At 40.4% G+C, this 72,089-nt stretch overlaps 3 protein-coding genes and 1 long non-coding RNA gene across 4 annotated transcripts in view; all 4 read right to left on the bottom strand.

Moving 5' to 3' along the window:
- Nucleotides 1-13,621: 13,621 nt before the first annotated feature.
- Nucleotides 13,622-22,413, bottom strand: LOC123727748 (uncharacterized). The gene is made up of 3 exons (XM_082962366.1): nucleotides 22,331-22,413; nucleotides 19,290-19,504; nucleotides 13,622-16,378 (listed from the first exon to the last, which is right to left on the bottom strand). The coding sequence occupies exons 2-3, from the start codon at nucleotides 19,372-19,374 to the stop codon at nucleotides 15,294-15,296; spliced, it is 1,170 nt and encodes a 389-aa protein (XP_082818492.1). The 5' UTR covers nucleotides 19,375-19,504; nucleotides 22,331-22,413; the 3' UTR covers nucleotides 13,622-15,293.
- Nucleotides 22,414-24,147: 1,734 nt separating this feature from the next.
- LOC106575399 (uncharacterized) lies at nucleotides 24,148-29,041 on the bottom strand. Its single transcript, XR_001321738.3, has 4 exons — nucleotides 28,318-29,041; nucleotides 28,034-28,105; nucleotides 27,394-27,474; nucleotides 24,148-25,005 (listed from the first exon to the last, which is right to left on the bottom strand). It is a non-coding gene; the product is annotated as an uncharacterized LOC106575399 (long non-coding RNA).
- Nucleotides 29,042-30,853: 1,812 nt separating this feature from the next.
- On the bottom strand, nucleotides 30,854-44,883 carry LOC145850417 (uncharacterized). Its single transcript, XM_082962363.1, has 4 exons — nucleotides 44,781-44,883; nucleotides 41,880-42,116; nucleotides 35,539-35,784; nucleotides 30,854-34,872 (listed from the first exon to the last, which is right to left on the bottom strand). Exons 2-4 carry the CDS (start codon nucleotides 41,977-41,979, stop codon nucleotides 33,824-33,826), a joined length of 1,395 nt encoding a protein of 464 aa, XP_082818489.1. The 5' UTR covers nucleotides 41,980-42,116; nucleotides 44,781-44,883; the 3' UTR covers nucleotides 30,854-33,823.
- Nucleotides 44,884-69,646: 24,763 nt separating this feature from the next.
- Nucleotides 69,647-72,089, bottom strand: part of LOC106575353 (uncharacterized) — a 9,974-nt gene continuing 7,531 nt past the window's right edge. Inside the window, exon 3 of the mRNA XM_045696786.1 lies at nucleotides 69,647-71,660. Coding sequence (XP_045552742.1) covers nucleotides 70,897-71,660 — 764 coding nt within the window. The 3' untranslated portion in view covers nucleotides 69,647-70,896. The remainder of the gene's footprint in view (nucleotides 71,661-72,089) is intronic.

Genomic DNA, 72,089 nt, shown 5'->3' with positions numbered 1-72,089 from the left:
ACGAACTGACTTGTTGGGAAGATGTCCTCCTATGACAGTGCCATGTTTAAAGTCACTGAGCTCTTCAGGAAGGCCATTCTACTGCTAATGATTGTCTATAGAGATTGCATGGCTGTGTGCTCGATTTTATACACGGGTGTGGCTGATATAGCCGAATTCACTAATTTGAAAGGATGTCCACATACTTTTGTTATTATAGTGTAGTTTGCACCTTGTATTCCCCTACGATTATTATTTAAATAAAGTTTGTTTTATTAATATTTTAGCACTTGTTTATGTCTTTCCTTGTCATATGTAAGACTAAATGCTAAATGCTAAATGTAAATTGTTTTGGTGCAGAAATGTTTTTAATATACTATCCAGATAAGAAAGTGTCTGATCAAAGAAAAAAATATATGGAATACCGTCAGTCACTAAAACATCTGTTACTCATTCACAGTAAAAGGCTCATGGATGCCAAGGAAACCTAGGCTTCCCCCCCCAAAGAAAATGTACCAAGAAAAAAAAAAAACATAAAATAATGTATCTTTGTCTTTTCAAAAATGTCCCTCAGTTCACAAGAGGCTGAATGTGTATCTCACCAGATAAAAGCATCTGAGAGAACGAAACAGTGCCCCTCTGTCTCAGTACATGTAGCATATCTGATGCCGTCTGGTCCAAAACAGTATAACATTGTTGCTGCCCGTAGCATGGAATGGAAGGGAAGATAGAGCATTTGGCCTCCCTTGATAAAATGTTTTTTGCCAATCAGCGTTGAGCTAAACTGAGTGAACTCAGCTGTGAATGGTCCTGGCGCACCAAAAGGGAACGGAAGCCAGTTTGGATTTGCCTTCAGACCAATCACATCACATGCTAAACATAACTGACAGAAAAAATCTTGAATTGTTGCATCTCGTTGTGTTATTTTCCTCCGGTGGCTAGTTAGCTAAAATCGTCCCTTTCCTAAATTAGCCATGGATGGAGAGAGATTTTGACTTGTGGCTTTACTTAATTCTCCGTACTGGCCAATGATTATAACAGTGATTCTGGTCCAACCATACATTGCACCCCTGGCCTGAGAGGATGGAAGTTCAAGATGTAGTATGCTAATTTTATCTAGCTGATAATGGTGTAAAGTACTTGAATAAAACATACTTGAAAGTACTACTTTAGTTTTTGGGGGTGTCTGTCCTTTACTATGTATATATTTTTGCCAACTTTTAAAGAAAATAATGTACTTTTTACTCCATACATTTTCCCTGACACCCAAAGGTACTCGTTACATTTGGACAGGAAAATGGTCCAATTCACACACTTAAAGAGATCCCTGGTCATCCCTACTGCCTCTGATCTGGCGGACTCACTAAACACAAATGCTTTGTTTGTAAATTAATGTCTGAAGTGTTGTAGTGTGCCCCTGTCTATCCGTAAATTTTAAAAATTGTGCCGTCCGGTTTGCATAATGTAAGGAATTTGAAAATTATTCATACTTTTACTTTTGATACTAAAGTATATTTAAAACCGAAAACTGTTACTCAAGTAGAATTTTACTGGGTGACTATCACTTTTAGTTGAGTCATTTTCTATTACGGTATCTTTACTTTTACTCAAGTATGACAAATCGGTACTTTTTCCACCACTGCTAGCTGGCATGGCGCATCGTTGCCCATGAAAGTAAGTTAGACTAGTGAGCAAGAATTTTAGCCAGCTAGCCTAGGACAACAGAAACTAAAAGTGTTTAGTGTATGACAGAGTCATAGACCGTTTAGGCAACATGAAAGAAGATGGCATTGGTGTTTCTCTACAAGTAGGGGGAGACATGTTTTTCCACTTGCATGCATGCACACACAGAAATCAGTACCTTGGACAGCCATATCATATTTAGCTTAGGTATTTTTGGATCACTGTATTAGACTAAGCATAGGTGATTAGATTATGTTGAAATGTTGAAGTTGAAATGGTGCTAGAATAGTGGAGGCAGCTCTTGTTTTCTTTGTGACTTGCGGTAACTCTCCGTGGTTCTAAATCAATAGTTGTTTAGTAGTCCGAAAATGTCGGAAACATTATCTTGCTTGAACATGCTGTAGGTAATGTAACTTTTTGTTACACACTATGTTTTGTAGACTTCACCGGACAGATGTTGCTCTCCGGTTTTGGAATGAAAACAAATGTGTGGTTGAATTTATTCTGCCACTGTGTCTTCTTATTGTCTCGAGCCTTAGGCCTATATATCACGGTGACAAGGCATATTAACTTACAGAGCACTGTAGCTGTAATTATCACAACACATGGTTTGTAATACGTTTTTGCCTTCCTCAGTGATTTTACCCATGCACCACTCTTTGGTAAAACAATATTTCTATTCATTTCAGATTATCATTAGAAAGTTGTGAATGGCAGTTGTTTTGGAGAAAAGCGTTGATTATCCTATAAGATACACATTTGCACAGGTGTTTTTTCTTGACTGGTTACAATTTGATTGATGTGGTTATATTGTATGTCATCATTAAACGCAGACAGAGTGCGCACCGCAATTTTACCATACTTTTTTTTTTTTTTTTTTACACACAAAGCCAAAAACATGTAAATACATCGACTCTTTATTAAATTACATTTAAATGATACACGTTCAAAAATAAAAAACCTACATCTCTAGCTACTTGATTTATAAAATAGTTGATCATGTTTTTCCACTCACTCGGTTTGACATAAATAACACATACAAACTTTAGAAAACGTGGTAACACATTGACGGATTTGTTACCTAGCATGTTATATGTTCTTTCGAAGTTAGAAAGTTTAAACGTGCTATTACATAACTGTAGTAATAAATAGAAACAGACACAAAGGTTAACGTCTTTACAGCACAGTTCTAACGTTTCCTTTATCTGAAGAATTGTGCACGCTTCCCCGGAACTACTTCTTCTTCGGAGTTTTAACGGCGGTTGGAATCGAATATGTTACATTACCGCCCCCAACTGTACTATAATATCAACCCATTATACTTTTGATACAAAAGGGGAAAAGCAAAAACGTTTAAAAAAACGGTACAAAAATAAATAAATACTTGTAAAAAAAACACTCAACTAACACTACACTCATTAAAAACCCAGTACCCCATTCCACTACTTTGACCCTATCTGCTCCTGCAACACACCCTGTACCTCTTCTGAAGTCAAATCGCACACTGCCTGGGTTGTGCTGGCCTGGCTGGATTGGGCTGGCGTGGGAGGACGGGACACCACCACTCAACACACCCTGTACCTCTTCTGAAGTCAAATCGCACACTGCCTGGGTTGTGCTGGCCTGGCTGGATTGGGCTGGCCTGGGAGGACGGGACACCACAATGGGGGAACACAACTGATATGAATGCATAGGCCTCAATCCACACCAAAGCAAAGCTCTAGAATGGAAGGTCACATGTTGGAGATGATGACATAGGAGTCAACCAAAGTTACTTAGAAGTAACTCAACTTCATTCTCTGCATCTCTGAATGTAAACAATATTGTAAAACATGTTACAAAGTAGACAGTCCCCGTTGCCTATATCTTTCCCTATATTGTACATGGTATGACACTGATGGGGTGATTTTAGAATTTTGTGCAGTACTATTTACAGATTGCTGAAAACAATTAGCCAATTACACACATTTCTGTTCTGATGAAAACAGAGTGCATTCGGGGGTCTCTATTGAGGCGCACAAAAACATAATGGGCCTAATAATAAGAAAGTCAATTCAATGGTTAAAATGAATTTCCTTTTTAATGTGGCATCAACACAACCAGTCATGATATTTTCATCTGATTTGTCAAACAAATCACTTCAAAATGTAAGCTACTTTTGTGCATGCTCTTCCACTCCCAATTTATTTCAGCATCCAAACTGCATGTATAACCTACTAGCGCCATTTGATGAATGGAAATAGACATCTGTTACAAAACACCAAAAGGTTTGCCTAAAGAAGTTCATCAATTGCCATTGATTGGGCCTACATTAATTGATGCGCCTTGCAGACAAATTTACATTTTTTTGTTGCCTGAAAAGTCGTAATGTGCCTACAGTATATCATATATGTAGCCTATTGGGTAAAGGCAAAATCATTTGGGTTTTTTTGGACATGGTGTCATTAAATGTGGTTAATATAGGGCTCATTAAATGTATTTAATATATGGCTCATCAGGCTCAGGTAGCATCAGGTTTGAATTTTCATGCTGATCAAAGCTCCAATCAAATCCAGACATTTATATGCTTTATAATGCTTTTGAATGACACTTTCGGTTCTTGCGGGAAATACCTGGTTACGCGGGAGAAAAGTGATTTATTCTCTGTTAATACCGGGTTACCCGGGAGAAAAGTGACATATTCTCAGGATGGAACATTTGTAAGATACCATGAAAATATTGAACCCTAATGAGCATACAGTTTGATTCACAAGACACCAACCAAGTAACTTACATATACTGTACCGTCAACAGTTCTAATGGCATTTTATGTCCATGATATGAAGTTTGTTGTAGTGACTGAGTAAATGTAAACTAAATGTAAATGTAAGCATCAAAAGTGCCATGTTTGTACAGTTTATTATGTGGAGGAAACATTCAGGCAGCCAGGACCACGCCATTCCCGCTCCGTAGGCCGTACTGTAGGTCTACCTCTCACTGCAGTCCAGTGCCATGGATGGATATCTTTGAAGTTTGTCCTCTAGTAATTTAGGACGGCAACTTTATGAAGGCCTCCTCACAATGGCCTTATCATACAACGCTCTACAGAAAGATACAAAAAAGACAGGCTATTTTTATTGTTCACATTATTTGCGTTGATGATGTATTGAAGTCAAGTGGTTCAACATTCAAATGCAATTTGCGACAGACGCTCTCCACAATAGACCATCAGGCACAGGCCTTGTGAAGGTCCTCTCCAGTCTAGCCCTAAACTATGCCCACCAGCAGAGATGGATAGCGGCCCAATACCTCAGTGTCCAGCAGAGGCACAAGCAGGAAGCTGTGGAGTTGAAGGTACAGGTGGAGAGAAACAGTAAGTTGACGATAAAAGCCAACAAAGACAAACTACTGGCAGCCGAGGAACTGCATTTGAGAACAGATCAATAGAAAGATCTGGCTAACACTTATGACAAAGAACGTGAACAAACTCTTGACCAAGTCCATATTCTACTGGAACAACTCGTATTAGCCCAAAAATAAATACGATGACGTCCACGCAAAACTAGATGAATCTGATGAGCTAGCTAAAAACAGGGGCGAGCAACTTGATGCCCTGCAAACAGTTTTGAATGAAACCACTCAAAGCAATAATGTTCTATTCCAAAAGCTGCAGACCAAAGACGATCAGTTAATGAACACATTTACCAAGTTGGATGACAAAACAGTGGAACTCCTTGAAGTCGCTGATTTAATGAACGATGAGAAAGCCCAGGTGAGAAAGTTGGAAAACGTGACCCTTCTAAGAAAAAGGAGGACATTGCATCACTTAATCTCTTGCTCCGCACTTGAGACCTCTTCCTGAAAACCATGACAGATAAGTATGAGGCCGAGCGGAGCAAGTGCGACACCTACATGTCTAAGATAAACACCCTCAACTCCCAGGTTCCTATCATCTGGAGGAACTCCAGAACAGTCACGCGCTATCGCGGGACTACCTAACCGAGCAACCTAGCTCACAACCGGAGCTCAGGAAACGAAGGAATGTAGACGACATGAGATTTCAGATTTCACCTCTCTTAGGGGTCCCTCAGTCTTTTCCTCTTGGCCATTCGGCCCACAGTAACCTGGCGCCTCCTCGCCAACACAACCAAAGATTGGCTTTTCCTCTTGGCCTTTCGGCCCACAATTCCCTACAGGAGGCTGCAGATGCTCCCCGCGCACTTGGCAGGGGTTGCCTTGACAAAATCGTCAAACTTCCGCTTTTTTGACCCCGGTCCAGGAAAGCCAAACGACACTGAGACGTTCTTAGCAGACATAGAGGACGCCTTGGATGGCTACCCTAATGCTACAAATACCGACAGGATTTACCTGTTGAAGCTAACGTCCAACAGACACGTCACAAGGTTCATCCATCTACAACAGCAACAAGTAGAAAAACGACTACGTTAAACTTGCCACGGCTTTGAAAATAGAATTCAGTGGTTCTGCGACTCGCAAACACGATAGCTCGTTGGCTAACAATGTCAAACAAGCTCGAAATGAACACTCACAAGACTTACTATCATAGGCTTCGTTCAGCTTAATTTGGCATGCTCACTGAAACAGGAATGGAAGAGCTATTGCCTTTCAAACAACTGTTTCTGTTGTATCCCAACTTGATTAACTTCTTGGGCCCTACTGCCCACATTGCCAAAGGGCCCTTTGCCAATTTTGTCACTTCTAGAGCTTGCGAGCATAGCTAAGAGCCTGGACAACTAGATTTTCGAGCTCGATCCAGATCGACTGGGTCGGCCCAGTTGCCAGGTCAGCCAGATGCGACAAGTATCTCCTCACAGTAACTTGCGCATTCACAAAGTGGGTGGAGTGCCTGCCCGCAACCAATGACACAGTGGAAAGCACGGCCATTCTTTTGCTCAACCACATTTTCAGTCGTTTCGGCCTGCCAGGAGAAACCGTTGACAGCGACAGAGGAACCCACTTTTCGGCAGCTGTAATGACCGAACTGTGGTGGCTCCTGGGAGCCAAAGCTAAACTCCACATTGCATACCACCCTAGGAACTCTAGCAGGCTGGAAAGGAGCAACCAGACAATCGTCAGAATCCTGAGGAAATATGTGGCAGCCAACCACCAAGATTGAGACCTCAAACTCCCACTGGTACTGATTGCGATCAGTGTCACAGGCAACAGGTCTATGGGAATAACACCAATCGAGGTGATGACGGGCCGGCAAATGACACTTCCACTGCATCTCCTGTACCAACCGGGAGATGTCGCCGCTGCCACCGCCTACACTGCTCTTCAACACATGACGGACTTGCGAACCCACTTCCAAACTACCTTTGCGTACGCTCAAGGAAAGTTGGAAAGAAGTGCATAAGGTGACAATACCCATTACGACAAAAAGGCCTCACACCAGGTGTTCGAGGTTGGGGATTATGTGTGGTACTACATATACAACAAACCCGCGGGCATTGCGGCAAAGTTCCTGCCCCACTGGACGGGGCCACACGAGATTGTGGTGAAACTGTCACCTGTAGCTTATCAAATCAGAATCAGCAAAGATCGACAAACCACCACGTTAAAGTGGGTCCACAAGAACAAAATTGTTTTACACTCCCCCATGGGAATAGAAGGGGTGCCAGCCAGCACCGAATAGACAGAAACCTAGCAAGGTCAGAGGTACTAAGAAAATGTGTACGTTTCCTCAGCTGATCCCTTCCAGAAGATGAGTACGTTGCAGGTCAATATCAACAGTGACAACGAACGTACACTACCATTCAACAGTTTGGGGTCACTTATAAATGTCCTTGTTTTTGAAAGTTAAGCTAAAAAATGTGTCCATTTAAAATAACATCAAATTGATCAGAAATACAGTGTAGTTATTGTTAATGTTGTAAATGACTATTGTAGCTGGAAACGGGATAATTTTTAATGGAATATCTACATAGGTGTACAGAGGCCCATTATTAGCAACCATCACTCCTGTGTTCCAATGGCACGTTCTGTTACCTAATCCAAGTTTGTTTTAAAAGATGAATTGATCATTAGAAAACCCTTTTGCAATTATGTTAGCACAGCTGATTAAAGAAGCAATAAAACTGTCCGCCTTTAGACTAGTTGAGTATCTGGAGCATCAGCATTTGTGGGTTCGATTACAGGGTCAAAATGGCCAGAAACAAAGAACTTTCTTCTGAAACTCATCAGTCTATTCTTGTTCTGAGAAATGAAGGCTATTTCATGTGAGAAATTGCCAAAAAACTCTAGATCTCGTACAGCGCTGTGTACTACTTCCTTCACAGTACAGTGCAAACTGGCTCTAACCAGAATAGAAAGAGGAGTGGGGGGCTCCGGTGCACAACTGAGCAAGAGGACAAGTACATTAGAGTGTCTAGTTTGAGAAACAGACGCCTCAGAAGTCCTCAACTGGCAGCTTCATTAAATAGTACCCGCAAAACACCAGCCTCAACGTCAACAGTGAAGAGGCGACTCTGGGATGCTGGCCTTCTAGGCAGAGTTCCTCTGTCCAGTGTTATTTTGCCCATCTTAATCTTTTATTATTATTGGCCAGTCTGAGATATGGCTCAGCATCCCGGTGTCACCTCTTCACTGTTGACGTTGAGACTGGTCAAGTATTCATAAAAATTGGCTAAAAGAGAAATAATATAATATATATTGTTTACAGGAAAGTAGAGATGAGGTTGGGTGGAAAAAGGACTGGGAGGGAGAAATATATTTTTGTCATGGTCAAAGAAACTCAAAAGGGGTGATTCTACTAATTAATGCACATTTTTATCCGATGTGCAAACAGATACACAAGGAAGATGGATTATTTTAAATATGCTATTGGACCAAACAGAGATCTGGTTAATTAATCTAATAATAATGATGATCCACACTTTTCAAAAATATATGTAATAACCTGCTGAGCTCACAAGCAACGAAATAATACTTTATTATGGTGGGAGATTATAATACGGTTTTAAGTACCTCAATGGATCGTAAAGGAAATCATTCTACAAACTATCACCCTCAAGCATTTAAGGAGATTACAAAGATCATAGATACATTAGAACTAGTGGATATATGGAGGTTGAAAAACCCTGACCTAGTGAGTTATACATGGAGGAGGCTTAATCAAGCTAGCCGTCTTGATTACTTCCTAGTCTTGTTCTTGCTGGCATCAAAAGTATTAATAGGAGACCGAATGCAATCGGACCACAATCTAATTGGCCTCCATATTGCTTTTACAGAATTTCCACATGGACAGGGATATTGGAAATTTAATCAAAGCCTATTGGATGACAATTTGTTCTTAACTAAGACAAAATAATTAATAATATATATTTTTTGTTTTGTACAACATAGGTACAGCAGGTCCCCTTATTGTATGGGACACTTTCAAATGTACTTTTAGAGGCCATTCAATACAATACTCATCATTAAAACAATAGCAGTTTAGGTCAAAACAGATTAGACTAATAAAGGAAATAGAGGAAGTAACAGAGCAGGTAGATGGTAATGGAAACTGTATTATAGAGGCACAAAATATGTTAGTGGAAAAACAAAAAGAACTGGAGGTACTTATTCAAGAACGATCAAGTGTAATGTATTACAAAAATAAAGTGAATTGGATGGAAAATGCACACAATTTTTCTTGAATCTTCAACACGGAAATAAAACCAAAAAGAATTTACAGAAACTCGTTATCCATGATTCACCAAATTATATTTTGGAAGAGGAAGCAAAATATTTTAAGCATATGTTTTCTTTTCAGTCTTCTCCATTTCCACTGAATAATAATAATAATAATAATAATGTAAAATTAACACATTTACAGAAAGACCAGTGTGAAGGCCAACTTACAGAAGAGGAACTTTGAGGCAATAAAATATTTTCAGTCTGGAAGAACACCAGGGCTTGACAGTTTACCAGTAGAGGGATATCAGACCTTTTTTGATGTACTCAAAGATCCATTATTAGCATGTTTTAATTACTTTTATACAAATGGTAGGCTTTCAGGTACTCAACAAGAAGGTCTGATTTCATTACTACTAAAACAGGACCCAGGTGGTAAGTATAAAGATCCAGTCCATTTAAAAAACTGGAGGCCTCTAACACTTCAATGTTGTGATGTGAAAATCCTGGCAAAATGCAATAGCATAGAATAAAAAAAGTTATACCAGATATTGTTAATCCTGATCAGACAGGTTCTTTACATGGACGATATATTGGAGATAATATACAACAATTACTTGAAACAATTGAAAATTATGAAACATTGAAGATACCAGGTCTGGTCTTCATAGCTGATTTTGAAAAGGTGTTTGATAAAGTACAATTAATACATAAATGCATGGAATACTTTAATTTTACAATGGGTTAAAGTTATGTACACCAACCCCAGATGTAAAATAGAAAACAACGGTTACTTCTTAGAATGTATTGAGCTTTTAAGAGGAGTAAAACAAGGCTGTCCGTTGTCTCCATGTCTATTTATTATGGCCATTGAAATGCTAGCTATTAAAATTACATCCAATAAGAACATCAAGGTGTTAGAAATCCAGGGGATAAAACAAAGTTGTCAATGTATGCTGATGACTCTATTTTTTTCTTAAGTCCAGATCCCTGCACAATCTCATTGAAGATCTTGATCCCTTTCTAGCCTCTCTGGATTAAATCCAGTAGATTATTAAGAAAAGCTCACCCTTTGTTCAAAAATTGCTTTTTTGCCTTCATACAGATTACAACTTCTCATTTCAGACTAACTGAAAATTAAATTTTGTTGAAAGTATCGCCCTTTCTTCAAACAAACAATACAAAGCTGGTTACAATTTCAGTTTTATCCTCCAGAAAAGATAGAACAAATATTACAACAAATGTAATGGTTAAACTCAAATATATTGATTAATAAAAAAACATTCTTTATGGATTTTTTTAAAATTGTATTATATTTATTAATGATATTATGAATAGAATGGAGAAGTTATGTCACATATGCAGTTGTCGAAAATATATAGGAATATCTTCTCAATCCAAATTTACAACAAACTGATTGCAGCACTACCACAAAAATGGAGGCAAGTGGAAAAGGGAGAAAGTAGGGAACTTGTTTGCCTGCCATATTTTAAAGATACAAATTGGCTGAAATGCATTTGCATAAATAGAAAAATACACCAGTTTCATTTGAGGACAAAAATTTCACAGCTGCGCCATACAGGTTGCAAAATAAATGGTAGGAAAAGTTCGATGTACCAATTCCATGGCACATGGTTTATGAACTGGTACAAAAAACTACACTTGACTCAACACTTAGTTTTTCAATTTAAATTATTATATAAAAGTATTGCCACTAACAGAATGCCATATATATGGGGCATACAACAATCTCAGCTCTGTCGATTTTGTTGCAAAGAGACAGAATCAATAGATAACTTATTCTGGTATTGTCCCTATGTAGCTTGTTTCTAGTCACAGGTTCAGGAATGGTTAAAAAATCACAACATGCACTTAAAATTAACCTTACAAATAGCAGTGTTGGGCGATCTGGAAAGCCATAGGCAATCAATAAATAATACAATAATACTCGTAGGAAAGGTTTTCATCTTTAGCTCACAATCTGTGGATAATATACGATTAGAAAGATTCAAACATTTTGTAAAACATCACAACACAATTGAAAAATATACCGCACATGGAAACCAAACAAGGGCAGTCTATGGTGATAGGTGGGATGGGCTGAGAGTGGCTGAGGGTTGGGATTAAAGAGTTTGTTTGGTAATGTATTGTTGTTATATATAAAAGTAGCATGCATGTTAAATAGATATGTAAAATGCATTGGGAAAATGTATGTATATGTAGCAAAAAATCTGTATAAAAAGAGGACAAATGGGGATTAAAGAATTATGGAAATTACTCGAATATGGCTTATTGCGAGGTCAATAACAAAAAAAAAGCAATTAACCATTGTTTTTATTCAAATCAATTCTAGCCATAGCTCTAGTTTTCCTCATCTTCAGGTTCAGCCTCTCAAACTGAACAGGACATCAGTAGGCTTAGTCCACGCACACAGATATTTTGTATTTCTGCAGCCTCGCCTCCTGAAGTGCCATCATACACAAAAAACTGGAAAGAAAGTACATTTTCTTATAAATATAACTTTGCACTGTTCGTCTCCGAGCATGGTCTTGGTATAGCCTAGGCCTATAGTATAGTCTATGGATCATGTTGGAAGAGAGAAGAAACCTCTGGGAGGAGGGCCGGAGGAATCCACCCCAACGACACTAACCACAGTCCTATCCCACACACCTCTCCGCTCACGCTGCTCTGAACAGGCAGGGCCATGACAATACCAGTAAAAAGAACAGACCTAGGTCCTCTGAGAAATAGACTGATTGTTTATCTTATAGGTGGTGACTCCGCCTAGTTGGAAGGTATAAATATGTCATTGTGTGACTTGTATGTTGTATTTACAGCTGACGTATCCAGTAGGTTGAATAAATCTGGTGTGTGCTTTTACGAGTTGTCAATCTGAGTTTCTCCTCTGTTCGTTCAGAACTTAAAACCTCTTGGGGCTAGGTGGGACGCTAGCGTGCCACCCGTGGTGCACTCCATCAACAGCAGGTGCATTTCAAGAGCGGCAAATTTGAATCCAAATAAATGTCAAAATTCAAATTTTTCAAAAATACAACTATTTTACACCATTTGAAAGATAAACATCTCCTTAATCTAACCACGTTTTACGATTTCAAAAAGGTTTTACGGCGAAAGCATAAATTTAGAGTATGTTAGGACAGTACATTTACAAGAGTTGTGTGTAATGTTAAGACAGGGTCACCAAAACCATAAAACCAGCTAAAATGATGCACTAACCTTTTACAATCTCCATCAGATGACACTCCTAGGACATTATGTTAGACAATGCATGCATTTTTAGTTCTATCAAGTTCATATTTATATCCAAAAACAGCGTTTTACTATGGCATTGATGTTGAGGAAATCGTTTCCCTCCAATAACCGGCAGTCAAGTCAGCGTCACAAATTAAATAATTAAAATTAGAAAACATTGGTAAAATATTATATTGTCATTTAAAGAATTATAGATTTACATCTCTTGAACTCAATCAACTTGCCAGATTTAAAAATAACCTTACTGGGAAATCACACTTTGCAATAATCTGAGCACTGCGCCCAGAAAAATATGCGTTGCGATACAGACTAGACGTCATGTTGGGGAGATCTAAAATCGAAAATACTATGTAAATAATCCATTACCTTTGATTCTCTTCATCAGATGTCACTTCCAGGTATCACAGGTCCATAACGAATGTAGTTTTGTTCAAAAAAGCTCATCATTTATGTCCAAAAATCTCCGTCTCGTTAGCACATGATGTAAGCCAGCCGGACTTCTCGTCATGAACGAGGGGAAAAAATATATTTCCGTTCGTTCAAACATGTCAAACGTTGTATAGCATAAATCATTAGGGCCTTTTTTAACCAGAACATGAATAATATTCAAGGTGGACGAATGCATACTCTTTTATAACGTATTGGAACGAGGGTACCCAACATGAACTCGCGCGCCAGGTGTCTAATGGGACATCATCGTTCCATGGCTCTTGTTCGGTCAGATCTCCCTCCAGAAGACTCAAAACACTTTGTAAAGGCTGGTGACATCTAGTGGAAGCAATAGGAAGTGCCAAAATATTCCTAAGCCCCTGTGTTTTTCAATGGGATAGGTTTAAAGTCAATACAACACATCAGGTATCCACTTCCTGTCAGAAAATGTCTCAGGGTTTTGCCTGCCAAATGAGTTCTGTTATACTCACAGACACCATTCAAACAGTTTTAGAAACTTTAGAGTGTTTTCTATCCATATATAATAAGTATATGCATATTCTAGTTACTGGGTAGGATTAGTAACCAGATTAAATCGGGTACATTTTTTTTATCCAGACGTGCAAATGCTGCCCCCTAGACCCAACAGGTTAACAATCCTTTTATTGAGACTACACTTGGCACACTTGATATTGCACACCCAGCAGAGAATCAGGAAGGAGGGGCATCATGAGATATAATAGGCAACTAATTCTCAAACCCTGAGCAATGTGACATTTGATTGATTGCAAATTACATGACACTCCCTGAACTAAATGTAAAAATACTAAACCCTCCCCTTAAGTGAAATCTAAAAAGCATGACACTCCCTAATTTTCCTCCAGGGAACAATTATGTAAATTTCACCTCTCCCTAAGTGACTGTTGTTTAATGATATACATACTTTGAAACTACTACATATGTTTATTAAATTGTCTTTTAAAACTAGATGTATTATTTTCATCCTTGATGATGAAGAATGTGTTTGGATAACTGCATGGAACTTGATTGATCCGCTAATGAAAAATAAATATTCTACATTCTACTGCTCAGCCTATGGGTTATCTATACAAAATAATCTGTATGTTTAATTGATAGCATGCTAAATAATTTAAATGTCTATGTATCTACTCAATACATGCCACTACACCTCTACATGCCAATTAGCTAGTCCCCAGTATGTTCTACAATACATACAAATAATGTTTTGCAGTATAAAGGACATTTTTCATATTTAAATAAATGTGAAATGAAACAAATGTATTTGGGTTTTTTAAAATCCTTTTTAAGTGTTTTCTATTGTGCCAAAGTCCAGGGACAATATAACTACCACAATTCAAGTATGACCCACTTACTATTGGGGAATGGGACCAGAGAGAAAGCTTGCATTACCCTTTCCATGCCCCATTGTTTAGAGTGGAAGAGCTGTGAACTCACCTGTGATGGCCCACATCTACCACAACCGTTCCTATTGTGTTCGTAACCAACACAGCATTTTAGGAAGCCATTGTTCAAAATGTGTTCATACACAGACTAACAATGGGAGGGGGTCTGGCTTCCACAGGGGAGGACCAGAAAGTTGATCTCGGACTTCAATCAATCAAATTTATCAAATGTATTTATAAAGCCCTTTTTACATCAGCCGATGTCACAAAGTGCTGTACAGAAACAGTCTATGTTATGGAAAGAGCAGGTGTCCTTAATGTTTTGTACACTCAGTATATGTTGTGTATACAAGCTCATTCCCACAGAAAACTGCAGAGGGAAGCAGTACCACCCAGTCAACCATCAGACTCCATTGTGAGACGCCTCACAGAGGATATCCAACCATAATTGCAAATCCAAGATGTCAATATCAACAAGGTGCACACTGATCAGTAAAGAGAAGAGAGACTAACATTCTAGAATGCTCCCTTTTTTCTGCACGGTTCTCACAGTGAGAAACAATAGGATTACAAGAGTGTTCTACACTGTCTTCATTTGATCCAATTCAAAGTTGCCAATTATTTTATAGTATGAGAATTAAGTGGAGTGACTAATCTTAGCTGGTCTGACAAAACTGATGAGACTTCTCTCCTTTATGTATACATTGGGCCATTTAAAAAGACACCAATCTGTAAGGCTTCTCTCAAGTGTGTATCCGTTGGTGTGTTTTTACATTTCCCAATCGGGAGAAACTCTTGCCACATTAAGAGAAGAAGTAAGGCTTCTCTCCTCTGTGTGTTCTCTGATGACCCTTTTAGCTCAGCTGTTGATAAAAAACAAAATCTACAGTCAGATCAGTGATAATGCTTCTCTCCTTTATGATTACCTTGGTGTCTTTTTAACTGGGCCAGTCGAGAGAAACTCTTTCCACAGTCAGAGCAGGAGTAAGGCTTCTCTCCCGTGTGTGTTCTCTGGTGAACTTTTAGGTCAGTTGATGTTGTGAAGCATTTTACACAATCAGAGCAGGAGTAAGGCTTCTCTCCTGTGTGTGTTCTCTGATGAACTTTTAGGTCAGCTGATGTTGTGAAGCACTTTACACAATCAGAGCAGGAGTAAGGCTTCACTCCTGTATGTATACGTTCATGTCTTTTTAAGTTTTCCAGTAGAGAGAAACTCTTTCCACAGTCAAAGCAGAGGTAAGGCTTCACTCCTGTATGTATACGTTCATGTGTTTTTAAGTGGCCCAGTCGAGTGAAACTCTTCCCACAGTCAGAGCAGGAGTAAGAATTCACTCCTGTATGTATACGTTCATGTGTTGTTAAGTCGCCCAGTCGAGAGAAACTCTTTCCACAGTCAGAGCAGGAGTAAGGCTTCACTCCTGTATGTATACGTTCATGTGTTTTTAAGTTGCCCAGTCGAGAGAAACACTTTCCACAGTCAGAGCAGGAGTAAGGCTTCTCTCCTGTATGTATACGTGCATGTGTTTTTAAGTGGCCCAGTCGAGAGAAACTCTTTCCACAGTCAGAGCAGGAGTAAGGCTTCACTCCAGTATGTATAAGTTCATGTGTTTTTAAGTCGCCCAGTCGAGAGAAACTTTTTCCACAGTCAGAGCAGGAGTAAGGTTTCACTCCTGTATGTATACGTTCATGTGTTTTTAAGTTTCCCAGTCGAGAGAAACTCTTCCAACAGTCAGAGCAGGAGTAAGGCTTCTCTCCTGTGTGTATTCTCTGATGAACTGTCAGAGACCTTGATGTTGTGAATCTCTTCCCACAGTCAGTACAGGGATACAGATTCTCTCCAGTGTGTGTTTTAAGGTGTATTTTTAGCTTTGATAGAATTGGGAAAATCTCCTCACAATGTGGGCAGTGGTGAGACCTCTTAGCTCTGTGATCTTCCTGCTGTTGCTCTCTGGATGTAGAGAATGTCTCAACATGGTCCCCTGTGTGAACAACATCAGAAGAACCAGTCAGTTGGTGTGATATACATATGACTTCATAACAGTAGGCTGTACAATACAGGGAATAAAGCTATTAGGGCTGTCCCGACAAAAAAAAAGATATCCTGGTCAACCGAGTCTTTTCTTTCGACCAATCAAATTTTTACATTTTAAAACATGTATTTTCCCATATGTGTTTGAATAAAATCAACTATATGTAGGCTACTGAGCTTATCTGATGCTTTAAGCACTGCAACTTAAAAATGAAGACACACAAAATACTCACGAGGAAGCCAGAGATCAATATAGCGTAACCAGAAGAAAATAAATCTGTTCCCGACTCTCCTCCTCCCGCTGCTGCGTTATGATTTTCAGTTGCATATTTTTGTGGAAGAGTTTCATTTCATTTATAATAAAGTCTATATATCTCAAATCAATGTCATGTGGTTAATCAAAATTATATAAAAATTAAAATTATACAAATCTATTGCCATTGTCAAAACTAGCTTACATAAAGCCAACAAATAAAAACACTGCAGCCTGCAGGTAGAACATACCCTGATGAAAATAGATATCCTATAAATCACATTGGCTACACATGGCCTGTCTGCAAGAAACTTGAAACATTCTATCAACTATTAATTTGGTCTGGCCTGTGCTAGCAAACTTGCAACATTGTATAAAATATTCTGGGCCCTCAGTTTCTCTTGCCAGCGAGCTCCAGACAGACACAGCTGTAGGCTATTTTGCGCAAGGGATAAGAAGTAATCAGGTAGTCCTATTTTATGACGTTTCCACTGGATCAGAGCATGACAGTTTTGGTGGTTATCAAAAGGAAGAGAGATGGAAAGAGTTTTCAAATAGGCTACGTTGAGGAACTGTCATTCTTAATGGATGTAGAAACAGACTTTGTTTACTTGCTGTTTGAGGTGAAGTAATTTTTTATTTGAGAAACTCCACAGTGACGGTGAGTTAAGACAATCAGAAATAGTTTCAGATCCCCACATTTATAGGCCTACACTTGCACAGAGGCCAGCTAGCCTATAGGCCTACTTCAATGCATAATCAGGTATGTGTCTTTACTCAACATTGACAGGAGCACTCTAACCAAAAGACAATGAATAAATTGTAAACTCGTAAATGGAATGAAATAAACCAAAACGTTTCTCACAAGTGTAGCCTAGGTTGTAAGCTCTGCAAACAATGTGTCCACTCTTACAATGACAATGGTAAGACTGTAATAATAATAACATATTGAATGCATTACCGTAACCAAACAAACATTGTAGATTAGAAATGATGGGAATTAACAGTAGGCTAAATGTACTACTGGTGATACTGGTGTGCCATCCCCTCCGCAATGGACTAGTCCACTCAGACAGACAACGGACTAGTCCACTCAGACAGGCAACGGACTAGTCCACTCAGACAGGCAACGGACTAGTCCAATCAGACAGGCAACGGAGTAGTCCACTCAGACAGGCAACGGACTAGTCCACTCAGACAGACAACGGACTAGTCCACTCAGACAGGCAACGGACTAGTCCACTCAGACAGACAACGGACTAGTCCACTCAGACAGACAACGGACTAGTCCACTCAGACAGACTAGTCCACTCAGACAGGCAACGGACGAGTCCACTCAGACAGGCAACGGACTAGTCCACTCAGACAGGCAACGGACTAGTCCACTCAGACAGGCAACGGATTAGTCCACTCAGGCAGATAATGGATTAGTCCACTCAGGCAGATAATGGATTAGTCCACTCAGGCAGACAACGGATTAGTCCACTCAGGCAGATAATGGATTAGTCCACTCAGGCAGGCAATGGATTAGTCCACTCAGACAGGCAATGGATTAGTCCACTCAGGCAGACAATGGATTAGTCCACTCAGGCAGACAATGGATTAGTCCACTCAGGCAGACAATGGATTAGTCCACTCAGGCAGACAATGGATTAGTCCACTCAGGCAGACAATGGATTAGTCCACTCAGGCAGACGTGAATCAGACAGATGGCTCGTGTGCCATACCTCTTTTATATATACTGTATATATATATTTGCCACTGCTTGACTAAATAAAGCTTGGTTGACCAACAGCCTATCTATCGACCAAACAATCTACCAGTTGACTAAATGGGGTCTCAGTCCTAAAAGCTTTTCAACAGTCAAAGGCTAAAAGGGGCAAAAGGGATGAAAATTATTAGTATTTTCATCCTCCTCTCACTATCACAAGAGATTTAGTAACTACACAGACTCATTTCATATCATCCTCCTCTCACTATCACAAGAGATTTAGTAACTACACAGACTCATTTCATATCATCCTCCTCTCACTATCACAAGGGTTAGTAACTACACAGACTCATTTCATATCATCCTCCTCTCACTATCACAAGAGATTTAGTAACTACACAGACTCATTTCATATCATCCTCCTCTCACTATCACAAGGGTTAGTAACTACACAGACTCATTTCATATCATCCTCCTCTCACTATCACAAGAGATTTAGTAACTACACAGACTCATTTCATACCATCCTCCTCTCACTATCACAAGGGTTAGTAACTACACAGACTCATTTCATATCATCCTCCTCTCACTATCACAAGGGTTAGTAACTACACAGACTAATTTCATATCATCCTCCTCTCACTATCACAAGGGTTAGTAACTACACAGACTCATTTCATATCATCCTCCACTCAACATCACAAGGGTTATAAACTACACAGACTCATTTCATAGAACTTTAAAACACTGGCAGTTTGTCTACTTCACTTCTTTAGTCTACTCTCTGATCACTCCAGATAGCCCAGTTATTCAGGGATGTGTTGTCAGAAGTCAACCTATCAATAGACTGGGTCATAAATTAAGGAGGTCTAATTTATAGATAGAACCTGCTCTTACCAATCTCCTCCTCCTCTTCTTCATCTTTAATGTTGACATTCAGCTCCAGTGTTTGACTGCAGTCTTCCAGCTTCACTGATGCCATCTCTGGATCCTGCAGTGCAAACTGGGCTCCACTGTCACAATCAGGACCCAGTGACTGTAGGTTTGGACTCAGTGTGGAAGGAGAGAGGAGGGCTGGGTTTGTATTCACTGTTGACTTGACCTGAGTCAGCCTGTAGTAATAAAGAGAAACACACACAAAAGTTAGTCTTAACAGTTATGGCGCTTTATTCTCTAAAAATATATTAGATCAGGTCGCTAAACATTGACAACAAACCATTTATTAATTTCCCATTAGACAAAGTGCACACCTTAAATTACACAACATTAGTGTACATAACCTACAGTAGATTTCCTGAATTCACATAAATGACTGAAAAACCATTTAGTATAAGGTTGCAGTTGTTTTAGGCAGCACTATTCAACTGAATAATCTAGATGGCGGGGTTAAAGACATTTACAAACCATAGCACCCAATTTGAAGAAGGCAATGAACATTGATTCTGGAAAATGAATGCTAGCATTAGTACTGCTAGCAGTATTTTAGCCAAATACCATTATAACAGCTCTCTAGTCTTTTATACATGTGCAATAAGCATAAAACAATTATATAAGGTATTTGCAACTTGTTCTCATTCTGAGAAATAAGGGAGGCCACTTGATTTTGACATCTGAACAAAGTGGACAGGCTAATATGCTTTTCAAACAGTTGGAGACTGTAGACAGAAGGGTGTGTTCATAACAATTCAACTGTTCAACCTTGTTAGCAAATAGATCCAAGTTGACTAAACTTGAAATATAAATATTAGCTGGTTAATCACTAGCACGTGGGCTTGAGATATTGTTGATGAGACAGACCTGTGTTCATTTTCTATAGGCTAATAATGCCTGCTACAATAAGTTAGTCCATTTTTAACAAACGGTCATTTTCATTGACAGAATTGAAAGCCAGATCAGTGATTATTGCAACGACAAAAAAGCAGGTTAAACTATTTTGATCAAATAATAAATTATTAGTGGGTGTTATGGTTGTGGAAGGCTTATATTTAGCCTCGGTATAACTTCACAAGCCCTGAATTCATTTGATTATTGCTGACTGTTTGAAAGGCAGTGTATTTGACCTTTAATTGTACAACGCTTATTTAGAGAAAAACTAAATCGAGATATATATCGTGAATCGCCTAGAAGTTTGAAAACTCAAAATAAAGCTGTATGATTTTTTTTGTCCATATCGCCCAGCCCTAACAGAGTACATTAGAGTAAAGTACAATACAATACTTTATACTGTACCATACTCTGTACTGTTGTACTCTACTGTACTGAATTAAATTTTACTTTTCTTTCCTGTACTCTGCTGTAGTGCTTTCCAATCTTGTGAAATTAGCTATGTTTCCAATAACTTGTCCAGAGATTTTTTTTGTCGCCATTTAGAAAAAGTTTAAATAGAAAACAGATCCAACAATTTCCCGCTCGGGTGTATTTCCATTTAACCATCTTGTGTGTGTAACGGTGTAAGTTCCGTCCCTCTCTTCGCCCCAACCTGGGCTCGAACCAGGGACCCTTGCACACATAAACAACTGACACCCTACGAAGCATCGTTACCCATCGCGCCACAAAAGCCACAGCTCTTGCAACGCAAGGGGAACAACTACTTCAGGTCTCAGAGCGAGTGACGTCACTGATTGAAACGCTATTAGCGCGCACCACCGCTAACTAACTAGCCATTTCACATCGGTTACATGTGGATAAAAACAACTGGACGTAATGACGCAACCCGTACCCTCAAAATGATTCAGCAGTCATCATTTATTCAAAACACACTGTTTCTATCCTCACTTGTCGGAATAAATTAACTTTGACAACAACAAAACAACACCCGTCGAACTTTGGTCGAATGCACCTGGGTCAATGGAAACCTGCCTAATGAGGTCTGAGTGATTGGTTCAGATTTGGTCCAGTCTAATGTTAGGGCCAAGTCAAAAAAAGGCATTAAAAAGATGTCGACGTCAGTCCGTGCTTACTGGGGTGTATCCTACAGTGTCGGCCTATAACTGTATTTTATGAATGTCCATCCATGTGGTAGGCCTAGCGTTTGTAAAACAGCCAGTTGCATTGGCTTTATTAGTCCTGGTTCCTGTGACTAATCATTTAGTCTATTTAAGCTCTGAATAGACCCATCAGCTACCCAACTTTATCAGGAGTTATCCTGCAATAGACTGACTGGGAAGGTGATGTTTCACAGTCAGTCCTGCAATAAGAGCTAAGAAGCTAATATTTGCGTTAAGTATTGATAATAGTTTTCTGTTGGTGTCACCTGTTTCGTGGGAGCACAATCTAACTCGATTCATACTTTCATATGAGAATGCCCCCAATCTAATGATGTGGTCTAATACTTCCACAGTGGGATTTCAGTTTTTTTCTGTTAATTTTCAAAATAATTCATTATTGAAATTCATTGTAGATTAAGTAAAACATTCCAAACATGTTTTGCATTATTTTGTACAAATATGACATGATTTCCATATTTTGTATCAGTTTATAACTTTCAAATAGGGACTTTTATTTTGAGTGCGAACCACAAATTCCACTATTGTGGCTTGCTTCACATAGGTAGGGACAAGCGGGTACCAGGCCTATGTCCAGCTGGAGGACGGAGATGGTGGCCACATTCAGATATAAATGTAGTATGTAGAACAAACATGCCTGATTCTAAGGAATCATGTCAGTTCTATTCAGAGGATTTGTAGCTGCAACTTTCCAACACGTTTTTGTACTGAACACCACCAGGCGAAACCCACTGAGCTAAATACGAACCTGGAAAGCCTAACAAATGAACGTGTTGTGGACCCCGCGCCATGGGCTTTTTTTTAATCATGTTTTTCACTCACTCGGTTTGACACAAAACCTTTCCCAAACGTGATAATACCTTGACTGGTTTGTTACCTAACATGTCATGACGTTATTTCGATATTAGACCGTTTAAAAGTGCTATTACATACCTGTAGTAATAAAGAGAAAAGGACAGCACAGTTCTTGCGTTTTCCTTATTCTAAAGAATGGTGTGCGCCTACCGGAACTTCCTGTTCCCCCCCACTACTACAGTGAAACAGCGACATCTATTGGACAGATGGACTAACTACTGCTTAAGCATGTATAACGTAAGTGATATTGATTTGCTAGACAAATAAACCTTGGTTTATAAAAAACTAAAGTGGTGTCTGTTTTACTGTCTACGTGTATCAACCCCTTACATATGTATTGTAGATAATCTCTGTGGAAGGCCAAGAAGATTATCAAGAATCTCAGCCACCAGAGCCACGGCCTGTTCACCCTGTTACCATCTATCAGGCGGAGACAGTACAGGTGCATCAAAGCTGGGACAGAGAGAATGAAACCACTTCTATCTCCAGGCCATAAGACTGTTAAACAGTCATCGCTGATTTGATTTATAGAATATTGGTGACTAGCAAATTGGCTTGTACCAGGGTGTAGAGGTGTCGTGACACGTATTGAGTAGAGAAATACAGATATATATTATTTTGAATGCCTTGAATTAAACAAAGGCATTATATTTACTGTAAAGATCCACACCCCCCCCCCAAAAAAACTATGATGATTCAGTAGATCAATAAAGTTACAGTTCTCTAGCAGGGCTCCCAAATGGCACTGCGGTCTAAGGCACAGCATCTCAGTGCTAGAGGCGTCACTACAGACACCCTGGTTCGAATCCAGGCTGTATCACAACCGGCCATGATTGGGAGTCCCATAGGGTGGCGCACAATTGGCCCAACATCGTCCGGGTTTGGTCAGTGTAGGTCATCATTGTAAATTAGAATTTGTTCTTAACTGACTTGCCTAATTAAATAAAGGTTAAGTTAAAGGTCTCACAGCTGCTTATGCTGACAAAACATGTTAGAGAATAGGTCAGATTTAGCTTTGTGATGCTCAGTTCAACTTCCTGTCTTGTTCAGCTTCAGATAAACACTAAATATTTCACTAAAAATGTTTTTTTTTGTAATTCATTATACAAGAGAATTAGAGTTTGACCAGTACAAATTCATGTACAAACTTTATTTTTCATTGGAAGATCAATTAAGCTGGCTTCAATGGAGCTGTCCAAACATATTCATCAATGACTCAAATAGCAAATCTAGTTTTAAAATGTAATAAACACATATACTTTGTTTATTGATGTACAGGCTATGTAGTAAAAAATGTCTCCCACCAAACTAATGGTGAAAACTGATAATCACACCATCTCTATCTGATACATGTAGTGTCTGATAGCTCATCACCCAGTCAACCAGCCTTAAATGAGGATATTCAACCCTAAGGGCAAATTCAAGGTCATCCCAATATCTTTACAGTAGAAGCTAACAAAACACACCAAAACTGACAAGGTGCAAACTGATCAGTAAAGTAAAGAGAGGCTAACATTCTATAACGCTCCCTTTCCTCTGCACAGGTCTCTCACAGTGAGAAACAATAGGATTACAGTAAATTGTGCTACGATTTATTGAGAATTAAGTGATGGAATGATTTTAATCTTAGCTCGTCAGAGAATGATGAGGATTCTCACATGTATATGTTGGTGTCCTTTTAAGTTGCTCTGCTGAGAGAAACTCTTCCCACAGTCAGAACAGGAGTAGGGCTTTTCTCCAGTGTTGAATTATGAACTGTCAGATCTCTTGATATTTTGCAGCTCTTCCCACAGTCCTGAGTGTATTTTTAGGTGTATTTTTAGCTTTGATAGTGTTAAGAAGAAAAATGCAATTGCAACCTCTTTGCAATAAGGAATTGAGACCTAAAGCTCAAGAGAAGTTTAAGAGAGTGTTTAATACCAAGGATACAGTCAGCTGAGTGCATGCATTCAGAAAGCTCACAACACATTTTATACTCTTCCCTTATTGGCATCACCTCCCCAGCTATACATTTTATGGCCCCAATGAGTTTCCCTCTTTTCCCCTGTGGAATGTCCATGGTCCTCTTTGTTTAGCCAGATGTCAGAATCACAACCCGTCCATCTTCTGTTCTGGGCCTGACCCTGCTCTCTGATCCGAGTCAATTTCCTCTTCTCTGATTGGGTCAACATTTCTAAATGAGCATACACACAGTTTCATGTCCTAAACTCCATTAATACTCACAGTAATCATTCACTAAACAGGATACAAACTAACTACAGTTTAACTTGAAACATGTTGCATTTTAATAGAATCCATCAGTTCTAAATGTTCCGTTGCCATGCTGTCTGGCAACACTCTTATCCCTTGCTTGCTAGCTAGCCAACTACAATTAACAGTCACATCAAACCATGCAGCTAGAATAAGAGCAAAGTAACTGCTTTTAATTTTGTTTGACCTGTTTTTAAATTGACATTTCTTTGTATATATCCATAAAGATTATGCGGATTCATGATTTCGACTGGCTGAGACAAGATGTCAGATTCGTCCTGACACGTTAATTCTCAATAGCATAGTGCATATCGAATTTCAGTATTGAAACAATGTTGCAAATGTTGAAAGACAGACAGCAACGTTTGTACAAGCCCCCCTTTGATGCAAACAAAAATGTTTGGCTAAAAGCAAGGGGAAATAATGTCTAGATGCCTTTTACAGTGGAGATCAAGTTAATGAATTGGCTGGCTGGGCTGATGGGCCAGTGGATGAGCAGGGATCTGTCAGACGGAACAGAAAACAAGATTCCCATTTTTGCATCATAGGATTATCTGTGCTAAACAGTGTTTTTAGAATGGCTTAGAACACGTCTCAACCAATCACAAAGCTTCTTTTGACCAACCCGTTGTAGAATCTTTTTGAACAATAGCCTGTATAGAAATCAAAAGGTCTTTGGTGCTGCAATATGCCTCATTCATTGTCATGCACTGTTCTGGTATAAAAAATAAAAAATTGGATTGTCTCCAGTCATGTAAAATGATGTAGAATTGCATGAAATGAGTTTATAAAAGGAAATTTTTGAATGGAAATAAGATGAGATTCATGCAGTGCTTATATTATAATGGATATATTTTCACCCCTACCCTTGTACATGGTGTTCTGGGAATCCACAACCTTTGACATGTGACGCTTACAAAATGAAGAACTGTTTCTAAAACTGCATATCTAAGGCTCTGGTCTGTTCTAGGAGTGAGGGTAAACTACAGGCATGTTCTCTGCTATCCACTTTATGTTTTAATTATTATTTTGGGTATAGGGGAGAGTCACTTGTTTTTCCCAAGCGTTCAGGGAGGGCCGGGTAAAAATATATTTTAGTGAAGGGAGGGGCATACATTTTTATTTCAGAGATACAATTTTCTCCAGGTATCCCTCATTATAAATAACGTACAGTCCCTTAGTAGTAAAAAAATAATCCACCCTAACGAATGGAGAAAACTGATCACTCCATCTCTATCTGATACATGTTGTGTCTACCATCTCAATCTCACAGACAACTTCAGACGGAAGCAGAACCACCCAGTCAACCAGCCTCAGAGGATATTCAACGCTAAGGGCAAACCCAAGGTCATCTCAATATTTTTTGCAGTCGAAGCTAACAAAACAAAACACACCAAAACTGACAAGTAAAGAGGCTAATATTCTATAATGCTCCCTTTCTTCTGCACAATTCAATCACAGTGAGAAACAATAGGACAACAATAGTGTTCTACACTTTCTTCATTTGATCCAATTCACTGTTACCACTTATTATGAGATGAGAATTAAGTGATGGAGTGACTTTAATCTTAGCTGGTCTGAGAGAACTGATGAGGCTTTTCTCCTTTTGTTACCAAAAAGGGAGGTTACGTTGAACAGTAAATGGTAAATCAGAGAGTGTGATGGACCCCATTGTCAATCCAGCAAAAAAATATGTTTTTAATCTGCAAAAGGCTTCGCTCGTTTGTATCCGTTTGTGTGCTTAAATTGCTTTGTTGAGAGAATCTTGCCCCACAGTCAGAGCAGGATTAAGGATTCTCTCCTGTGTGCACTCTCTGATGAACTTTCAGACCACTTGATGTTGAGAAGCATTTACCACAGTCAGAACAGGAGTAAGACTTATCTCCCAAATACCTCCGTTTTGTTCGTGCGTTCAGGTCACTATCCGAAGGGAAACGCGCGAGCGCATTTCGTGACAAAAAAATTCAAATATTCCATTACCGTACTTAGAAGCATGTTTAAAATCAATTTTTATGCTATTTTTCTTGTAAAATAGCGATAATATTCCAACCGGGCAACGTTGTATTCATTCAAAGGCTGAAAGAAAAAAATGGAGAAGTCTCGTGAACGCACATCTCAGTCTCACTGTCTCCAGGCTGACCACTTACAAACTCTGCTGCTGTACTTTGCCCAGAGACAGCAGACACCCCATTCCTCTTTCTGGCGGCTTTAGAGAGCCAATGGAAGCCTTAGAAAGTGTCACGTTACAGCACAGATGATGTAATGTCAATAAAGATGCAACAGAAGGACAACAAATTGTCAGACAGGGCACTTCCTGTATGGAATCTTCTCAGGTTTTGGCCTGCCATATGAGTTCTGTTATACTCACAGACACCATTCAAACAGTTTTAGAAACTTTAGAGTGTTTTCTATCCAAATCTACTAATTATATGCATATTCTAGTTTCTGGGCAGGAGTAGTAAACAGATTAAATCGGAACTTTTTTTATCCGGACGTGAAAATACTGCCCCCTATCCCAAAGAAGTTAAGGTATCCAATAGGGAGAAACTTTTCCCACAGTCAGAGCAGAAGTAAGGCTTCTCTCCTGTGTGTATATGTTGGTGTATTTTTAAAATGCTCCGTCGAGAGAATCTCCCCCTACAGTCAGAGCAGGAAAAAGGCTTCTCTCCTGTGTGTTCTCTGGTGAACTGTTAGGTCAGATGACGTTGTGAAGCATTTTCCACAGTCAGAGCAAGAGTAAGGCTTCTCTCCTGTGTGTATGCTTTGGTGTGATTTTAAGCTGCTCTGTTGAGAGAATCTCAACCCACAGTCAGAGCAGGAGTACGCCTTCTCTCCTGTGTGTATTTTTAGGTGTATTTTTAGCTTTGAAAGAATTGGGAAAATCTTCTTACAATATGGGCAGTGGTGAGACCTCTTAGGTCTGTGATCTTCCTGTTGTTGCTCTCTGGATGTAGAGAATGTCTCAATGTGACCTGTGTGAACAGCATCAGAAATAAAAGTCAGTGTGATAAACAGTGATTGTACAAAATATTAGGAACACCTGCTCCTTCCATGACATAGACTGACCAGGTGAAAACTATGATCCCTTATTGATGTCACTTGTTAAATCCACTTCAAAATCACTGTAGATGAAGGGGTGGAGACAGGTTAAAGGAGGAATTTTAAATCTTGAGATAATTTAGACATGGATTGTTTATGTGGGCCATTTAGAGGGTGAATCAGCAAGACAAACGATTGAAGTGTCTTTGAAAGGGGTGTGGTAATAGGTGCCAAAATCTAAATTATGAAAAATATCTAACGGGCAAATTATGAAGGCGATGTGCTTTATCTATGACCTAGTGCACAAGTTGACTACAGGTATTTATATAAAAAGTACAAATATTCAAATCCCAAAAAACGTCAGTTAGCAGAATGCTAACAAGTACTAAGGAATCCTCAAAGAGAGTATTAGCTAATGCTAATGAACGCATTGCGAACATTTTGTACAGTTTCTGACTTAAACTATACAGATAACTCAAAAACGCCACTTACAGTTTGTTGCAGGAACAAAACGAATATTAGCCTGCAAGGCTCTTGATCCAGGAGGCGATTATCTGCTGTTACCTAACGAATGTTTGATTTTGGAAGAAGAAAAATAAGATAACCACTGAGCTAACTAGCTAATAAATTAGCAAAGCAAATGCACAACTGCAGAGCATTTAACACATTGTAGACTGTTAACTTAACAGCTGTAAGATATCTAGCTGGCAAACATTTAGTTGTGAATTCCATACTGTAATTAGATGGCGCATGCTGCACAACAGTAACTGACTCACAAGGCTCCGGTCTCTTCTCGTTGTGTGTTTGTCATCAAACACCACGTGACTGGGGGACTACCGTAAACTACATAATAATGTGACAGATGAAATTAAGAAAGCAATGTTCTGTATCTCCTAACGTATTGCAAATTGACATTAGTCATTTAGCAGAACAGTAGTGAGTGCATACATTTTAATACTTTTTTCCCCCGCAATGGTCCCCTGTGGGAATCGAACCCACAACTCCAGGGTGAACCATTCATTCAAAAGACTAGAAATCATAACAAAAAATAGTGCCATGTAACGGTAGTGAGTGCATACATTTTAATACTTTTTTTTCCGCACTGGTCCCCTGTGGGAATCGAACCCACAACTCTAGGGTGAACCATTCATTCAAAAGACTAGAAATCATAACAAAAAAAAGTGATATGGAAGAAGAGTCTAGGGTACAAGACTGTGTACATACCAGTTAGGGGAAAACAAACTACTCATCCCATACAGCAGTGCGGCCTGTTTCATCCAATCGGAGCAGATGAAATTCTCATGACCACTGGAATCGTTCCTTGGAAATTTGAAAAACATGCCGGTTGTTTGGCAGAGTATTGAGTTTTTGGTAATTTGTATCATGTCCAACCCCCTCCCTTTCGCTCTGTTGTATGTAACATAGAGCTGTTATCTAAAATAAATGTTAATAATAATAATAAAGGTGCAGAAATTAAAATACATGAAAGATTGTTTTTCCTGGACAAAAAAAGTAACCATGAATTAAAACGTAAAGCGTAAAAACAATAAACTAAAACACAATGTGTTTAATGTGGGTTTAAATAGGAGTGAAGAGCGTCTCTTCACAGCTGGGATTCTGTACTGATGAATATCATTTGATTCCTCTAATGGTAATTTGATCATTGATTTTACTGGGTGACATACAAATCATTAAAATCCAGACAGAAAATATTTACACGAGATACATACAAATCATTAAAATCCAGACAGAAATGTTTTACACAAGAAGCAACCTAATATCACACAGTCAACCTCTCATTTCATTTAGTAAGTTCACCATTCTGCCGTTCTCACTGTTAAACATCGCACAGTGTTCAACACAACGGCTCTTTATCTCAATCATTTGATCTGATCAGTCAACACCAGTTACCAACATCTACCTTCTCATTGAAACAGTTCATCATGAAACAGTCCTACTGCAACTTTTCATACAGTGGGAAGTTGGAACGAACAACACAAACTTAGATAGAACCTGCTCTTACCATGAGAAACAGATTTCCCAATCTTCTCTTCCTCTTCTTCATCTTTAATGTTGACATTCAGCTCCAGTGTTTGACTGCAGTCTTCCAGCTTCACTGATGCCATCTCTGGATCCTGCAGTGCAAACTGGGCTCCACTGTCACAATCAGGACCCAGTGACTGTAGGTTTGGACTCAGTGTGGAAGGAGAGAGGCAGGCTGGGTTTGTCCTCACTCTCGATGTTACCGGCTTGTCAGAGAAATTCTATAGGAGAGACTGCAGATTCTTTCAAACAACACTTTATTATAAGATTAGCTAACATGGAGCAGTCAACTATGCACTTCAACAGTTGTGCAATTAAGGCCCAACGAACAGTGACGGGTCTCCGCTTTTATAGAGAAGTACATCCTTTTAGTAGACGTGGCAGATAGTGTGTGAAAGGCAATTAGTTGTCTGTGCAGATTGAAGATAGCACGAGGTTGATAGCCCGAGGTCTCAACCATCTAACTGTATTCCCAACAGCAAACACTATAATGTGCTCCTTTCTGCAAGTTACCATACATGTGACTTCCTGTAGATAGTAAACCCACAGGATGTCACATGCTGCGGACGCACCTAACGGATCTTAGCTATACGCCCAGTGTTATAAGTCCCACAAAGACAAGTTTGTAGCAGGTTAGAAAAAACACTAGCATATAACAAGAGACTATTCTTTAAGCAGTAAAACACGGGATAGAATGACTAATTATGTAATTTTCCACTACAGGCCTCAGACTTAATCTGAGTCGGCCAGTAGTTATAAAGAGAAACGGACACAAAAGTTAGTCATGACAGTTCTGGCACTTTCTTTATTCTCTAAAAATATATATCTTTTTTTTCAATTATCTAATTTCAATAGATCAGGTAGCTAAGCATTGACAACAAAACATTAATTCATATTAGACAACGTTCACACTATAAATTAGGCTACACAACATAAGTGAACTTAACCTATAGTAGATTTCCCAAATTCACATAAATGCTGAAATGACAAAACCTATAGTACATGGTTGCAGTTTGTTTTAGGCAGCACTATGTACTATTTGTAATTGTCTCACTGCTACTGCAAGGCAAGCGGTACCAGAGCGTCAAGTCTAGGTCCAAAAGGCTCCTTAACAGCTTAAGTTTGCTGAACAATTAATCAAATGGCCACCTGGACCATTTGCGTTGTATTTGAATGTGATTGCTTTTATTAAATATGTTTATTTTGTTATTGTGAGCCGAATTATGTTTTATACACATACAGTACCAGTCAAAAGTTTGGACACACCTACTCATTCAAGGGTTTTACTTTATTTGAACTATTATTCTACAATGTAGAAAATAGTAAAGACACCAACATTATGAAATAACACATATGGAATCATGTAGTAACCCAAAAAGTGTTAAACAAATCAAAATATTTGTTATATTTATGATTCTAAGTAACCACCCTTTGCTTTGATTACAGCTTTGCACACTCTTGGCATAGGCTACTAACAACAGCAGCTGCATAGTCTATCTTACTATGCTGCCCTACCAAGCAAAAAGGCAGTAACTGCTCATAGTGTGGAACTGAGAAAAATGTATTTTATTTACCTTGGTTTCACAGTAACTTTATGCAGTTACTGCTAACATGACCCCCATTTTCTCCAAAACACAATAGAGGCAGGATACTTGTTCACATGATTAAGCATGTATTTAATGTAGCAAAAATGACATTAACTCATTTTGAACCAAATTAGCAGTTACTGCTGTCAGGAGTTCACCTAGGGGTCATGATTGGGGCTGTATCAAATGATTGATGTATTAGTATAATTGATTATGCTTATGTTGTATTAAAAGAAGGGGAGGGGTTATAAGACCCCTCCCTCTTTACATTTATAGGGTCCTAGACTACAGATTTACAATATATATACACACGAGGTTTTAATATTGTTCCACAGTTGTTTTCTAGTTCTCTCCCTCTTATAAAGAGACCCCTCTGAGAAATGTGTGACTGAGACAGAACTCTGCAGGGGAGTGTAGGAGATAAGACAAGTCAGACATTCCACTATAAATCAACTTGGACATTCACTGCTAAGCTTTTAGATAACACACTAAGAGCCTTGTTTATATAGCTGTGGAGGCATGGTTTTGGTATCATGAGTAAAAGATAATGACGTAGGCAGTGACATCACTTCGGGTTCGATAAAATAACATGGGACCTTTTCTTTGATGCAGAACTTACTCGGAAACATGAGTGCTACGTTCCTGATTGTCAACTTCTGTCTGCAATTGCATTAATAAAGGTTTTTGAATGATTTAATTAAAGATATTGTCATAATGCTAATTTCAATGATTGACAAGGAACAGGAACGAACCCTAACACTGCCTTTTTGCTTGGTAGGGCAGTATGGCCCTGTACCTCTGGCCAGGGTAAACAAAGCGGTAATGTTATGTATTGTATATACAGTATTTCACTTCAAACAGTTTATTTCATTTAATTATACACAGAAAAGAAGAGGTTGCACAGCATAAATTCATGTACAAACATAATTTTTCATTCGATTTTTGTAATTTAGCAGATGCTCTTATCCAGAGTGACCTAAGGGACAAAATATGGTTAATTGCATTGCTCAAAGGCACAATGACAGATTTTTCACTTAGTCGGCTCAGGATTCAAACCAGCGATCTTTCAGTTACTGGCAGAACACTCTTAACCGCTAGGCTACCTGCCACCAGATCAATTAACTTCCATACAGTTATTCAAATACATTCATCATCAATGACTAAAATAATGAATCTAGTATTAAAAGACAATTTAATAAACACAAGTAGTCGATTCATAGCATGTTTATCATTGACCAAAAGGTATTTAATAATATAAAAGAATCCACCCAAACTAATGCTGAAAACTGATCATCACACCATCTTTATCTGATATACACTGAGTGTACAAAACATTAGGAACACCTTCCCAATGTCGAGTTGCACCCCCTTTGTCCTCAGAACATTCTCAATTCATCAGTGCATAGACTGTCCAAGGTGTTGAGAGCATTCCACAGGGATGCTGGCCCATGTTGACTCCAATGCGTCCCACAATTGTGTCAAGTTGGCTGGGAGTGGAATTTGTAAGTCGCTCTGGATAAGAGCGTCTGCTAAATGACTTAAATGTAAATGTAAATCTCTACTCCGAACAGCTCTTTCTATCTCCTCCCACAGATGCACAATTGGATTGAGATCTGGTGACTCAGCAGGCCACTGCAGTAAGCTGAATTCACTGTCATGTTCTTGGAACCATTCCTGGACAAGCTTTGTGGCATGGGGCATAATCCTGCTGAAGAAATCTATTTGCAGATGGATACACTGCTGCCGTGAAGGGATACACCTGATTGGCAATGATGTTTAAATATCCTGTGGTATTCAAATGTTGCTCCACTTTTATCAAGGTGCCCAGCGTGTGGCATGAAAACACACTCCCCACCATCACCACCAGCCTGTAATGATGACACACAGCATGGATGCATGTACTCGTGGTTTCCTCCATACCATAGTCCTCCCATCAGTGTGAAACAGCAGGAACCAGGATTCATCAGACCAAGCAATGTTTTTAAAATTCTCCAGTGTCCAGTCTATTAATTCCTTAGCCCACTGCAACTGCAGTTTCTTGTTTTCTGTTGAAAGCTAATGAGGATCCATAATAAATACACAACAACTACATCATTAAGGATCAGAGCTTTCACCTGGGTTCACCTGGTCAGTCTATGTCATGGAAAGAGCAGGTGTCCTTAATGTTTGTACACTCAATGTATGTTGTGTCTACCAGCTCATTCCCACAGAAAACTGTAGAGGGAAGCAGTACCACCCAGTCAACCATCAGACTCCATTGTGAGACGTCTCTCAGAGGATACTGATGAGGCTTCTCTCCTTTATGCATATGCTGGTCTTTTTAAATGGCCCATTTGAGAAAAACGCTCCAGTCAGAGCAGGAGTAAGGCTTCACTCAAGTGTTTAACTAGGGAAGGGGGATACCTAATCAGTTGTACAACTGAATGGATTCAACTGAAATGTGTCTCCCCAATTTAACACAACCCCTCTGAATCAGATGACGATTATGGCATCCCCCGCACATCAACATCTTTGGCGCCCGGGGAACAGTGGGTTAACTGCCTTGTACTGGGGCAGAATGACAGATTTTTACCTTGTCAGCTCGGGAATTCGATCCAGCAACCTTTCAGTTACTGGCCCAATGCTCTAACCACTAGGCTACCTATGTATATGTTCATGTATGTATATGTTCATGGGTTTTCAGGTAGTCCAGTCGAGAAAAACTCTTTCCACAGTCAGAGCAGGAGTAAGGCTTCTCTCCTGTGTGTGTTCTATGATGAACTTTTAGCTGAGATGATGTGGTGAAGCATTTTACACAGTCAGAACAGGAGTAAGGCTTCTCTCCTGTATGTATTCGTTCATGTGTTTTTAAGGTGCCCAGTTGAGAGAAAGTCGCCCCACAGTCAGAGCAGGAGTAAGGCTTCACTCCTGTATGGATACGATCATGTGTTTTTAAGTGGCCCAGTTGAGAGAAACTCTTTCCACAGTCAGAGCAGGAGAAAGGCTTCATTCCTCTATGGATACATTCATGTGTTTTTAAGTAGCCCAGTTGAGAAAAACTCTTTCCACCGTCAGAGCCTTTGTGTAAACGTTCATGTTGTTTTAAGGTGCCCAGTTGAGAGAAACTCGAACCACAGTCAGAGCAGAAATAAGGCTTCTCTCCTGTGTGTGTTCTCTGATGACCTTTTAGCCTAGTTGATGTTGTGAAGCATTTTACACAATCAGAACAGGAGTAAGGCTTCTCTCCTGTGTGTGTTCTCTGATGAACTTTTAACTGAGATGCTGTTGTGAAGCATTTTACACAGTCAGAGCAGGAGTAAGGCTTCTCTCCTGTATGTATACGTTCATGTGTTTTTAAGTAGCCCAGTCGAGAGAAACTCTTTCCGCAGTCAGAGCAGGAGTAAGGCTTCACTCCTGTATGTATACGTTCATGTTCTTTTAAGTGGCCAAGTCGACAGAAACTATTCCCACAGTCAGAGCAGGAGTAAGGCTTCTCTCCTCTGTGCACTCTCTGATGAGCAGTCAGAGCCTTTAATGTTGTGAAATTCTTCCCACAGTCAGTACAGGAATACAGATTCTCAACTGTGTGTATTTTTAGGTGTATTTTTAGCTTTGAAAGAATTGGGAAAATCTCCTTACAATGTGGGCATTGGTGAGACCTCTTAGGTCTGTGATCTTCCTGCTGTTGCTCTCTGGATGTAGAGAATGTCTCAACATGGTCCCCTGTGTGAACAACATCAGAAGAACCAGTCAGTTGGTGTGATATACATGTCAATCAAATGTATTTTATGAAGCCCTATTACATCCAAAGTTGTCAAAGTGCTTTACAGAAACCCAGCCTAAAATCCTAAAGATCAAGTAATGCAGATGTAGAAGCACAGTGGCCACAAAAAAACTCCCTAGAAAGCAGGAACCTTGGAAGAAATGTAGAGGAACCAGGCTCAAAGAGGTGGCCAGTCTTCTTCTGGCTGTACCAGGTGAAATATGTATTCATATCAGTAGGTTGTACAATCAAAAGGGGAATAAATCTATTCTAAAAGTGGGTAAAAGTTTAAAGCTAAAAAGGGGCAACGGTTGTGAAAATTACGAGCCATATCTTCTATTCACTATCACAAGGGTTAGTAATTACACAGACTAATGTCATAGAACTTTAAAACACCGGCAGTTTGTCTACTTCACTTCTTTAGTCTACTCTCTGATCCCCCCAGATAACCCAGTGAATAAAACAAATGCTGGCAATACTGGTGTCAAACCATGCAAGTATCAGTAGCATGAAATAACATCTACCATCTCATTGAAACAGTTCATCATGAAACAGTTCTACTGCAACTTTTCATACACAGTGGAAAGTTGGAATGAACAACAAACTTAGTTAGAACCTGCTCTTACCATGAGAAACAGATTTCCCAATCTTCTCCTCCTCTTCTTCTTCTTCATCTTTAACGTTGACATTCAGCTCCAGTGTTTGACTGCAGTCTTCCAGCTTCACTGATGCCATCTCTGAATCCTGCAGTGCAAACTGGGCTCCACTGTCACAATCAGGACCCAGTGACTGTAGGTTTGGACTCAGTGTGGAAGAAGAGAGGCAGGCTGGGTTTGTCCTCACTATTGATGATACCGGCCTCAGGCTTAATTCTAGTCGTCCCGTAGTAACAATGAGAAACATACACAAAAAGTGACTGTCTTGACAGTTCAGGCACTTTCTTTATTCTCAAAAAACATATTATATTAGTTCTTGTTCAATTATCTAATTCAGTGCTTGACTTGGACTGAAATAGGTACCGGTACTGTTTATATTTAGGTTGCAGGAGCTCCACAATACTGTTGAGCTAATATTCTATAAGAGGAACATGAGCTCAAACAGTAGACATTTGAGGTGACGGTTCTCAGCTCCGGTGAGCTCCTGTCCAAGTCAAGCACTGATCTCATTTCAATAGATCTGGTAGCTCAACATTGACAACAAAACATTAATTAATTCACATTAGACAAAGTATACACTCTAAATCAGGCTACACAACTTAAGTGTACTTAATCTATAGTAGATTTCCTCAATTCACATAAATGACCATTTACTACAAGGTTGCAGTATGTATTAGGCAGCACTATGTACTATTTTCCTGAATAACCTTGTCGTCGCTGTATTATTGTATCAGAAACCAATAGTAAAACATTTTTAAAAATCAAACCTTTACCAAACGTGATATTACCTGAATGGATGTTACCTAGCATGGTATTACATGTTCTTTTGATATTAGACAGTTTAAACATGTTATTACATACCTGTAGTAAAAAAATAGAAAGACACAAATATTGTCTTCTTAACATCACAGTTCTGCCGCTATCTTTATTCTGAAGAATGTTGCATGACTGCCCGGAACTTCCTGTCCCCCCACTACCACAGTGCAGCCACAGATAGAACAATGAGACAGATATTTCACCGGATGTTTTTCGCGTTTCCACTCACTACCAAATATGGTAGTGACAGGAAGCCCACTGGCCGGCAGTGGGAGAAGATGGCACGAGAAGGCTTTTGGCCGACATTCAGCAAATGTTCTAATCGATCAAACATATGATACAGTTCTGTTCCCAGAACTAAAATCTGTTATAAACAAGAGTGGACTAAGTTTTGTAGACTTTATCCTAAGCAAAACAAAATCTTTGGCGCAACCGTCCATGCATTCAGGGATTCTTGGGATGGCCCTACCCCATTATATGAGAAGGGTGGTGCTTAATTTGAGCCAGATCCTCCGGCATCTCTCAGTTTTGTAGTCTTTCGTTCCGGAACCCATTTGCCAGGATCAGGTAGCCTACCTTGTGGCATGAAAAATAATTTCCACTGTTTGCAATGTAAAAATCCTAATAAAAGCAGAGTAATTACATTTGGATTCCTCTGTAATTGTCATGCCTCCTAAAAAATGTAATGTGAAAAAATGCCTGATATTCTAAGAATGTATTAATGTTGGGCCGTCCCAGGTTTATGGTTTGTGCAACATTGTAGCCTATCCAAGATGGCATAGCAGTCAGACGTCCTTCGTCCTCGTCTTGTCGTTTCCCGTGTATATATGTATATTTACATCTTTTCTTCGCATATATTTTAATTTTTTTTTCTCCTAAAAACTCAACTTCAAAACACTCTCCTGCAACCCGTCTCACCAATTTAAAAAAAAAAAAGTATTATTTACCTCAAATCTGAAATCCACAACAGAAGCTAGCCAGAAGTTAGCCAGTTCACTAGCTAACGTTAGAATTCAGCTAACCACGGTTGGCGGTCATCAGCTATCCCTTAGCTCGAAAAGCTATCGGCAGTTTTGTACAACGCGACTCAGACCAGAGCATACCGGACCTATTTTCTCTCCATATCCCTGGATTTCTACCGCAAGCTCTGGACATTTACACCTGGATCTTGCTAACTGCTATCCGAGTGACTATTGGCTAACGTCGGTCCCGGAGCTAACATCAATTATTCTGGAGCTAGCCAGCTGAAGAGTTCCATCAGCCACTCCTGGGCTACAATCACCTATCCGGACCCGTTTTACTGCCGATGCGGAGCCCCATCGGGCCTTCATGACTGGACTACTGACGTTATCTGCCGAGGGAGTTATCCAACTGGCCCCTCCATCGCGACGTAACCTGAACGCCCATCTGATCGCCCGCTAATCGTTAGCTGTCTTATCGGCTGCTATCTGAATAGGTCTATCGGCCAATTTTCTTGGGCCACTATAACTATAACTATTTTTGCCAATTGGATTGGTCCCCTCTACCACACGGAACCCCACTAATCTACTGACGGAAACGCACGAGGTGGCTAAAAACAGACCATCTTCTGCCAACTTGCTACCCATGGCCCGGCTAGCTGTCTGAATCGCCGTGACCCCAACCAACCTCACTACTCACTGGACCCTTATGATCACTCGGCTAAGCATGCCTTTCCTTAATGTCAATATGCCTTGTCCATTGCTGTTCTGGTTAGTGTTTATTGGCTTATTTCACTGTAGAGCCTCTAGCCCTGCTCATTATACCTTATCCAACCTCTCAGTTCCACCACCCACACATGCGATGACATCACCTGGTTTCAATGATGTTTCTAGAGACAATATCTCTCTCATCACTCAATGCCTAGGTTTACCTCCACTGTATTCACATCCTACCATACCTTTGTCTGTACATTATACCTTGAAGCTATTTTATCGCCCCCAGAAACCTGCTCCTTTTACTCTCTGTTCCGGACGTCCTAGACGACCAACACTCATAGCTTTAAGCCGTACCCGTAGCCTACTCCTCCTCTGGCGATGTAAAGGTGAATCCAGGCCCTGCAGTGCCTAGCTCCACTCCTATTCCCCAGGCGCTCTCTTTTGATGACTTCTGTAACCGTAATAGCCTTGGTTTCATGCATGTTAACATTAGAAGCCTCCTCCCTAAGTTTGTTTTATTCACTGCTTTAGCACACTCTGCCAACCCGGATGTCCTAGCTGTGTCTGAATCTTGGCTTAGGAAGTCCACCAAAAACTCTGAAATCTCCATCCCTAACTACAACATTTTCAGACAAGATAGAACGGCCAAAAAGGGCAGTGTTGCAATCTACTGCAGAGATAGCCTGCAGAGTTCTGTCCTACTATCCAGGTCTGTACCCAAACAATTTGAACTTCTACTTTTAAAAATCCACCTCTCTAAAAACAAGTCTCTCACTGTTGCCGCCTGCTATAGACCACCCTCTGCCCCCAGCTGTGCTCTGGACACCATATGTGAACTGATTGCCCCCCATCTATCTTCAGAGCTCGTGCTGCTAGGTGACCTAAACTGGGACATGCTTAACACCCCAGCCACCCTACAATCTAAGCTTGATGCCCTCAATCTCACACAAATTATCAATGAACCTACCAGGTACCACCCCAAAGCCGTAAACACGGGAACCCTCATATCATCCTAACCAACTTGCCCTCTAAATACACCCCTGCTCTGTTTTCAACCAAGATCTCAGCGATCACTGCCTCATTGCCTGCATCCGTAATGGGTCAGCGGTCAAACGACCTCCACTCATCACTGTCAAACCCTCCCTGAAACACTTCAGCGAGCAGGCCTTTCTAATCGACCTGGCCTGGGTATCCTGGAAGGATATTGACCTCATCCCTTCAGTAGATGATGCCTGGTTATTTTTTTTAATGCCTTCCTCACCATCTTAAATAAGCATGCCCCATTCAAGAAATTTAGAACCAGGAACAGATATAGCCCTTGGTTCTCTCCAGACCTGACTGCCCTTAACCAACACAAAAACATCCGGTGGCGTTCTGCATTAGCATCGAACAGGCCCCTTGATATGCAACTTTTCAGGGAAGTTAGAAACCAGTACACACAGGCAGTTAGAAAAGCAAAGGCTAGTTTTTTTCAAGCAGAAATTTACTTCCTGCAACACAAACTCAAAAAAGTTCTGGGACGCTGTAAAGTCCTTGGAGAATAAGAGCACCTCCTCCCAGCTGCCCACTGCACTGAGGATCGGAAACTCTGTCACCACCGATAAATCCACTATAATTGAGAATTTCAATAAGCATTTTTCTACGGCTGGCCATGCTTTCCAACTGGCTACCCCTACCCACAGCACTGTACCCCCCACAGCAACTCTCCCAAGCCTTCCCCATTTCTCCTTCTCCCAAATCCAGTCAGCTGATGTTCTGAAAGAGCTGCAAAATCTGGACCCCTACAAATCAGCCGGACCCTTTCTTTCTAAAATTATCTGCCGATATTGTTGCAACACCTATTACGAGCCTATTCAACCTCTCTTTCGTGTCGTCTGAGATTCCCAAAGATTGGAAAGCAGCTGCGGTAATCCCCCCTTCAAAGGGGGGGACACTCTTGACCCAAACTGCTACAGACCTATATCTAACCTACCCTGCCTTTCTAAAGCCTTCGAAAGCCAAGTCAACAAACAGATTACCGACCATTTCGAATCCCACCGCACCTTCTCCGCTATGCAATCTGGTTTCAGAGCTGGTCATGGGTGCACCTCAGCCACGCTCAAGGTCCTAAACGATATCTTAACCGCCATCGATAAGAAACAATACTGTGCAGCCGTATTCATTGACCTGGCCAAGGCTTTCGACTTTGTCAATCACCACATTCTTATCGGCAAACTCAACAGCCTTGGTTTCTCAAATGACTGCCTCGCCTGGTTCACCAACTACTTCTCAGACATAGTTCAGTGTGTCAAATTGGAAGGCCTGTTGTCCGGACCTCTGGCAGTCTATGGGGTGCCACAGGGTTCAATTCTCGGGACGACTCTTTTCTCTGTATAAATCAATGATGTCGCTCTTGCTGCTGGTGATTCTCTGATCCACCTCTACGCAGACGACACCATTCTGCATACCTCTGGCCCTTCTTTGGACACTGTGTTAACTAACCTCCAGACGAGCTTCAATGCCATACAACTCTCCTTCCGTGGCCTCCAACTGCTCTTAAATGCAAGTAAAACTAAATGCATGCTCTTCAACCGATCGCTGCCCGCACCTGCCCGCCCATCCAGCATCACTACTCTGGACGGTTCAGACTTAGAATATGTGGACAATTACAAATACCTAGGTGTCTGGTTAGACTGTAAACTCTCCTTCCAGACTCACATTAAACATCTCTAATCCAAAATCAAATCTAGAATCGGCCTCATATTTCGCAACAAAGCATCCTTCACTCATGCTGCCAAACATACCCTCGTAAAACTGACCATCCTACCGATCCTTGACTTCGGTGATGTCATTTACAAAATAGCCCCCAACACTCTACTCAGCAAACTGGATGCAGTCTATCACAGTGCCATCCATTTTGTCATCAAAGCCCCATATACTCCCCACCACTGCGACCTGTATGCTCTCTTTGGCTGGCCCTCGCTTCATATTCGTCGCCAAACCCACTGGCTCCAGGTCATCTATAAGTCTTTGCTAGGTAAAGCCCCGCCTTATCTCAGCTCACTGGTCACCATAGCAGCACCCACCCATAGCACGCGCTCCAGCAGGTATATTTCACTGGTCACCACCAAAGCCAATTCCTCCTTTGGCAGCAGAGAACTGTAAGGAAAGGCGGCCAATGACTGGAACGAATTGCAAAAACCACTGAAGCTGGAGACATATCTCCCTCACTAACTTTAAGCATCAGCTGTCAGAGCAGCTCACAGATCACTGCACATAGCCCATCCAAGTACATCATCCCCAGACTGTTATTTTATTTTTGCTCCTTCGCACCCCAGTATCTCTACTTGCACATTTATCTTCTGCACATCTATCACTCCAATGTTTAATTGCTAAATTGTAATTACTTCGCCACTACGGCCTATTTATTGCCTTACCACCCTAATCTTACCAAATTTGCACATAGTGTATATAGACTTTGCTATTGTGTTATTGACTGTACGTTTGCTTATCCCATGTGTAACTGTGTTGTTGTTTGTGTCGCACTGCTTTGCTTTATCTTGGCCAGGTCGCAGTTGTAAACGAGAACTTGTTCTCAACTGGCCTACCTGGTTAAATAAAAAATAAATAAATAAAATACTCTCGGAACACTCCAGATAGCCCAGTGATTAAAACAATGCTGGCAATACTGGTGTCAAACCATGTAAGTATCAGTAGCATGAAATAACATCTACTTTCTCATTGAAACAGTTCATCATGAAACAGTTCTACTGCAACTTTTCACGCACAGTGGGAAGTTGGAACGAACAACAAACTTAGTTAGATAGAACCTGCTCTTACCATGAGAAACAGATTTCCCAATCTTCTCCTCTTCTTCATCTTTCATGTTGACATTCAGTTCCAGTATTTGACTGCAGTCTTCCATCTTCACTGATGCCATCTCTGGATCCTGCAGTGCAAACTGGGCTCCACTGCCATTATCAGGACCCAGTGACTATAGGTTTGGACTCAGTGTGGAAGGAGAGAGGCAGGCTGGGTCTGTCCTCACTGTTGATGTTACCGGCCTCACACTTAATTCTAGTCGGCCAGTAGTAATAAAGAAAAAAAGACACAGAAGTTAGTCTTGACAGTTCAGGCACTTTCTTTATTCCCTAAAAATATATTATATTTCTTTTTTTCAATTATCTAATTCAGTGCTTGACTTGGACTGAAATAGGTGCCGGTAGTGTTTATATTTAGGTGCAGGAGCTCCACAATACTGTTGAGCTAATATTCTATAAGAGGAACATGATCTCAAGCAGTAGAAATGTAAGTACTCTGCTCCGGTGAGCTCCTGTCCAAATCAAGCACTGATCTCATTTCAGTAGATCAGGTAGCTAAGCATTGACAACAAATACAGGACTAACATCAGGACAAAGATCGAATCGTAGTACACCGGCTCCAACGTTCGTCGGATGTGGCAGGGTTTGCAAACTATTACAGACTACAAAGGGAAGCACAGCCGAGAGCTGCCCAGTGACACGAGCCTACCAGACGAGCTAAATAACTTCTATTCTCGCTTTGAGGCAAGGAACACTGAAACATGCATGAGAGCATCAGCTGTTCCAGACAACTGTGTGATCATGCTCTCCGCAGCCAATGTGAGTAAGACCTTTAAACAGGTCAACATTCACAAGGCCGCTGGGCCACACGGATTACCAGGACGTGTACTCCAAGCATGCGCTGACCAACTGGCAAGTGTCTTCACTGACATTTTCAACCTCTCCCTGTCTGAGTCTGTAATACCAACATGTTTCAAGCAGACCACCATAGTCCCTGTGCCCAAGAACACTAAGGTAACCTGCCTAAATGACTACCGACCCGTAGCACTCACATCTGTAGCTGTGAAATGCTTTGAAAGGCTGGTCATGGCTCACAACAGCATTATCCCAGAAACCCTAGACCCACTCCAACTTGCATACTGCACCAACAGATCCACAGATGATGCAATCTCAATTGCACTCCACACTGCCCTTTCTCACCTGGACAAAAGGAACACCTACGTGAGAATGCTATTTATTGACTACAGCTCAGCGTTCAACACCATAGTGCCCTCAAAGCTCATCACCAAGCTAAGGACCCTGGGACTAAACACCTCCCTCTGCAAATGGATCCTGGACTTCCTGACAGGCCGCCCCCAGGTGGCAAGGGTAGGTAACAACACATCCACCATACTGATCCTCAACACGGGGGCCCCTCAGGGGTGCGTACTCAGTCCCCTCCTGTACTCCCTGTTCACTCATGAGTGTACAGCCAGGCACGAATCCAATACCACCATTAAGTTTGCTGATGACAACAGTGGTGGGCCCGATCACCGACAATGATGAGAAAGCTTATAGGGAGGTGGTCAGAGACCTGACTGTGTGGTGCAAGGACAGCAACCTCTCCCTCAACGTGATCAAGACAAAAGGAGATGATTGTAGACTACAGGAAAAGGAAGACTGAGCACGCTCCCATTCTCATCGACGGGGCTGTAGTGGAGCAGGTTGAGAGCGTCAAGTTTCTTGGAGTCCACATCACCAACAAACTAACATGGTTCAAGCACACCAAGACAGTCGTGAAGAGGACACAACAAAACCTATTCCCCTCAGGAGACTGAAAAGATTTGGCATGGGTCCTCAGATCCTCAAAAAGTTAATCAGCTGCACCATCGAGAGCATCCTGACTGGTTGCATCACTACCTGGTATGGCAACTGCTTGGCCTTTGACTGCAAGGCACTACAGAGGGTAGTATGTACAGCCCAGTACATCACCAGGGCCAAGCTTCCTGAACTGTTTTCTCTGCTACCGGACGGCAAACAGTACCAGAGCCCCAAGTCTTGGTCCAAGAGGCTTCTAAACAGCTTCTACCCCCAAGCCATAAGACTCCCGAACAGCTAATCAAATGGCTACCCAGACTATTTACATTTGCCGCCCCCACACACTGCTGCTACTACTCTCTTAACTATGCATAGCCACTTTAATAACTCTACCTACATGTACATAATTACCTCGACACCGGTGCCCCCCGCACTCTGTACCCCCTGTATATTGCGCCGCTATTGTTATTTAGTGCTGCTCTTTCATTATTCTTATCTCTTACTTTAAGGTATTTTCTTAAAACTGCACTGTTGGTTAAGGGCTTGTAAGTAAGCATGTCACTTTAAGGTCTATACATGTTGTATTCGGCGCATGTGACAAATAAAATGTGATTTGAAAACATTAATTAATTCACATTAGACACAAAGGACACAACGTAAGAGCACGTTATAGTAGATTTCCTAAGTTCACATAAAATGACTCAAAAACCATGTAGTACATTGCAAGGTTACTATTTTCCTGAACAACCGCGTCTTTATTGTATCATTTCAATCAAAAAACGATTGTATTTCCCGTTCACACTGTAGTAACAGACCGAGTGGGCGCCGCCATTTTACCAGCTCGTTTAATTTTACACAAAACCAATAACATGCAACAAAAAATCTCAAATAAATGGATTCTTTATGAAATTACCTTGAGAAAAATATGTACATCCACTCAGACAAACCCAAAGTCTCTAGCTATGTGACTTGTAAAATAGTTTACCACGTTCTTCACTCGGTTTGACACAGAAATTACACATCAAACCTTTACCAAACGTGATAATACCTTAATGGATTTGTTACCTAGCATGGAATGACATGTTCTTTCGATATTGTAAAGTTTAAACGTGCTATTCCATACCTGTAGTAATAAACTGAAACGGACACACACAAAGGTTATTTTCTTGACTGCACCGTTTTGGCGCTTTCTTTATTCTGAAGAATGGTGCCCGCCTGCCGGGAACTTCCTGTTCTCCACTACCACAGTAGTGCATTCTGGGATCCTTGGGATGGCCCTTACCCCATTACATGAGAAGGGGATAGATGCTACTACTGCTGCTGCCGCCGCCTCCTCAGTGGGGTAAACTAAAGTACAAAGATAAACAAAATTTAACAGATGACAAAAGCAGTTTTCTTTATAAAATAAATGAATGTTTATTTATAACACATGCTGAGAGCAAATGCACCTCTAACTAAATGTAACTCCAAAGGAACGGCAATTTAAGGGATAGTTTAATCAAATTACAAATGTACACATTGGTTTCTTCACCCTGTAAACAATCCCAAAAATGTGCATGTCAACAGTGAAGTTCTGAAGATGGAGGACTTTCAGTACAGCAGTGTTCCCCAATCCTGGTCCCAAGGGGTGTAAATGTTTGTTTTTGCCCTAGCACTCACATACCTTATTCAATTCAAAGGCTTGAGTTGCTTAGTTGAATCCAGTGTGTGAGTGTTAGGGCAAAAACAAAAAAGCACACCCCCTTGGGTCCCCTGGACCAGGATTAGGGTACACTGCAGTACATAGCAAAAAAGTGTGATGATGCAAATTACAGGCAATTGTCATTTGTCATTTTCATATCATTATTATCATCATCATCATCACACTTTGTGCTTTGTACTGAAAGTTCTTGAAAACGTGATTGCAGTGTACTAATGAACAAAATACTACAATAAAGTTTTTGGGGTGAAACATCCCTTTCATAGAGCCTTCCACTCCATTAAAGGAGTAGTTCGTTATTTTACAACTTGAAGTCCTGTAAGTAAGATCAAATCAAAGTTATTTATATAGGCCTTCTTACATCAGCTGATGCCACAAAGCGCTGTACAGAAACCCAGCCTAAAACCCCAAACAGCAAGCAATGCAGGTGTAGAAGCACGGTGGCTAGGAAAAACTCCCTAGAAAGGCCAAAACCTAGGAAGAAACCTAGAGAGGAACCAGGCTATGAGGGGTGGCCAGTCCTCTTCTGGCTGTGCCGGGTGGAGATTATAACAGAACATGGCCAAGATGTTCAAATGTTCATAAATGACCAACATGGTCAAATAATAATAATCACAGTAGTTGTTGAGGGTGCAACAGGTCAGCACCTCAGGAGTAAATGTCAGAAGGCTTTTCATAGCCGATCATTGAGAGTATCTCTACCTCTCCTGCTGTCTCTAGAGACTTGAAAACAGCAGGTCTGGAACAGGTAGCACGTCCGGTGAACAGGTCAGGGTTCCAAAGCCGCAGGCAGAACAGTTGAAACTGGAGCAGCAGCACGGCCAGGTGGATTGGGGACAGCAAGGAGTCATCATGCCAGGTAGTCCTGAGGCATGGTCCTAGGGCTCAGGTCCTCCGAGAGAGAGAAAGAAAGAAAGAGAGAATTAGAGAGAGCATACTTAAATTCACACAGGACACCGGATAAGACAGGAAAAATACTCCAGATATAACAGACTGACCCTAGCCCCCCGACACATAAACTACTGCAGCATAAATACTGGAGGCTGATACAGGAGTGGTCAGGAGACACTGTGGCCCCATCCGATGATACCCCCGGACAGGGCCAAACAGGCAGGATATAACCCCACCCACTTTGCCAAAGCACAGCCCCCACACCACTAGAGGGATAACTTCAACCACCAACTTACCATCCTGAGCCAAGGCCGAGTATAGCCCACAAAGATCTCCACCACAGCACAACCCAAGGGGGGGGGGGGGGCAACCCAGACAGGAAGACCACGTCAGTGACTCAACCCACTCAAGTGACGCACTCCTCCTAGGGACGGCATGGAAGAGCACCAGTAAGCCAGTGACTCAGCCCCTGTAATAGGGTTAGAGGCAGAGAATCCCAGTGGAGAGAGGGGAACCGGCCAGGCAGAGACAGCAAGGGCGGTTCGTTGCTCCAGTGCCTTTCCGTTCACCTTCACACTCCTGGGCCAGACTACACTCAATCATAGGACCTACTGAAGAGATGAGTCTTCAATAAAGACTTAAAGGTTGAGACTGAGTCTCTCTATCACATGGGTAGGCAGACCATTCCATAAAAATGGAGCTCTATACAGTGAGTGAAAAAAGTATTTGATCCCCTGCTGATTTTGTACGTTTGCCTGTTCAAATAAACCTACCATTAAAACTATAGACTGATCATTTCTTTGTCAGTGGGCAAACGTACAAAATCAGCAGGGGATCAAATACCTTTTTCCCTCACTGTAGGAAAAAGCCCTGCCTCCAGCTGTTTGCTTAGAAATTCTAGGGACAATTAGGAGGCCTGCGTCTTGTGACCGTAGCGTACGTGTAGGTATGTACGGCAGGACCAAATCGGAAACATAGGTAGGAGCAAGCCCATGTAATGCTTTGTAGGTTAGCAGTAAAACCTTGAAATCAGCCCTTGCCTTAACAGGAATCTAGTGTAGGGAGGCTAGCACTGAAGTAATATGATGCATTTTATTGGTTCCAGTCAGGATTCTAGCAGCTGTATTTAGCACTAACTGAGGTTTATTTAGTGCTTTATCCGGGTAGCTGGAAAGTAGAGCATTGCAGTAGATTAACCTAGAAGTGACAAAAGTATGGATTAATTTTTCTGCATCATTTTTGGACAGAACAATTCAGATTTTTGCAATTTTACATAGATGGAAAAAAGCTGTCCTTGAAACAGTCTTGATATGTTCGTCAAAAGAGAGATCAGGGTCCAGAGTAACGCCGAGGTCCACAGTTTTATTTGAGATGACTGTACAACCATCAACATTAATTGTCAGATTCAACAGAAGATCTCTTTGTTTCTTGGGACCTAGAACAAGAATCTCTGTTTTGTTCAAGTTTAAAAGTAGAAAGTTTGCAGCCATCCACTTCCTTGTGTCTGAAACACAGGCTTCCAGCGAGGGCAATTTTGGGGCTTCACCATGTTTCATCAAAATGTACAGCTCTTTGTCATCCGCATAGCAGTGAAAGTTAACATTATGTTTTCGAATGACATCCCCAAGAGGTCAAATATATAGTGAAAACAATAGTGGTCCTAAAACAGAACCTTGAGGAACACCGAAATTTACAGTTGATTTGTCAGAGGACAAACAATCCACAGAGACAAACTGATATCTTCCGACAGATAAGATCTAAACCAGGCCAGAACTTGTCCGTGTAGACCAATTTGGGTTTCCAATCTCTCCAAAAGAATGTGATGATCGATGGTATCAAAAGCAGCACTAAGGTCTAGGAGCACGAGGACAGATGCAGAGCCTCGGTCTGACACCATTAAAAGGTCCTTTACCACCTTCACAAGTGCAGTCTCAGTGCTATGATGGGGTCTAAAACCAGACTGAAGCATTTCGTATACATTGTTTGTCTTCAGGAAGGCAGTGAGTTGCTGCGCAACAGCTTTTTCAAAAAAATTTGAGAGGAATGGGAGATTCGATATAGGCCGATAGTTTTTTATATTTTCTGGGTCAAGGTTTGGCTTTTTCAAGAGAGGCTTTATTACTGCCACTTTTAGTGAGTTTGGTACACTTCCCGTTGATAGAGAGCCGTTTACTATGTTCAATATAGGAGGGCCAAGCACAGGAAGCAGCTCTTTCAGTAGTTTAGTTGGAATAGGGTCCAGTATGCAGCTTGAAGGTTTAGAGGCCATGATTATTTTCATCATTGTGTCAAGAGATATATTACTAAAACACTTGAGTGTCTCCCTTGATCCTAGGTCCTGGCAGAGTTGTGCAGACTCAGGACAACTGAGCTTTGGAGGAATACGCAGATTTAAAGAGGAGTCCGTAATTTGCTTTCTAATGATCATGATCTTTTCCTCAAAGAAGTTCATGAATGTATTACTACTGAAGTGAAAGCCATCCTCTCTTGGGGAATGCTGCTTTTTAGTTAGCTTTGCGACAGTATCAAAAATAAATGTTGGATTGTTCTTATTTTCCTCAATTAAGTTGGAAAAATAGCATGATCGAGCAGCAGTGAGGGCTCTTCGATACTGCACGGCACTGTCTTTCCAAGCTAGTCGGAAGACTTCCAGTTTGGTGTGGCGCCATTTCCGTTCCAATTTTCTGGAAGCTTGCTTCAGAGCTCGGGTATTTTCTGTGTACCAGGGAGCTAGTTTCTTATGACACATGTTTTTAGTTTTTAGGGGTGCGACTGCATCTAGGGTATTGCGCAAGGTTAAATTGAGTTCCTCAGTTAGGTGGTTAACTGATTTTTTTCCTCTGACGTCCTTGGGTAGGCAGAGGGAGTCTGGAAGAACATCAAGGAATCTTTGGGTTGTCTGAGAATTTATAGCACAACTTTTAATGATCCTTGGCTGCGGTCTGAGCAGATTATTTGTTGCGATTACAAACGTAATAAAATGGTGGTCCGATAGTCCAGGATTATGAGGAAAAACATTAATTAAGATCCACAACATTTATTCCATGGGACAAAACTAGGTCCAGAGTATGACTGTGGCAGTGAGTAGGTCCGGAGACATGTTGGACAAAACCCACTGAGTCGATGATGGCTCCAAAAGCCTTTTGGGAGTGGGTCTGTGGACTTTTCCATGTGAATATTAAAGTCACCAAAAAATGTGAATATTATCTGCTATGACTACAAGGTCCGATAGGAATTCAGGGAACTCCGTGAGGAACGCTGTATATGGCCCAGGAGGCCTGTAAACAGTAGCTATAAAAAGTGATTGAGTTGGCTGCAGAGATTTCATGACTAGAAGCTCAATAGACGAAAACGTCATTTTTGTTTTTGTAAATTGAAATTTGCTATCGTAGATGTTAGCAACACCTCCGCCTTTGCGGGATGCGCGGGTGATATGGTCACTAGTGTAACCAGGAGGTGAGGCCTCATTTAACACAGTAAATTCATCAGGCTTAAGCCATGTTTCAGTCAGGCCAATCACATCAAGATTATGATTCACAGGGGTTCCCTGTGGCTCAGTTGGTAGAGCATGGTGTTTGCAACACCAGCATGGTGTATGCAACGCCAGGGTTGTGGGTTCGATTCCCACGGGGGGCCAGTACAAAAATAAAAAAATCCATGAAATGTAATATATGCATTCACTACTGTAAGTCGCTCTGGATAAGAGCATCTGCTAAATTACTAAAATGTAAATGTATGAACAGTGATTAGTTCATTGACTATAACTGCCTTGGAAGTGGGGGATCTAACTTGAAGTAACCCTATTTTGAGATGTGAGGTATCACAATCTCTTTCAATAATGGCAGGAATGAAGGAGGTCTTTATTCTAGTGAGATTACTATGGCGAACACCGCCATGTTTAGTTTTGCCCAACCTAGGTCGAGGCACAGACACGATCTCAATGGGGATAGCTGAGCTGGGGAAGGAGGTTCTCACCCATAGTCGCTCAGTGGGGATGAACATGCACATCTTCAATATGAACCAAACACCCATTGTTCCTCTTTAGTGCATTTAACTATATGTCGCAAGTAAAAGCCCTGAGTAGTGAGTTGATACAATTCCAAATCTGGAAGGTTAAAACTACCCGCCAGATTTAGGAAGATGTGAAACTTTCCTTTTTATTCTATGAATTTTATTTGTCCATATACAGTCTTATGACAGAGTATACTTTTTAAAGATTGTGGGGTAATTGGTATTATGGAGAATAAATACTAAAACTTTGGGAGCCATGCCATTCTTTAGAGGTTTATTCTACCTGTCAGATTGGAAAGATTATTACATTTAATTACATCTGCTGTCATATTGTTAAGTAATGGAATAAAGTTATCTTTATATAGCGTTTTGTTATTTGTTGTCACTTATTAAGCATCCGAAGTATTTCATATTTTGTGGTCCAATATTGGTCAGGTATATCAGGAGATCATCTGTAAATAAGTTTATTTTATATTCATGTTTACCAATACTGATACCTGTTACGTTTGGGTCCTGTCTAATTCTTTCTGCAAGCGGTTCAACTGCCTGCGCAAACAGGAGGGAGAGGGGACATCCCTGTCTTGTGCTCCTTTATACAACTATTTCATCAGAAAATATATTTGTGTATATTTTAGCTTTCTGACATTAATACAATCTTTTTATAACATTTATTTTTTCTGCTCAAATTTTAAGTTTCTAAAGTTTTGAATAGAAAAGGCCCTTCAAGACAGTCAAAAGCCTTTTCGGCATCAACCACCATTTTTGATAAATCTATATCTCGTTTTTTTGCGTATTGTATTAAACTGAAATGTGTTTTTGTTTGTCTATTTTTAATATACAATGTTTGATTTGATATGTTAAGTCTAGTAATACTTTTGCCATTCTTATAAGCTTTATTATTTGACCGTCACAGTTTATTAAACTTGTGGGTCTATAATCAGTAGGGGACTCTCTGGATTTTCCTGAATTTAGTATAACTGAAATTGTTTGTTACATTTACATTTACATTACATTTAAGTCATTTAGCAGACGCTCTTATCCAGAGCGACTTACAAATTGGTGCATTCACCTTATGATATCCAGTGGAACAACCACTTTACAATAGTGCATCTAAATCCTTTAAGGGGGGGGGGGGGGTTAGAAGGATTACTTTATCCTATCCTAGGTATTCCTTAAAGAGGTGGGGTTTCAGGTGTCTCCGGAAGGTGGTGATTGACTCCGCTGTCCTGGCGTCGTGAGGGAGCTTGTTCCACCATTGGGGTGTCAGAGCAGCGAACAGTTTTGACTGGGCTGAGTGGGAACTGTGCTTCCTCAGAGGTAGGGGGACCAGCAGGCCAGAGGTGGATGAACGCAGTGCCCTTGTTTGGGTGTAGGGCCTGATCAGAGCCTGAAGGTATGGAGGTGCCGTTCCCTTCACAGCTCCGTAGGCAATCACCATGGTCTTGTAGCGGATGCGAGCTTCAACTGGAAGCCAGTGGAGAGAGCGGAGGAGCGGGGTGACGTGAGAGAACTACATATATACATAACGTTGTAACACCCTGGCCATAGAGAGGGGTTTTTGTTCTTTATTTTGGTTAGGCCAGGGTGTTACATTGGGTGGGCGTTCTATGTTCCTTTCTCTATGTTTTTGTATTTCTTTGTTTTGGGCCGTGTGTGGCTCCCAATCAGGCACAGCTGAAGCTCATTGTTGCTGATTGGGAGTCACACATAAGGAGCATGTTTTGCCTTTGGGTTTTGTGGGTAATTGTTTTCTGTTTAGTGTGTTCCTAACAGAACTGTTGCTAGTCGTTTTTTGGTTTCTTTTGTATAGTGTTCGTTGATCATTAAAACCTTTTATGATGAACACTAACTCCGCTGCACCTTGGTCTCTCTCTCACGACAGCCCTTACAAATGTGTGTTGTCATTTGAGTAAATTGGGCCGCTACTTTGTCCCAGAATGTCAAATAAAATTGTATGGGAAAGCTGGTGCTTTCCATACCTGGTGCTTTTCTTCACGCAAATGTTTAACAGTGTCTAATATTTACTTTTAGGTGATTTCTTTTATTCTTTTTTTGCTGATAGTTGAGTCTAAGAAGGCTGTAGATCAGTCCAACTGTTATTTAATTCTGATTTGATATAGATTTTCATAGAAGCCTTTTAAATTGACATTAATAGCCTTAATTGTTTTAGAATTATAACTGGTTTGACATGTTTTTGTTTTGTGAGGGCTGTGATTGGCTATTGAGATTTACATTTACATAATTTAGCAGACGCTCTTGTCCAGAGCGACTTACAAATTTGTGCATTCACCTTATGATATCCAGTGGAACAACCACTTTACAGTAGTACATCTATATCTTTTTTTTTTGGGGGGGGGGGGGGGGGGGGGGGGGTTAGAAGGATTACTTTATCCTATCCCAGGTATTCCTTAAAGAGGTGGGGTTTCAGGTGTCTTCGGAAGGTGGTGATGGACTCCGCTGTCCTGGCGTCGTGAGGGAGCTTGTTCCACCATTGGGGTGCCAGAGCAGCGAACAGTTTTGACTGGGCTGAGCGGGAACTGTGCTTCCGCAGAGGTAGGGGGGCCAGCAGGCCAGAGGTGGATGAAGATTGACTGTAGGCCTAGGTTGGGCTTGAGACACCCCATTAGAAAATCTGGATTTTGAGTTTTTTGTAGAAGGGTCTGCTCAGTGTAATGGTAAATAAGACCCTATTAGTTGGTAACGCTGTTGTGACAAGTTTAGAGACGATGGAGTTTGCAAGGCTCCCATCGCACTTGTCTGCTCAAGCAGCATAATTATTTGGTTTGACTAAAGCTTGTATTTTGGCTAAAGATAGCTCTGTTAACATATACACCGACAGTAGATATGCGTTGTAGTGCATGATTTTGGAACATTGTGGAAGAATAGAGGGTTTTTGACTTTCTCTGGAAAACAAATTGTTCACAGTAAGCTTGTGTCCTGTCTGTTGGAGGTTGTTCAACTCCCCTCATTAACCTCAGTGATAAAGTATCAGGCCCCCTCCTACAGATGGCAATAGTTCCAGCTCCCACCAACTTTTTCTCTGTTAATGATATCGTTGCTTTACAGGCTACGGCTGATGCTTCAGAGAAACGCAAGTGGGCTGGGTGCTGTCATAAGGACGCCTCGGGTGTATGGCTGGATGAGTGGAGCAGACCTGCCATGCCCGTTGTACATTCCACTTCCTCACAAAATTGTCACATGGTCAGGATCATGTGTCTAAAGGAGGAATGGTGGATCTTGTAAATAAATATTGGTGTACAGTAGGTTTTACTGTTTTTGCAGAACATTTCTGCAAGACTAACAATGATGGACGCGGCATTTCAATATCCCCGCGTCCCATCCAAGGCCTGAAGGACCCTTCGAGCACTTAATGATGGATTCATTGAGTTGATCCCTTGTGGGGGAATAATTATTGTTTGGTGATTGTTGACATGTTTTCTAAATGGATTGAAGCTTTCCCTTGCAGGAGAGCCACAGCGGCCATTGTGGCGAATGCACTCGTGAGAGAGATCAAATAAAATAACATTTTATTGGTCACATACACATGGTTAGTAGATGTTAATGCAAGTGTAGCGAAATGCTTGTGTTTCTAGTTCCGACAGTAACAAGTAATCTATCAATTCCACAACAACTACCTTATACACACAATTGTAAATGGATGGAATAAGAATATGTCCATATAAATATATGGATGAGCGATGGCCGAGCGGCATAGGCAAGATGCAATAGATGGTATAAAATACAGTATATACATATGAGATGAGTAATGTAGGATATGTAAACATTATTAAAGTGGCATTGTTTAAAGTGACTAGTGATCGATTTATTAAAGTGGCCAATGATTTGAGTCTGTATGTAGGCAGCAGTCTCTGTGTTAATGATGGCTGTTTAACAGTGATGGCCTTGAGACAGAAGCTGTTTTTCAGTCTCTTGGTCCCAGCTTTGATGCACCTGTAATAACACTTAAGATTTTCTGGGCTAACAATGTAAGAAATAATACATAAAAAACTAAATACTGCATAGTTTCGTAAGGACTCGAAGCGAGGCGACCATCTCTGTCGGAGCCGTCTTAGGAGATGGGGTCTGCCGTCAAAAAATGTATTATGGCAACGGTTGGCATTTCGTAAATAAGATTTTTCATCCTTGTCAGATTCTTTGCAGATTGATTTGAGAACTCATTGTGTCTATCGTCCCCAATCTGCTGGTGCGGTCGAAAGGGTGAACCAATCTCTGAAAACTAAACATGGTTGACTATTGTGTCAACCTCAACAGTATTCTTAAGACTCTTTTCCCCCGGGTGAAGGCTTCTTTGCCAGATCTAGCAGGTGGAACTGAACACTGTTTTAACCTCTATGGGCTAGGCGGGACGAATTCGTCCCACCTACGTAACAGCCACTTGAAGCCTGTGGCGCGATTTTCAAAACCTTAAAAATCCTATTACTTCAATTTCTCAAACATATGACTATTTTACAGCTATTTAAAGACAAGACTCTCGTTAATCTAACCACACTGTCCGATTTCAAAAAGGCTTTACAACGAAAGCAAAACATTAGATTATGTCAGCAGAGTACCAAGCCAGAAATAATCAGACACCCATTTTTCAAGCTAGCATATAATGTCACAAAAACCCAGAAGACAGCTAAATGCAACACTAACCTTTGATGATCTTCATCAGATGACAACCCTAGGACATTATGTTATACAATACATGCATGTTTTGTTCAATCAAGTTCATATTTATATCAAAAAACAGCTTTTTACATTAGCATGTGACGTTCAGAACTAGCATACCCCCCCGCAAACTTCCGGGGAATTCGCTAACATTTTACTAAATTACTCACGATAAACGTTCACAATAAGCATAACAATTATTTTAAGAATTATAGATACAGACCTCCTCTATGCACTCGATATGTTCGATTTTAAAATAGCTTTTTGGTGAAAGCACATTTTGCAATATTCTAAGTACATAGCCCAGGCATCACGGGCTAGCTATTTAGACACCCGGCAAGTTTAGCACTCACCATAATCATATTTACTATTATAAAAGTTTGATTACCTTTTGTTGTCTTCGTCAGAATGCACTCCCAGGACTGCTACTTCATTAACAAATGTTGGTTTGGTCCAAAATAATCCATCGTTATATCCGAATAGCGGCGTGTTGTTCGTGCGTTCCAGACACTATCCGAAATGGTAAAGAAGGGTCGCGCGCATGGTGCAATTCGTGACAAAAAAATTCTAAATATTCCATTTCCGTACTTCGAAGCATGTCAACCGCTGTTTAAAATCAATTTTTATGCCATTTTTCTCGTAGAAAAGCGATAATATTCCGACCGGGAATCTCCTTTTCGGCAAACAGAGGAAAAAAATCACAAAGACGGGGGCGGTCAGGTCACGCGCCTAAGCCCAGAGTCCCTTGATCGGCCACTTGAGAAAGGCGATAATGTGTTTCAGCCTGGGGCTGGGATGACGACATTCAGGTTTTTCCCGGGCTCTGAGCGCCTATGGACGACGTAGGAAGTGTCACGTTAGAGCAGAGATCCTTAGTAAAAGATAGAGATGGCAAAGAAGTTCCAGAAATGGTCAGACAGGCCACTTCCTGTAAAGGAATCTCTCAGGTTTTGACCTGCCATTTGAGTTCTGTTATACTCACAGACACCATTCAAACAGTTTTAGAAACTTTAGGGTGTTTTCTATCCATATGTAATAAGTATATGCATATTCTAGTTACTGGGTAGGAGTGGTAACCAGATTAAATCGGGTACGTTTTTTATCCAGCCGTGTCAATACTGCCCCCTAGCCCTAACAGGTTAACCCAGGTGATTTTGTGGTGGTGAAGGACTTCAGGAGAAAGAGTTGAAAGGACCCCCGTTGGAGAGGCCTGTACCAAGTTCTTCTGACCACCCCCACCACGGTGAAGGTTGCTGAGAGAGATACCTGGATCCATGTGCCGCAATTCAGACGAGTTCCTGATCCAGAAGACGATGGGCCCTCGCCAGTTCCAGCGGTGCAGTGCGGTGCAGTGTGGCCCTCCTCTGCATTAGCACAATCCAATGAATCATGTTGATGTAGGTTTAGATAGCAGTATACAAGACTATGTAAGGAAGGCCCTTCTACAGCTCACTTCAGACCGGTACTTATGCATCTACGTTTGACTGTGACCTCTCCAGCTTGCTGACAAAGAGTGATTCATTTAATATTGACTTTGTCCTGTGTAAGAATTCCCACAACAGTGAAGCAGAAAAATACCTGAAATGAGCATCACAGAGATACATTTGACCTTATGCACTAACAAGCTTTTTCACTATACGCAGCTTTGTCACCGTGTACAGTACTGTAGCTTTATTCATCTACTGTACTTCAGCCAACATGTTCTCACATTGGATGGGTTTATTAGGATTCAAACCATCTCTTAAACCGCTAGCTAGCTAGTTACAAGCCACAACACACATGTCAAGTTGCTGTAGAACTGTTTCATGGGGAAATATATGTCATCAAAACTACTGGATATCTTTATAAGGAAAACTGTTCTACAAGTTTCTTACACTTAGAAAATGTGGAGTAGGTTTTGTAGGTCGGCAGGACAACAACAATATTTAATCACTATTAAGATTTAAACAACATTTAAAGGGGTGTGTAGGCTTTCACTGTGACTGTATACATACCATTGACTTGCAATGGATTTGTGCCACAAATGCCTCAAAGTGAGCATTTTAAACAGTAGCCAGATAAACAATATATACCCAGGACTATATTGAGGGTCAGGCTGTTGAAATGCAGTTGATTATGTAAATAGTATTGTAGAACTGTGGTACTGATGGTCCATTTGAGGGTGAGTCATTGATATGAATGCTCAGAGTGAAAGACCTGTGAACTCACCTGTGATGGCCCACATCTACCACAACCTTTCCTATTGTGTTAGTAAGCACCACAGCATTTTAGGAAGCCATTGTTCAAAATGTGTTCATACACACAGTAACAATGGGAAGGGGTGTGGCATCCACAGGGGAGAACCAGCAGGTTTATCTTTAATTTCTATTTAGGACTGGGATCCCTCTGTGGGCCTGGCTTTTCAGAATATCACTTGATTCTCTTCTAAACATGCTAAAAACTTGAGGGACAGCCTGGTAGGAGCAGATAAACATGCTAGAAACCTGAGAGACAGCCTGGTAGGAGCAGATAAACATGCTAGAAACCTGAGGGACAGCCTGATAGGAGCAGATAAACATGCTAGAAACCTGAGGGACAGCCTGGTAGGAGCAGATAAACATGCTAGAAACCTGAGGGACAGCCTGGTAGGAGCAGATAAACATGCTAGAAACCTGAGGGACAGCCTTGTAGGAGCAGATAAACATGCTAGAAACCTGAGGGACAGCCTGGTAGGAGCAGATATACATGCTAGAAACCTGAGGGACAGCCTGGTAGGAGCAGATAAACATGCTAGAAACCTGAGGGACAGCCTGGTAGGAGCAGATAAACATGCTAGAAACCTGAGGGACAGCCTGGTAGGAGCAGATAAACATGCTAGAAACCTGAGGGACAGCCTGGTAGGAGCAGATATACATGCTAGAAACCTGAGGGACAGCCTGGTAGGAGCAGATATACATGCTAGAAACCTGAGGGACAGTCTGGTAGGAGCAGATAAACATGCTAGAAACCTGAGGGACAGTCTGGTAGGAGCAGATAAACATGCTAGAAACCTGAGGGACAGCCTGGTAGGAGCAGATATACATGCTAGAAACCTGAGGGACAGCCTGGTAGGAGCAGATAAACATGCTAGAAACCTGAGGGACAGCCTGGTAGGAGCAGATATACATGCTAGAAACCTGAGGGACAGCCTGGTAGGAGCAGATAAACATGCTAGAAACCTGAGGGACAGCCTGGTAGGAGCAGATAAACATGCTAAAAACCTGAGGGACAGCCTGGTAGGAGCAGATAAACATGCTAGAAACCTGAGGGACAGCCTGGTAGGAGCAGATAAACATGCTAGAAACCTGAGGGACAGCCTGGTAGGAGCAGATATACATGCTAGAAACCTGAGGGACAGCCTGGTAGGAGCAGATAAACATGCTAGAAACCTGAGGGACAGCCTGGTAGGAGCAGATATACATGCTAGAAACCTGAGGGACAGCCTGGTATGAACAGATGAATATGTTGCCCCTCAGCATGTCCTATCCACCCTCGGATCATTGTGAGAACTATAATACAATGACCAAAGGGGATTTCTTCCTTCATCCTCATACCGGGAAGAAAATATATGTTGGGTAGAATTTCCTGTTCAACAACATTTGTGGTATATTTCCTGCCCTTGTGGTTATTATTTAGGAAAGTCTAAGAGAAAATTGAAAGTTCGTATTACAGAGCACAATAGCAACATCAGAACTGGTGACGAGAAATCCCCTGTAGCCAGAAACGTTGATGTGGTCGGACATGACGTGTGCCAACTGAGGTTCCAGGGCTTAGAAGTTGGACAGCCACTTAAGAGAGGAGGTGATAGAGAAGAATTGTTGTTACAAACAGAGACATATTTTATCTATGACTGACAAACAGAGAGAGAGACATTATATCCATGACTTACAAACAGAGAGAGACATATAGTGGGGCAAAAAAGTATTTAGTCAGCCAGCAATTGTGCAAGTTCTCCCACTTAAAAAGATGAGAGAGGCCTGTAATTTTCATCATAGGTACACTTCAACTATAACAGACTAAATGAGAAAAAAAAAATCCAGAAAATCACATTGTAGGATTTTTTTATGAATTTATTTGCAAATTATGGTTGAAAATAAGTATTTGGTAAATAACAAAAGTTTATCTCAATACTTTGTTATATACCCTTTGTTGGCAATGACACAGGTCAAACATTTTCTATAAGTCTTCACGAGGTTTTCACACACTGTTGCTGGTATTCTGGCCCATTCCTCCATGCAGATCTCCTCTAGAGCAGTGATGTTTTGGGGCTGTCGCTGGGCAACACAGACTTTCAACTCCCTCCAAAGATTTTCTATGGGGTTGAGATCTGGAGACTGGCTAGGCCACTCCAGGACCTTGAAATGCTTCTTACGAAGCCACTCCTTCGTTGCCCGGGTGGTGTGTTTGGGATCATTGTCATGCTGAAAGACCCAGCCACGTTTCATCTTCAATGACCTTGCTGATGGAAGGAGGTTTTCACTCAAAATCTCATGATACATTGCCCCATTCATTCTTTCCTTTACACGGATCAGTCGTCCTGGTCCCTTTGCAGAAAAACAGCCCCAAAGCATGATGTTTCCACCCCCATGCTTCACAGTAGGTATGGTGTTCTTTGGATGCAACTCAGCATTCTTTGTCCTCCAAACACGACGAGTTGAGTTTTTACCAAAAAGTTCTATTTTGGTTTCATCTGACATTCTCCCAATCCTCTTCTGGATCATCCAAATGCTCTCTAGCAAACTTCAGACGGGCCTGGACATGTACTGGCTTAAGCAGGGGGACACGTCTGGCACTGCAGGATTTGAGTCCCTGGCAGCGTAGTGTGTTACTGATGGTAGGCTTTATTACTTTGGTCCCAGCTCTCTGCAGGTCATTCACTAGGCCCCCCCGTGTGGTTCTGGGATTTTTGCTCACCGTTCTTGTGATCATTTTGACCCCACGGGGTGAGATCTTGCGTGGAGCCCCAGATTGAGGGAGATTATCGGTGGTCTTGTATGTCTTCCATTTCCTAATAATTGCTCCCACAGTTGATTTCTTCAAACCAAGCTGCTTACCTATTGCAGATTCTGTCTTCCCAGCCTGGTGCAGGTCTACAATTTTGTTTCTGGTGTCCTTTGACAGCTCTTTGGTCTTGGCCATAGTGGAGTTTGGAGTGTGACTGTTTGAGGTTGTGGACAGGTGTCTTTTATACTGATAACAAGTTCAAACAGGTGCCATTAATACAGGTAACGAGTGGAGGACAGAGGAGCCTCTTAAAGAAGAAGTTACAGGTCTGTGAGAGCCAGAAATCTTGCTTGTTTGTAGGTGACCAAATACTTATTTTCCACCATAATTTGCAAATAAATTAATTAAAAATCCTACAATGTGATTTTCTGGATTTTTTTTCTCATTTTGTCTGTCATAGTTGACGTGTACCTATGATGAAAATTACAGGCCTCTCTCATCTTTTTAAGTGGGAGAACTTGCACAATTGGTGGCTGACTAAATACTTTTTTGACCCACTGTATTATATCCATGACTTATAAACAGAGAGAGACATATTATATCCATGACTTAGAAACAGAGAGAGACATATTATATCCATGACTTACAAACAGAGAGACATATTATATCCATGACTTACAAACAGAGACATATTATATCCATGACTTATAACAGAGAGAGACATATTATATCCATGACTTACAAACAGAGAGACATATTATATCCATGACTTATAAACAGAGAGAGACATATTATATCCATGACTTATAAACAGAGACATATTATATCCATGACTTATAAACAGAGAGAGACATATTATATCCATGACTTATAAACAGAGACATATTATATCCATGACTTACAGAGAGACATATTATATCCATGACTTATAAAGAGAGACATTATATCCATGACTTACAAACAGAGAGAGACATATTATATCCATGACTTATAAACAGACAGAGACATATTATATCCATGACTTACAAACAGAGACATATTATATCTATGACTTACAAACAGAGAGAGACATATTATATCCATGACTTACAAACAGAGACATATTATATCCATGACTTATAAACAGAGAGAGACATATTATATCCATGACTTATAAACAGAGAGAGACATATTATATCCATGACTTACAAACAGAGAGAGACATATGATATCCATGACTTACAAACAGAGAGAGACATATTATATCCATGACTTATAAACGGAGACATATTATATCCATGACTTACAGAGAGACATATTATATCCATGACTTATAAACAGAGAGAGACATATTATATCCATGACTTACAAACAGAGAGAGACATATTATATCCATGACTTATAAACAGAGAGAGACATATTATATCCATGACTTATAAACAGACAGAGATATATTATATCCATGACTTACAAACAGAGACATATTATATCCATGACTTATAAACAGAGAGAGACATATTATATCCATGACTTATAAACAGAGAGAGACATATTATATCCATGACTTATAAACAGAGAGAGACATATTATATCCATGACTTATAAACAGAGAGAGACATATTATATCCATGACTTATAAACAGAGAGAGACATATTATATCCATGACTTACAAACAGAGAGAGACATATTATATCCATGACTTATAAACAGAGAGAGACATATTATATCCATGACTTATAAACAGAGACATATTATATCCATGACTTACAAACAGAGACATATTATATCCATGACTTATAAACAGAGAGAGACATATTATATCCATGACTTATAAACAGAGAGAGACATATTATATCCATGACTTACAAACAGAGAGAGACATATGATATCCATGACTTACAAACAGAGAGAGACATATTATATCCATGACTTATAAACGGAGACATATTATATCCATGACTTATAAACAGAGAGAGACATATTATATCCATGACTTACAAACAGAGAGAGACATATTATATCCATGACTTATAAACAGAGACAGACATATTATATCCATGACTTATAAACAGACAGAGATATATTATATCCATGACTTACAAACAGAGACATATTATATCCATGACTTATAAACAGAGAGAGACATATTATATCCATGACTTATAAACAAACAGAGACATATTATATCCATGACTTATAAACAGAGAGAGACATATTATATCCATGACTTATAAACAGAGAGAGACATATTATATCCATGACTTATAAACAGAGAGAGACATATTATATCCATGACTTATAAACAGAGACATATTATATCCATGACTTACAGAGAGAGACATATTATATCCATGACTTACAGAGAGAGACATATTATATCCATGACTTACAGAGAGAGACATATTATATCCATGACTTATAAACAGAGAGACATATTATATCCATGACTTATAAACAAAGAGAGACATATTATATCCATGACTTATAAACAGAGAGATATATTATATCTATGACTTACAAACAGAGAGAGACATATTATATCCATGACTTATAAACAGAGAGAGACATATTATATCCATGACTTATAAACAGAGAGAGACATATGATATCCATGACTTACAAACAGAGAGAGACATATGATATCCATGACTTACAAACAGAGAGAGACATATGATATCCATGACTTACAAACAGAGAGAGACATATTATATCCATGACTTACAAACAGAGAGAGACATATTATATCCATGACTTACAAACAGAGACATATTATATCCATGACTTATAAACAGAGAGAGACATATTATATCCATGACTTACAAACAGAGACAGACATGTTATATCCATGACTTACAAACAGAGAGAGACATATTATATCCATGACTTATAAACAGAGAGAGACATATATCTATGACTAACAAACAGAGATAGACATATTATATCCATGACTTACAGAGAGAGACATATTATATCCATGACTTACAAACAGAGAGAGACATATTATATCCATGACTTACAAACAGAGACATATTATATCCATGACTTACAAACAGAGACATATTATATCCATGACTTACAGAGAGAGACATATTATATCCATGACTTACAGAGAGAGACATATTATATCCATGACTTACAGAGAGAGACATATTATATCCATGACTTACAAACAGAGAGAGACATATTATATTCATGACTTACAAACAGAGACATATTATATTCATGACTTATAAAGAGAGAGAGACATATTATATCCATGACTTACAAACAGAGGCCTGGAGGCGAAAGAAGCGCACTTTCACTTCAAACAGTTTATTTCATTTAATTATACACAAGAGAAGAAGAAGTTGCCCAGTATGAATTCATGTACAAACATTTTCATTACATTTGTGGCATTTAGCAGATCTCTGGATAAGAGCGACTTACAGGACAAATAAGGGTTAATTGGCTTGCTCAAGGGCACAATGAGATTTTTCACCAAGTCGGCTCGGGATTCAAACCAGTGACCTTTCAGTTACTGGCCCAACACTCTTCACCGCTAGGCTACCTGCCACCAGATCAATTAACTTCAATACAGTTATTCAAATACATTTATCATCAATGACTAAAATAATGAATCTAGTATTAAAATACAATTTAATAAACACAAGTAGTCGATTCATAGCCTGTTTATCATTAAACAAAAGTTATATAGTAATATAAAATAACCCACCAAAACTGACGCTGAAAACTGATCATCATCAGCTCGTTGTATCTCCTCCCACAGATGCAGATTGAGATCTGGTGACTCGGCAGGCCACTGCAGTAAGCTGAATTCACTGTCATGTTCTTGGAACCATTCCTGGACAAGCCTTGTGGCATAAGGCATAATCCTGCTGAAAAATCTACTTGCAGATGGATACACTGCTGCCATGAAGAGATGCACCTGATTGGCAATGATGTTTAGACATCCTGTAGCATTCAAACATTGTTCATCTTTTATCAAGGGGCCCAATGTGGGCCCTGAAAACACACCCCAACCATCACACCACCAGCCTGCAATGCTGACACACGGCATGGATGCATACAGTGGTGTAAAGTAATGAAGTAAAAATGATTTAAACTACTTTAGTAGTATCTGTACTTTACTATTTATATTGTTGACAACTTTTACTTCACTACATTCCTAAAGAAAATGTACTTTTTACTCCATACATTTTCCCTGACACCCAAAAGTACCCCTTACATTTTTTATGATTAGCAGGACAGAAAATGATCCAATTCACGCACTTATCAAGATAACATCCCTGGTCATCCCTACTGCCTCTGATCTGGCAGACTCACTAAACACAAATGCTCTGTTTGTAAATGATGTCTGAGTGTTGGAATGTGCCCCCGGGTATCCGTAATATAAAAAAAACAAGACAATTGTGCCGTCTGGTTTGCTTAATTTATGGAATTTGAAATTATTCATTCTTTTACTTTTGATACTTAAGTATATTTACAACCAAATAATTTTACTCAAGTAGTATTTGAATGGGTGACTTTCACTTGAGTAATTTTCTATTAAGGTATCATTACTTTTACTCAAGTATGACAGTTAGGTAATTTTCCCACCACTGGATGCATGTACTCGTAGTTTCCTCCATACCATAGTCCTCCCATCAGCGTGAAATAGCAGGAACCAGGATTCATCAGACCAGGCAATATTTTTCCAACTTTCCAGTGTCCAGTGTTTTCATTCCTTAGCCCACTGCAACCGCAGTTTCTTGTTTTCTACTGAAAGCTAATGGGGATCCATAATAAATACACAACAACTACATCATTAAGGATCAGAGCTTTCACCTGGGTTCACCTGGTCAGTCTATGTCATTGAAAGAACAGGTGTCCTTAATGTTTTGTACACTCAGAGTAGGTTGTGTCTACTAGCTCATTCCCACAGAAAACTGCAGAGGGAAGCAGTACCACCCAGTCACCCATCAGACTCCATTGTGAGACGTCTCACAGAGGATATTCAACCCTAAAGTAATCTCAAAATCTTTACATTAGGAACTAACAAAACACACAAAAACTGACACGGTGCGCACTGATCAGTAAAGTAAAGAGAGGCTAACATTGTATAACACTCCCTTTCCTCTGCACAGTTATCTCACAGTGAGAAACAATAGGATTACAATAGAGTGTTCTACACTTTCTTCATTTGATCCAATTCAACGTTGCCAGTTATTTAATGACAAGAGAATGAAGTGGAGTGTCTAATCTTAGCTGGTCTGAGAGAACTGATGAGGCTTCTCTCCTTTATATATATACACATTGGTGTCTTTTTAAAATGACCCAATCTGTAGAATCTCTTCTCACAGTCAGTGCAGTGATAAGGCTTCTCTCCTGTGTGTATACGTTCATGACGTTTTAAGTTGCACAGTAGAGAGAAACTTGCTGCACAGTCAGAGCAGATGTAAGGCTTCTCTCCTGTGTGTGTTCTCTGATGAAATTTTAGCCTAGTTGATGTTGGGAAGCATTTTACACAGTCAGAGCAGGAGTAAGGCTTCTCTTCTGTATGTTTTTGTTCATGTGTTTTTAAGTGGCCCAGTCGAGAGAAACTCTTTCCACAGTCAGAGCAGGAGTAAGGCTTCTCTTCTGTGTGTATACATTCATTTCGTTTTAAGTTGCACATTAGAGAGAAACTAGCCGCACAGGAAGAGCAGAAGTAAGGTTTCTCTCCTGTGTGTGTTCTCTGATGAACTTTTAGCCAAGTTGATGGTGTGAAGCATTTTACACAGTCAGAGCAGGAGTAAGGCTTCTTTCCTGTGTGCACTCTCTGATGAACTGTCAGAACCTTTGATGTTGTGAAATTCTTCCCACCATCAGTATAGGAATACCGATTCTCTCCAGTGTGTATTTTAAGGTGTATTTTTAGCTTTGATAGAAATGGGAAAATCTCCTCACAATGTGGGCAGTGGTGAGACCTCTTAGCTCTGTGATCTTCCTGCTGTTGCTCTCTGGATGTAGAGGATGTATCAACACGGTCTCCTGTGTGAACAACATCAGAAGAACCAGTCAGTTGGTGTGATATACATGTCAATCATATGTATTTTATGTAGCCCTTATTACATCAGAAGTTTACTTCACTTCTTTATTCTACTCTCTGATCACTCCAGATAGCCCAGTGAATAAAACAAATGCTGGCAATACTGGTGTCAATATAGTGTCAGTAGCATGAAATAACATCTACCTTCTCATTTAAACAGTTCCTCATGAAACAGTTCTACTGCAACTTTTCATGCACAGTGGGAAGTTGGAATGAATAACACAAACTTAGTTAGATAGAACCTGTGCTTACCATGAGAAACAGATTTCCCAATCTTCTCCTCCTCTTCTTCATCTTTAATGTTGACATTCAGCTCCAGTGTTTGACTGCAGTCTTCCAGCTTCACTGATGCCATCTCTGGATCCTGCAGTGCAAACTGGGCTCCACTGTCACAATCAGGACCCAGTGACTGTAGGTTTGGACTCAGTGTGAAATGAGAGAGGCAGGCTGGGTTTGTCCTCACTGTTGATGTTACCGGCCTCAGACTTAATTCTAGTCGTCCTGTAGTAATGATGAGAAACGGACACAGAGTTATTATCTTGACAGTTTTTTTTTACCTAAAAATATATTATATTTTTTATTGTTCAATTATCTAATTTCAACAGATCAGGTAAAACATTAATTCAATCACAGACATGTGTACACTTTAAATTACACAACGTAAGTGCATTTAAATTCACATAAATTAATAAATGACTCAAAAACCATTTAGTACAAGGTTGAAGTATGTTTAAGGCAGCACTGTGTACTATTTTACTGAATAACCTTGTCTTCACTGTATTATTTAGCGATTAACCAACATTTCCAATTTTTGGGGTTATTCGACTGCATGGACAAACAAGGACCTCCCGACTGGCACAGCGGTCTACGGCACTGCAGTGTTGCAGTGTCACTACAGCCTGGGGTTCGACTTCGGTCGTCAGTTGAACGGTGTTTCCTCAGACACATTGGTGTAGCTGGCTTCCGGGTTAAGTGAGAGGATGTTAAGAAGCGCAGCTTGGTGGGTCATGTTTTGGAGAACGCATGACTCGACCTTCGCCTCTCCCGAGCCTTTTGGGGAGACAAGATCGTAATCACGAAATTGGGGAGAAAAGGGGGTGTAACAATTAGCCCTCCCCCCAAAAAGTCTAATACTCCAGCCAACCAAGTCATAGACTGCTCTCTCTGCTACCACAAGGCAAGCGGTACCGGAGCGCTAAGTCTGGGACCAAAAGGCTCCTGAAAAGCTTCTACCACTAAGCCATAGGACTGTTTTATAGTTAATCAAATGGCTAACCGGACTATTTACATTGACACCCTTTATTAGTTATGTCTTAGTTACAATTAATTATTTAGCACTACTTTACACACACAAACTACGCATATTGACTTCACACACAAATACACAGCTGCTACTCTGATTATTGTATATCCTGATTGTCTAGTCACTTAAGTCCTACCTACATGTACATACTGTATTACCTCAATTAACCCTGCACATTGACTCGGTACTGGTACTCCTTGTACATAGACTCGTTTTTATTGTGCTACTTGTACTTTATTTAGAAAATATTTGCCTTAAATTGTATTACTATGTATTGTTGGGAATGGGCTCGTAAGTAAGCATTTCACTGTAAAGTAAATGCGTTAGACATTTCAGTTTTAGGCATTCAGTTGTACAACTGACTAGGTATCGCCCTTTCCCTAAAGTCTACCAGTTGTATTTGGCGCATGTGACCAATAAAATGTGATTTCGCTACAAAAAACAATTGTATTTCCCATTCACACCATAGTAACAAATATAGAGAAGATAGAAACAACTGAATGTGTCTGAATATTACTACACATGTAGAAAACTGATAAGCATTACATCCAGCTTCAAAACAGAAAAGCAACCGTGAAATTGTCTCTGATACACCGGACTGCCTGCACTGAAGTCCGTTGACTCAAAGAGTGGACGCCGCCATGTTACAAGCTAATACATTTTTTTTACACAAAAAAATAAAAACACGTAAAACGAACTCAGAAATGTTAATGGAATCTTTATGAAATCTTGACGAAATAATGTAGATTAATTTACTCAGACAAACCCAGTCGTCTCGAACTATGTGACTTATCACGTCCTTCGCTCGGTTTGACACATAAATAACACATAAAACCTTTACCAAACGTGATAAAACCTTGACGGATTTGCAACCTAGCATGTTATGACATGTTATTTCTATATTAGTAAGTTGAAACGTGCTATTACATACCTGTAGTGTAATACATTTGAAACGGCCACAAAACCTTTCGTCTTCACAGCACAGATCTAGTGCTTAGTGGTGGGGAGTCGATTCCTATTTCTGGGTACCAAGCGGAATCTACTCCTAAGATTCTGTATTTTTGGCATGGTTGGAAACTATTTTCTGTCGTCTACTTCGAGAGGCATAGGTAGGCAGACAGTCAGAACCGTGCGTCGGGCTTCTGTCACAAAAAAAAGTCAATAAAAAGGGGGCAGTTTGGAAAAACGTATCTTGTGTGAATCATCCTCTGGAATAACGCACATGCTTGGATAATAATTACAAAACCAACGTCTCCAGGCAGACCATAAATTATCTCACACTCCAGCACAGGTGGCGGAATGCACCTTAAACGTTTGCTTGCAGACCCACATGATATCATCGAAGAAGAAGCCAGCTAGGTAGTTTATGCTTGTGGCTAGAAACTTCAGCGAGAATTTTAAACTTTTTTATGCCTGGAGAGAAAGTGGCATGCAGTGTGCGATGCGTGTTCGGCCTTGCGTCCACAGAGACAGGGAGGCATCAGGCCATTCATTGGGAGAAAGACGGACAGAGGAGGCAGACTCAGGAAGGCTAGAAGATGGCGGAGGGGATGTTTTGTTTGAAACTGATGGCGTGTCGAGTGGAGACGAGTGAAGGAATAAAAGGGGAAACTAGAGAAGTGGTCGTGGAGTAAATCCAAGCATACAACTGACTGTTCTTTGGATCCATCTAGATACCTGGGAGATCCGTTTGAAGTCTCCATGGTGATGTGTAGGATCCATCTAGATACCTGGGAGATCCGTTTGAAGTCTCCATGGTGATGTGTAGGATCCATCTAGATACCTGGGAGATCCGTTTGAAGTCTCCATGGTGATGTGTAGGATCCATCTAGATACCTGGGAGATCCGTTTGAAGTCTCCATGGTGATGTGTAGGATCCATCTAGATACCTGGGAGATCCGTTTGAAGTCTCCATGGTGATGTGTAGGATCCATCTAGATACCTGGGAGATCCGTTTGAAGTCTCCATGGTGATGTGTAGGATCCATCTAGATACCTGGGAGATCCGTTTGAAGTCTCCATGGTGATGTGTAGGATCCATCTAGATACCTGGGAGATCCGTTTGAAGTCTCCATGGTGATGTGTAGGATCCATCTAGATACCTGAGAGATCCGTTTGAAGTCTTCTTGGTGATGTGTAGGATCCATCTAGATACCTGGGAGATCCGTTTGAAGTCTCCATGAAAATCATAGATGCGTTAATGGGTCTAAGGTTTTTAAACCATTACATATGCATTAGTGAGAATACTTGTGGCTGGAATATTGGCTTGTCACCATGGTGATGTGTAGAGATGTAGAGATATGTTTTGAGTAGATAAATAGAAATATACATTTTGAATTTTAAGAAATAAAACAAAGCTCATTTACAGTATAGAAACCCCAAAAAACAAAGGCAGGCCAGCACAAATTAATGGAGAACATTTATTTTTCATTAGTAGATCAATTAAGTTCACTACAGTTATCCAAATACATGAATCATCAATGACGAAAATAACAAATCTACACTGAACCAAAATATAAACACAACGTAAAGTGTTGAGCTGAAATAAAAGATCCCAGAAATTCAACAAGTTCAAATGAGCCTCACAAAGCTGCATTATCATGCTGAAACATGGTGATGGCGGCGGATGAATGGCACAAAAATTATGTTTGTTGTCCGTAGTTTATGCCTAACAATACCATTACCTCACTGCCACCATGGGGCACTCTGTTCACAACATTCACATCAGCAAACCGCTCGCCCACACAACACCATACATGTGGTCTGCGGTTGAGGCCGGTTGGAGGTACTGCCAAATTCTCAAAAACAATGTTGGAGGCAGCTTATTGTAGGGAAATGAACATTAAATAATCTGGCAACAGCTCTGGTGGGTATTCCTGCAGTCAGCATGCCAATTGCACGTTCCCTTAAAACATGAGACATCTGTGGCATTGGGTTGTGTAACAAAACTGCACATTTTACACTGTCTTTTTATTGTCCCCAGCACAAGGTTCACCTGTGTAATGATCATGCTGTTTAATCAGCTTCTTGATATGCCACACCTGTCAGATGGATGGATTATATTGGCAAAGAAAAAATGCTAACTAACAGGGATGGAAACAAATTTGAGCACAGAATTTGAGAGAAATACGCTTTCTGTGCATATGGAAAATGGGACCAACACTTTACATGTTGCATTTATATATTTTTTCCAGTGTAGATGTTTCAAAGCATGTTTATCGTTAAACAAAGTTGATTAATAGCAAAAATAATATACCCAAACTAGTGGTGAAAACTGATCATCACACCATCTCTATCTGATACTTGTGTCTACCAGCTCATTCCCACAGAAAACTGCAGAAGGACACCGTACCACCTAGTCACCATCACACTCCATTGTTTTAACAAGTGATCCCTCAGAGGGTTTTCAACACTAAGGGCAAATCCAAGGTAATCTAAATATGTTTACAATAGAATCTAACAAAACACACAAAAACTGACAAGTTGTAAACTGATCAGTAAAGTAAAGAGGCTAACATTCTATAACACTCCTTTTCCTCTGCACAGATCTCTCAGTGAGAAACAATTGGATTACAATAGAGTGTTCTACGCTTTCTTCATTTGATCCATTCACTGTTACCATTTCTTTTATCAGATGAGAATTAAGTGATTTAATCTTAGCTGGTCTGAGAGAACTGATGAGGCTTCTCTCCTTTATGTATACGTTGGTGTGTTTTTAAGTTGCTCAATTGAGAGAAACTTGTCCCACAGTCAGAGCAGTAGTAAGGCTTCTCTCCTTTATGTATCCGTTGGTGTCTTCTTAAATTGCTCAATTGAGAGAAACTCGCCCCACAGTCAGAGCAGTAGTGAGGCTTCTCTCCTGTGTGTGTTCTCTGATGAGATTTTAGCTCAGTTGATGTTTTAAAGCCTTTCCCACAGTCAGAGCAGGAGTAAGGCTTCTCTCCTTTATGTATACGTTGGTGTGTTTTTAAGTTGCCCTGTTGAGAGAAACTCTTTCCACATTCAGAGCAGGAGTAAGGCTTCACTCCTGTATGTATTTGTTGGTGACATTTTAAGGTATCCAATCGGGAGAAACTCTCCCCACAGTCAGAGCAAGAGTAAGGCTTCTCTCCTGTGTGTCTTCGCTGATGAGATTTTAGCTCAGTTGATGTTTTAAAGCATTTACCACAGTCAAAGCAGGAGTAAGGCTTCTCTCCTGTATGTATTCGGTGGTGACATTTTAAGGTATCCAATCGGGAGAATCTACCCCCACAGTCAGAGCAGGAGTAAGGCTTCTCTCCTGTGTGTATTTTTAGGTGTATTTTGAGCTTTGATAGATTTGGGAAAATCTCCTCACAATGTGGGCAGTGGTGAGACCTCTTAGCTCTGTGATCTTCCTGCTGTTGCTCTCTGGATGTAGAGAATGTCTCAACACGGCCTCCTGTGTGATCAGAAGAACCAGTCAGTTGGTGTGATATACATGTCAATGACAACTCAGTTGTGATCTAGATCAATAATTTTTTTATGAAGCCCTTTCTAAATTAGCAGTTTTCAAAGTGCTGAACAGAAACTCAGCCTAAAACCCCAAAGAGCAAGCAATGCTGAAGCGCCAGGAAAAACTCAGTAGAAAGGCAGGAACATAGGAAGAAACCAAGAGAGGAACCAGGCTTCGAGGGGTGGCCAGTCCTCTTCTGGCTGTACCGGGTGACATATGTACTCATATGTGACCGACCGGCTCGATCTTATGTAGCAACATTTGAAATTATGTTTTTTACATTGGATAAAAGTAGAGACTCAGATCTAGAAAATGGTATATCATACACTACAATTGAGGAACAATAGGAAAGTAATTATGCTTTAAAAGTTGATA

This window comes from Salmo salar, chromosome 16 (genome assembly GCF_965601325.2).
Source record: "Salmo salar chromosome 16, fSalSal1, whole genome shotgun sequence".
NCBI classification, from domain to species: domain Eukaryota; kingdom Metazoa; phylum Chordata; class Actinopteri; order Salmoniformes; family Salmonidae; genus Salmo; species Salmo salar.
This window is presented reverse-complemented; position numbering and strand designations above follow the sequence as displayed.

Bases quoted from the DNA above. Each gene is read 5' to 3' on its own strand.
- LOC123727748 (XM_082962366.1), bottom strand. From the start codon at position 19,374: ATGGCATCAGTGAAGCTGGAAGACTGCAGTCAAACACTGGAGCTGAAT. The intron at 16,379-19,289 runs GTAAGAGCAGGT...TTGTTCACACAG, and splicing joins AGAAGAGGAGGAGGAGATTG to GGGACCATGTTGAGACATTC.
- LOC145850417 (XM_082962363.1), bottom strand. From the start codon at position 41,979: ATGGCATCAGTGAAGATGGAAGACTGCAGTCAAATACTGGAACTGAAT. The intron at 35,785-41,879 runs GTAAGAGCAGGT...CGGGACGACTAG, and splicing joins TGGGAAATCTGTTTCTCATG to AATTAAGCCTGAGGCCGGTA. The intron at 34,873-35,538 runs GTAAGAGCAGGT...TTGTTCACACAG, and splicing joins TGGGAAATCTGTTTCTCATG to GGGACCATGTTGAGACATTC.